Below are 72,089 nucleotides of genomic sequence, written 5' to 3' on the forward strand. Positions count from 1 at the left end.
CACTTCCGTCCTTTCTTTCATGAACCTGAACGAGCAAACTTCTTGACGTTTTCTGAAACCTGTCATGCTGTTTCACTTCTCTGTATTATCACACATACTGTATTTTCTGCTCTGAATTCCCTCTCTCTCTACTGCTTCCTCTGCCTGGAAAGCTCCTCTTCATCCTTCAAATACCTGTGCTACTGAACTTACACACAACAAAATGCATTATAATTTGTTGCTTATTTGTCTCTCTTTCCTGCTATCCTTTGGCTGTTCAAATGGCTTGAACTATTACCTGTATTCCTATGACTTGGCATTCAGTATGTGCTGAACAAAATTCTGTTTGTATTTCTTACTAAATATAAAATCCCATAGTGATATACCTCATTGTCTTAAATACCATGTATATGGTGGAAACCAAATTTATGTCTCCTCACTCTTAAATTCCAGATTCATGTATTCACCTGTTTACTTGACATTTGCGCTTGGAATATCAAATAGACATTCTAAACTCAGCATGTCCTAAACTTAACATCCTCTGTTAGGATGACCAACTACCCTAGTTTGCCTGGGACTAGGCAGTTTTATGGGCCACAGGACTTTCAGTAAGAAAGTCTCATGCCAGAATGTTTGGTCACCCTAACTCCCCATGGCTATAACTTCTGCTGTTCCAGATTATCTCCTTTATATTATTGTTAATATTATTATGATGATGTTCAGTTAGCCAACATATAGTACATCATTAATTCTTTATGTAGTGTTCAATGATTAATTAATTGCATATAACACCCAGTGCTCATCCCAGCACGTGCCCTCCTTAATACCTGTCACCCAGCTACCCTGTCCTCCCAACCCCCTCCCCTCTAAAACCCTCAGTTTGTTTGCCATTGTCCAGAGACTCTCATGGTTTGTCTCCCTCTCTGATTTCTTCCCCTTCAGTTTTCCGTCTCTTCCCCTGTGGTCCTCCATGCTGTTCCTTATGTTCCACATATGAGTGAAACCATATGATGATAATTGTCTTTCTCTGCTTCACCTATGTCTTTACAGCACCATTCATGGTGTTCTTTTTTTTTTTTTTAAAGATTTTATTTATTTATTTGTCAGATAGAGATTGCAAGTAGGGAGAGAGGCAGGCAGAGAGAGAGAGACAGGAGGAAGCAGGCAGAGAGCCTGATGCGGAGCTCGATCCCAGGACCCTGGGATCATGACCTGAGCGAAAGGCAGAGGCTTTAACCCACTGAGCCACCCAGGCGCCCCACCATTCATGGTGTTCTATAACAGTCTACTAATTGCTTAGTGTCATGTGCTCATTCTTTTTAATACATTTAAAAAAAATGTATTGGGTGCTTATTACTCTCAATAACCAGGTAGTAGTACATGCACACCTATAAATAGCTGTGTTTATTCATCTATTTTTAATGCATATGCATACCCTGCCATTTTACCTTCCTCTGTTATGAAGCAGCGAATGGGAGTTTTGTCAAACCAGAACCTCTATTGAAGTAATACAGTGAAATGTCATCAAACTAAGTAAAAAAAGATCTGGATGTTTCCCTAACATTTTATTAAAGCAATTACCATCTCTGGATGCTATGGTGGATGGGAGGTGGTGTAGCATACAGAGACACTCAACACCCAACTGGCAGCAGCTCTGTCCTTGCAGGTCCTCCGGCCAGAAGCTTTGGAGTCATCCTTAATTCCTTCCATACTCTCATGTCCCACATCCACACACACACAGATACTTACCACACAGTTGGCACCACTTGCAGCCTTTCCCATCTCGATTGGCAGCAACTCCATCCTTGCAGTTGCTTAGGCCAGAAACTGCATTCATACTGAATTCCTCTCCTTTTTCTCATGTCCCACATGCCGTCTTTCAGTAAACCTTTTTGGTTCTACCTTCAAAATGTAGAATCCAATCTGGTTACCCTACTTAAAATTGCAGCCAGCAAACCATCTCCACTCATTCGTTTTCAGTCTCCCTCGCCCTTAGAGGGGCACTTACTACACACCTGTTCATGCCTTTTATTATTTATTGTTTCTCCAGGGATTCTTTTTGGGTGGCCAGTTTTCTTCTCTGATATATCTCATGTATAGGGCAGTGTCTAGTGTATAGTGATTGCTCAGCGCATATTCATTGAATGAATCTCCTAGTGTTAAAGTCAGAATTGAAGTTATTCTTCTTTCTACTATTTGTTGAACACTTGTTATTTTTCAGCAATTGTTCTAGGTGCCTGGTATGTATTCTGTCGTTTAATCCTCACTAACTTGCAGAGGTTGCCTTCATCTCCCTTCACAGAGATTAAACTGACAGAGATAGTGAGTGGCAAAGTGAGGCTTTGGACCTAGGTCTGTGTGACATCTGAACATAATGTTCAGCCACTGTCCTGTTGCCTAACACTGTGGTTAGCCTGATGATTCTGTTTCAGTATATCACAGTCTCTCATGTTGTTGCTCACATCAGCGTGTTCTAATTAGAGAGGAGCTGGTATCACCTATAACATCTGTCTTTGTGAGGAGCTGTGGTAGATGGGAACCAATTAAAATGCCATAGAGCAAATAGGATGTTTACTTGGAATAAGTTTTGAACTTACTGAAGAGTACTGCTAATGAAAACATCATATTGAACAATTTCACAATAGTTTAAAACCCATTGAGCACAACAAGACAAGCATTGAGCTGTCTAGAGAGAAAGCTTGAGCAGTGTGGTGGAAAGAGAAACTATTTAAAAATATGACCATTTAAAAAATTTAGTTTGTCTCTCCTTCTTTTTTCCCATCCAAATAATTAAAGTTCTGGACTTGTTTGAAAATAGCTCAGATTTAATTTCATTTTGTTAAGCACCTCAATTTTTCAGCCCAGGAAAGAAAGGCCATTAGCAAGTTGCGTTATCCGTTACAACCTCCTTTATAATATGAAATTTATATGGGAAATGCTAATTGGACGTTCATCATCGTAAAGATAATGATTTCTGTACTTTTGGTGGTGATAATTAAGATGAAAGATGAAAATGATGTGGGGTGAAAGTCAGATTTTTTTCATTTACCACTGGCTGGAGCCTGGGGAAGACATTCTGTTCTTTGCCTTAGACGGTGGAGGGCACAGCCAGGGAGTCAAGCAAGGGTATGTAAATTGGAACTGCCTTGATGTCCAGAAGTTCCTCAGTTACCTAATCCCAGGCGATTAATCCAGCTCCAGATGAAAAAGGTAGGAAATGCTGTATCTTTCAAAGACAGATGCATCTAAAAAGATCGCTTCCATTCTAGCCTGTTGTTTTATGGACAAGAGCTCCACTGAAGGGCTCTCTCATCAATCCTCGTTCTTTCCTATGGGATGGAAATAGATGGCTGAAATTAAGAGTAATAGGTATGACTCCAGTAGGCTTCTCCACTGAGCATTGTTGCATCTCTTAGCTTGCTGATGTACTCAAGATTAACCTTTTGGAATGTATGTAAGAGATGGTAATGTTATGATCTCGAATTTGTAGATGACACAACTAAGGCAGAGCAGGGCTGAGCAGCTGAAGTGTGAAGTCACATGTCTGTAAGAAGCAAGCTGGAATTCAGAGGCTGAGATGAGGGTCTGTTCTCTCCCCTGAGCTCAGAGGTTCTCGGCATTTCTGTCATTATCACCTCCTTCACGAAGCCTTTTTAGATGTTTTCTTTCTCAATTGTCGCACTTCCTATGAGGTTTTAGTTCCACAGAACTGTGTATCTGTTTATGTACTATATGTCTCTCTGAGCTTTTTACATAAGAAGACTTAAGTTTATTTGCCTCCCTCTACGAAAAAAATTTTACCACCACGGTCTGGGCTGATCTGCCCTTTGCTGCCTTCCTCACCCATAGCAGAGGACCCAGCATTGAGTTCGGTGATTAATTTTGTGCATGACATCGCTATCGTTGGTTTATTTCTGTCTCCTTTTAATATTTTGCTAATTCCTTGAAGGGCAGGGTTTGTGTGTGCCTCAGCCTCACTTTCCTAGAACCAGGCCTGGAGTGGCCTCTCTGAAGGCTTTTTGAGCAGTGTTGTTCACCTTTCTTCCACAGCCTGCTGCTGCGGGGGTGTCCTGCGGGCAGGAGTCTAAGCTGCCGGAGCAGAGCTGGCTTTCTTCAGGGCTGCAGCCGCAAGCGTCGGCCTTACCTCATTGCTTCCTTCTGGGTTGTCTGGGGACAGCAGTGACACGGGTGCTCAGGCACTGGAGTCTGCAGCAGGTTTCCTGGCAACAAAGGGGAGGTCAGCACCTCTTGGAACACAACAGGCTTTTAAAAACCCTGGAGTGCCTGGAGGAGGGACTCAAGAAGGTTCATGTCAGGAGGCGATGAATGAAGACATACCTGTGTCTCCCCATGGTGTTCTCCATCTGTACTGAGATGAAGGAAGAGGCCAAGTGTTTGAATGAAGAAAGAAATTCCTTCTTTCATCTTTGGTTGCTCCGTCTCCAGGCATCCAGGCAACCTTCAACCCAGGGTTTTTGTTTTTTTTTTCTTTTCTTTTAAGCAGGCCATTTGTAGCTTCTCTCTTAAGAGGACAGCTCCAGATTTTTCTGGTGTGGTTTGAGTCCTGATATGGATGCATTCTCCATATGATCTTTTCCCCTCTAGTTTCACTCCCTGCTCCCTTCTCCATCCTACACTCTGCCTGGGTAGGCAGACCTAATAGGAAATCAGAGGAGGGAAGGAGAGAGGCTGGGTATTTATTGCCCTTGCTGGTGACTTTCTGTGCTGGGTCACTGTGGGCTGATTACATTCTTTGGCTGGGCCGCAACTCCTTTCAAGGTGCCCCTCTCCATGAGATTCTGTGTTTGGGTTCTGGTAACTGCTTCCTTTCTTCTCCCTTCAGGCCTGCAGGGGTGTATTAATCATTTTTTTTTTTTTGTCTGTTTTTATGATGCTTTGACATCTTGGGGCCTTGTGGATCTGAGGAAAGGAAGGGATTACCCCTCTTAGAATTTGCTAATTCTTAGAGATCACAAAAGACTTTCCTGGGGCATGCCTTTGATAAACAAACCTACCAATGCCCAGTCTTTACCCCCAGCACCTTCTTTTATAAGACTCCTATAGTCAGAGACACTATCCACCTGCCCTAAATATCCCAGGAGCAGGTGCCAGGAGGCAACTAGGACCAATTTCTGTAGTCCAGAGCCCACCAAGATTATTTAAGCTATCTAATCCTAAACATGCTGAGCCTGTTTACCCTGCCTTGCCTGTTCCTTCCTGAAGAAACCAAATAAGGTCTCTTGCCCATGCTTTCTTCACACTCCCTCTGCATCCTTACCAACCCTAGTGCTTCCCATGTGATTCCCCCATGATTTGGCACACTCCTTCCTCTTGGAAAACTATGAGTAGTAAACTGTCTTTTCAGTGGTAGTCATCAGGCCTGTTGATCTCACCACAACTGGATAAAAACAAAATCCTGGGTATATTTTAAGATAGGGTGGCCCCTACCCACTGCCCTTCTTCAGTGATCTTATTTGATGTACTCTTTCCTGTTGTGGACCCTGACTGAGGCACTGTGCCTGTTTGCTGGACTCTGAGAGTCAGGGAAAGGCAGAGGAAAGAGAGCCAGGTCCACACAGCCAGAGGTTTATGTTTTGATGTATTTGGACTCAGCCCACTGTTTTTTTGTTGTTGTTGTTGACCTTGGCAAATACTTAGTGCCTAGCACAATGCCTGGCACCCATTAGGTGCTCAGTAGAGACTTGAATTAATATCTTCCGCTTGATGCCCACACTGTACTGAAATACATCACATATAACCCAGTACAAGTCAAATTGGTCATAGTATTCTAGTGCTGGAAAGAATTTTGAAGATAATTCAACTCTTCCCATTTTCCTAATTTATAAATAAATAAATTTAAAGACACAGAAGGAAAAGGGATTCGTATTAGATGAAGAGTCGGGACTAGAACTCCAGTGTCCTCATCAGTATTTTTTACAGTGTTCAGTGATATTAATTATAGTAATAGGCCCCAAATTTTGTGCAGATAGACTGGTGCTAGTCCCTGTGTTAGCAGTTCTTTATATTAACTCATTTAATCCTCACCCAACCATTAAAAATACTTATCAGTATTAGCCTTTTCTTACATGTGAGGCAGAGAGAGGCTATAACTCATTCAAGGTCATCTAGCTAATAAGCGGTAGACCAGGGTTCAGATCAGGCAGTCTGGCTCCAGAGCCTTTGTTTTAACCCTGTTGCTCTATAAATTTACTATTACAGCTTTTTAATTTGGCCTCTCTCTCTGTCATGGAAGGGCTAGGCACCAGTGTCCTTTTTTCATGCTTAGGGGACTTCATGTAGTACATGGTAGACACCAGGTGGTCAGTCATTACTGACCAGGTGCTTACCCCAAATCCCCTGAGTGTCTCTGGTGAACTCTTGGATCCAGTCAGCAGTGATTCGGTGGCTTGCCAGTGTTTGTTTTTCTGTGTTATCCACCAGTCCCAAGTAAGCTTCACTGACTACATGGAAGGTGCCTGCCTGGAGAAGAGGGAAATCCAGCCAGCTGAGGCAGGCACACACTTTCCCCTATGTTGGGGTATGCCTTGGAGTCAAACACAAGCATAACTAGAAGGGGTGGTTTCTTCTTGCCAAAAAGGGAGACTGGCATTTTTACGTGCCTTGTATTACAAAATTTGTTGCAATAAGGCAATTTAATTAGCACAGCAGTTTGAGGTTTTAATAGTTACTGTATTTAAGCTATTTCTCTGGCACTCCTGCTGTTTTATGAGGCTGTAATTTGGCTCCCAAATGGAGAAACAACAAGGCCAAATAAAGCAAAAAGATGGCAGTGTTATTCTGGAGGTTAAACTCCTGTTCAGCCCAAAGCAAGGTACCAGTGAAGCAGGGCAGCCATCTCTGCTGGCTTCCTCCAAGGACACTCTAATTGTTCAGCGTGTTTCATTGGGTCATTTGCTAAGAATTACATTGTGCAGCTATTGCATCCAAAGCTCAGACAGGATTGAATTCAGGTTGGTTTGTTTCTGTATAACCCAACAAGGCACAAATGTCAGAATGATGCAATTGTGGGAACCATATGGTATCCACGTAGGAAAAGATGGTGTCCAGTTTTCATAGAGCAGAGGATATAGGAGCCATGTGGTGACCACACAGGAGGGATGGGGCCCCGTGTTTTTAATGCAGATGGCGTGGAGCCATACACTGTCCATGCAGGAAGAGGTGGGGTCCAGTGTCCTGGAGCAGAGAATGTGGAACATTATAATGCCCGTGCAGGAAGAGGAAGAGACCAGTTTTCCTGGTACAGAGGGTGTGAGAACCATGTGTTATTTATGTGGGAAGGAGTAGTGTCCAGTTTTCCTGGTATAGAAGATGTGGAACCATAGTATCTACATGGATATAGACAGGGTCCAGTTTTCCTAGGGCAGAGGATATGGTGTCTATGCAGAAGGAGTGGGAAACAGTTTTCTTGGAGCACATGATGTCTGTTTTAATGAACTGGGAATTAGGAAGTAAGTCTTGGTCTGAGAGTTTCACCAGAGAGAGACTGGATAAGGTGGGTGCAGGGAAAGTAAAGGTTTATGGTATCATATAGGTAACATTATATTTTGAGGTTAAGATCAGAATTGGGGCAGCAGCAAAATTGAAACTGTCATCTTTTTTTTTTTAAAATGGTGATGCATTTTTATTTATTTTTTTTATTATTATTTTTTTCTTTATTTCTTTTCAGCGTAACAGTATTCATTGTTTTTGCACCACACCCAGTGCTCCATGCAATACGTGCCCTCCTTAATACCTACCACCTGGCTCCCCCAACCTCCCACCCCCTACCCCTTCAAAACCCTCAGGTTGTTTTTCTAAGTCCATAGTCTCTCATGGTTCACCTCCCCTTCCAATTTCCCTCATCTTTTGAGCTCCCAACAAGAGCTAGGCACTGTGTTGTGTTTAGATATTCATACAATCCTTGCAGTAACCCTTGAGGTAGGTGCCATTATTAAGCCCATTTTACAGATACAACTGAGGTTGATTAATTAATTCATTGAAACACTAAGCACTGCTGGGCAGTCAGGATACAGTAGTAAACAGTACAAAGAAGTTATTATTATTTTTTAAGGTTTTATTTATTTGACAGAGAGTGCGTGCACAAGCAGGGGGAGTGGCAGGCAGAGGGAGAGGGAGAAGCAGGCTCCCTGCAGAGCAGGGAACCCAATGTGGGGCTCACTTCTGGGACCCTGGGATCATGACCGGAGCTGAAGGCCGTTGTTTAACCAACTGAGCCACCCAGGAGCCCCAAAGAAGTTATTTTCAAATAATCACATGGCAGGTAAATGGGGCTGATTTTGTCTGATTCTAATGTCTGTGTTAATGAGAATTGTTATTTACTAGTAGTGTGACTTCAGAACAGGAATTTCACCCTTTTGTTCAATAGTTTTCTTATCTATAAACTAGGGATAATAATACGGAGTTTGTAACAGTGAATTGAGGGTTGAAAGAACACAAAGTTTCTGCCAGGTTATAGCTGCAAAGGAATTCTGGTTCCCTCCTGTCTCTGCTGGTTTGAGGTTTTGAATGACTTTGCTCCAATATTCTAGATGATACTGGATTTGACAAAATACAGCTTCCAAACCCCCAGCACTTTCTGAGTTCTGCTTTATGCTAATTTTCCAACCAAGACACCCAGAGGCCCCAAACTCCACTACTCTACAAACTCCACAGATTCCACTGAATCTGTGAAAAGGTTTTTTTTCCTCTTGGTGGATTTGTGTGGTGGTAGGCAGACTTTTAAGATGACTTCCAGTATTCCTCCCCTCTTGGTACTCACTTTCTTCTCTAATTCCTCTCCCTGAGAGTAGGGTTGATATAATGACACCCAGTAGTATATGGCAAAGGTGATAAGATGTCATTTCTGTGGTTAGGTTACTTTCATTTTGTTAGTAGCCCCTATTATCTTTCATCTTCCATGCTTCCAGAAAGCAAGCTGCCATGTAGGAGAAATCTACATGGCAAGGAACTGAGGGCGGTCTCTGGCTAATAGCTCTTAAGGAATTGAACCCTGCCAGCTGCCATGTGAGGGATTTTGGAAGCTGGTCCTTCCCCAGTTGAACCTTGAGATTACCGTAGTTCATTAGGTTTCTTCACTGAAGTGTAGTAGAGAGACTAAAGTGGAGGACCAGCTACACTGTGCCTAGAATCCTGACTCACGTAAACTGGGGAATAATAAATGTGTGTTGTTTTAGCTACTAAGTTTTGGGCATAACTTTTTATGCAGCAGTAGTTAACAAGTACATGCACGTGACATGGCTTACTTACAGGTAATATCTACTATGACAATTGCTTATTTTTGTTTATCTCTTCTAGGGCAGAGAACCCTAGATTGTTCTCTGTGAATGGAAATTGTATGTAGTTAGTACATATCTGTTGAATGAATGGATGGAAGTGCGTTGGAGCCTGTTTCAGAACTGGGGAGAACGATGCAGGCCACTTATCTCTCTTTTTTCTCAGTGTGTGTGGCTCACCACTTTTTTGCTTATCCAGCTTCTAGCCCTCTCTTCCTGTTAGTACCTCTGTCTCCCTTCTGGGGAACTCCCCTTTGGTCTGTAGAAGGGTTATTCCTGTCATTGCCTGTCCCCTTGTCTTTGGAAGCAAAGGAGGGAGGTCACATTTTCCCTCTCTGCCTGTCCTGGGATAGCCAGGGCTGGGTATGTGCTCCAGGTGCTGTTAGGTGCAGGAACAGTGAGCCCTGAGTGAGGACCGATGGATAGAGGGGAATTGGAAGATTCAGCGTGGTGGCAGGAGTGTCCTGTGTGACTCCTGCTAGGAAATGCTGTTGCCGAGCTATGTGGAATTTCTGATTCCCACTTGATTTTTAGGCCTGGACCTCAGGGCTTCCAGTTGACCCTTAACAATAGATTTCTTAGGTGTTTAAAAGTCAGTTTCTGCCACTTGCAACAAGAACCTTTCCTAGTATGTGTTGGGAAAAATTGGCAGGTGCATAGAGTATAGGAAGTTTATTGAATATATAATTTCCATGTGTTGGTAAGGGTCACATAACTGATCTCATTTCCTTCCACAGATTCTAGGAAGATATATTGCTTATGTTGAACAGAAAAGGAGAGCCAGAGAGTTGGATGTCTTGTGTGTATCAGGTAGCACACAAAGGCTCTGTAGTATTAACCAGTCCAACTCAATAAGGTATTAGCTCCATTTTACCTTTGGGAAAACTGAGACTCAAAGGCAAACATGTTACCCAAGTTCTCACAGTCAACCATTGTTGGAACAGTGGATTTCAAGCCAGGAAACCTGTGCATGTTTCTCCCCTTTATATTATTCCAGGTGAATAGTCAGGTCTACCTCCCTCCTGTGTCCAGCCAGGCCTGAGCAGGCCTAGGAGCCCTTGGCTTCCTGCCTGTCTTCGCGTGCCCTTGTACGATGGGGCAGACTTAGTAGAGTAGAGTCAGTAGTCACAGACTTCATTAGCCTCCTTTCCCTTATTCTAACATGTCACTATTTTAAAGTTCTCTTTCTGTGATACTGCTGTGGAGTTTTGCTGTGTGTTTTTTCACTGTTGGTGGTGGTTAGTAATCCCCACATAAGTAGGCCATTAGGATGAAAGGGGCATTTAAGCCCTAGTTATCAAAGGTGCTCTGTGGTGGTGGTAATACTTCCTGGTTGAAATTTGCTCTCAGGGGAATGGAGTGTAAGTGAAGAAAGCTGGATATTTTGATACACTGTTTTGACACTTTATAACTGTTAGCTTTGTGCAGTTTTTCCTCCTTGAAAACTAAGAGTTCTGACCGTTGTTAGTAATGTTTGGTGAAGGCTAATGGTACCAATTTCTATTTTTAGTACAGGGAACTAATTGGGATTTTTTGGGAGGCCCCCCCCCCCCCCAAGATAACACCTACTTTGTTATCCTAAAAAAGAAACCTCTGAAATTTCAGCATTTGACAGCTGCCATGGGGCGTTTTCTGCCATCGGCAATGTAAGTAATGTCTCATTTGTTTTGCTTGACAAACATTTGAAAAGTGTTTATTATGTGCCGGGTGCTATTCTCGTATATATTTACAGTTACTGATTCTGTTAATCCTCTCAACATCCTGTTGAGTTGGGTCCTGTTATGATATCTGTTTTAAAAAGGAGGAAATTGAGGCACAAAGGAATGCCCAGATCACACACCTCATTAGTGGCAGAGCCAGGACTCACACCTAGGCAGTTTGTTTCCCTGGCTTACACTGTTAAAATTGTCTTAGGTTGCCTCTCTGATATGGCAAGAAATGGAGATAATACATGCCCCCTAGAGCTATAGGGTTCTTTCCTTACAATACCAAAATTAACTAACCAGATCCTTCTTTTTTTTTTTTTTTTTATTCTGTAATTTCCAAAGGAAATCGCTTTACTTTGACATCTCAAATTCAGACAGTCCGAAGTAAAAATAAACATGAAATCTCAACGGGGAAGTGTTTGGGATTATCGTGTTTCTTATACAAATATTTGTACCACTGATCTATTTTTTATTTATTTTTTTTTTGCACTGTTTCCCTTTTTATTTATTTTTTTTTCAGCGTAACAGTATTCATTCTTTTTGCACAACACCCAGTGCTCCATGCAAAACGTGCCCTCCCCATCACCCACCACCTGTTCCCCCAACCTCCCACCCCTGACCCTTCAAAACCCTCAGGTTGTTTTTCAGAGTCCATAGTCTCTTATGGTTCGCCTCCCCTCCCCAATGTCCATAGCCCGCTCCCCCTCTCCCAATCCCACCTCCCCCCAGCAACCCCCAGTTTGTTTTGTGAGATTAAGAGTCATTTATGGTTGGGAGGGAGACAAACCATAAATGACAGATCCTTCTTTTTATCTGGACTGGGATTCTCAGCTCATGCTTATCTGTGCTTGGTTGGTGTGCTGTTTTCGAAGTGAGCTGAAGTGTAAAGACAATTTGAATGAACGATCTTAGACACTGCAGGCATTCTCAAATGTAGAACTTGATGTTCTAGAGAATTAATTAATAAGCCCTCCAAGATGTCAGAAATGACGAGAAGTTGGTTATGACCTAAAGCAAGGCATGGAAAACTTGGTCACTATAAACATCTTTTTCTGGTTTGGTTGTTGACTTCTCCTGGCTTTGAAAGGTAAACAAAAATATATAATCATCACCAAGTCTGCCGAGTTGCACTCAAAATGGCTGGCAGGAAAATGACTGACTCCAAAAGGTGATGTGTAAAATGTCTTGAATCTAAGAGGGATAGGATGAGTTGACGGTGAACTTTGGTGGGGCTGGAGCATAGATTGTGGACATAGGGGAAGAATGGCAAGAGACAAGGCTGAAGAGGTGGAGGGGAAGTAAGGGTGGATTTTAGCTTATGGGAAATGGGGAGTCACTGAAGTATCTTAGGGGAAAGAGACATCATTAAATAGGGATTTTAAGGCATCCGTTCAGAACCAGTATTGGGGATGACTGATGGTGGATAATCAGTTGCTCTTCTCTACTTTCTGGTTTATTTTCTGACTGTGTCAGGAATGCTCTATCCTTAAGGACCCTCTAGGTGAAGATAGTGGATCCTAATCGGCCCTGCTGTCCCCATTCCTGAATGCCCCCCGGCAATATTCTTTGGAGGAATTCAGTATCTGAACAATGGTCAATTTTTATCGATGTGATAATTTTCTGCCATTATGAAGCAACATATATAGACCTTTGGGATTCACAGATGTGGTAAGTCAGATTTGTTTGGAACCCCAAAATGCCAGAAGCCTGCCAGGGAAATAATGAAGGATCATTTATCCTGCTGAGAGTCTCCTTAAAGGGAATCAATAGCCTCACTGGAAAGAAAAATTGCATCATTTCTCTGAGGCCCCTTTCCAGGTGAGTAATGCTCTGTGGGTATTTTAGCTGCCATTTGTAGAGTGCTCCCTCCTGACAGGCCATGTGGACACATCTATCTATCTATCCACAGACACATGTGGATAGATAGGAGTTCATTTCATATAAGCTAGGTTTTATTGCTCCCATTTTTGGATGAAGATACTGAGGTCTGTACATTTAATTAATTTGCCTGCCATCATATAGTTGGTAAATGGTAAGGGATTTGAACCCAGGTTTGTTAGATAAAAAAGACACTATACTGTTCTGTGTGTGTGCCTGTGTGTGCATGCATGTGTCTGTCTGCATATGGTCAAGGAAGTTTTCAGAGCAAATCACGAGTCAATGCCAGATAATACTCCAGAAAGATGTCATGCCCACTAGGAAGCTGAGTGTCTAAGCTTTTACCGGCTTGAAGAAGGTAAATAACTTGCTTTGATTGTTCGAATTGTGATTTAGAAGTGATCATCTGGGGGCACCTGGGTGGCTCATTGGGTTAAAGCCTCTGCCTTTGGCTCGGGTCATGATCCCAGGGTCCTGGGATAGAGCCCCACATCGGGCTCTCTGCTCGGCAGGGAGCCTGCTTCCTCCTCTGACTCTGCCTGCCTCTCTGCCTACTTGTGATCTCTTTCTGTCAAATAAATAAATATAATCTTTAAAAAAAAAGAAGTGATCATCTGGAGAGTCAAATGTAATTACCTCAACTGGTTGTATGACGTGCTTTTGAAGCAGGTGAGAGTGATTGAGGCTCAACAATGACAGATAAAAGTATCTCATACTTAAATGGCACTTCTTATGTGCCAGGCAATATTCTAAGCATTTGACATTTGTTAATGAATTCTTAATCCTTATACAACATCCTGTGAGGTTAAGTGCTATTATTAACCATTCCCATTTTACTGATGAAAAAAATGAGTCAAGAGAGATTAAATAACTTGTCTCAGGTCATACAGTTAAGTGGCAGAGCTAAGATTCAAACGAGTCCAGTTTGTCCGTGAAATCCATGCTTGGTACTGCCTCTGTTTAGCATTCCCTCCAAAAAACCAGCTCATGCAAGGGGCTCCCTTTTCCTTCATTACCTTGAGCAGATCCATAAAGACTGGTTACAGGTGACTACCTCTAAGATAACGCTTTGGCTTTTATCTCTAACCAGTAAGAGATTGGCCTGCAACCCCTGGAGCCCAGGACCACCTAGGCACATAGTTGCAGAGGATGCCTGACCCCAGGGGTAGGCCCATCTTTCTGTTTTCTTTGTTCTTCTACACCAACCTGCAAGGGGTTGGGTTTGACAGCTAGGCTGATGATAATAAATTTGTAGTGACCTATTGGTTATTCCTTTGCTGTGATACATGTGTTTAATGGGGCATCACTAGATGGGGAAGAAACTGTTGGTCGCTAAGGTAGAGGCATACAATGCTCACTGGGGGTTTAAGCTGAACTTTACCCACAGACCCCAGGTAGGATTTGAAATGACCCTTGCATGCCTTATCTGTGAGAACGTAAGTCACTTGAGGGCAGGGATGGCATCTGCCTTGCATTTGTGTGCCCCAGTTTCAAGCATAGTGCTCAACTTATAGGAGATGTTTTATAAATTAGTTGTTGATCCACCAGTATTTTGCTGGTCCTTCAAAATCTAGAACATCATCATTCTCTGTAGGTCTTCCTGATCTTTTACACTTTCCTTCTGTCTTTGCAGAACTGATTGCCCCTTCATCTGGGTTCTTATTAGCCAGACTTTTTGCAAATTGTTTTACTTCTTTTTGTCTTAGTATCCTTGTGAATTGGGGATTAAAGGAATGTCCATCTCTCATAGTTGTGAACATTTTAATGAAATAATGTATATGAAAAATGCTTTGTTAACTTTAGCATGGTATAGAAATGATGATAATTTCATCTATTAAATAGAGAATTTCCCTAAAGGATAGGGAACACTATTTTACGTTTCTCTGTCTACATATCTTTGCCTTGAATAACTCTAAAAGAGGCTTACAGTTAAAGGTATATGTAACTTGATTATTTAAGGGAAATAATGGCACAAAGACTCTGTGGCTTGAGGGATATTTTAATTGTTTCTCCATAATCTTTCCATCAGCTGAGAAGTATGAATTGCCTGAGAGGATTCTGAAAAGGTTAATCATAAAGGAAAAGTGCTTCTATTCTCACTTGGCTAAGTGAGATCAATATAAACTTTTTCTTGGCTAATTCCGAGGGCTGGTTAATTTAGTGACACTAATGGGTTCTATGACAATTCTGAAGTTGAGGTTCCCAGACTCCCTGAGAAAGGCAGAGACCTAGGAAATCATTTACCACTCCAGGTGAGACCTGTAAAATTTTTGGCCATGTAATTAGGGAATTTGCATATTATTTCTCAAACTGGTGGGATATTGTAGGCTGCAGAAATGATGTCTGATCTGGAGGAAAGGGCCAGAAGCAGGATGAAGCTATATGCCTGTTGCCTTTGTTGGCCGAATCTCTTAGAAATTGCCCTGAGGTTATCCTGAAGAAAGAAATACAATCTTATCCTTCATGTCTTGACCTCTTTGCCTCACATTTAAGCAGCACATGGTTTGGTGGAGTAGCCTTTATTAATAACACCAATAATGGCTACTGTTGTTTAGAACAACAACTGGGATCATTTAAAAAGGCTTGTGTTAACCCTTGGCCTTGCTCTCAGCATGGATGGCTGATCTTTTAGAATTTTGGTCTGGCTCTTCCCGTCAGGGGAAATAGCAGGAGAAAGACTGAAGATGGGAAATCACCGTCATGCTAGCTCTTAGGACACAAGCCGCATAGCGTTTCTGCAGACTTTCAACTTTGGGAAGTTTTGTCAGCAATTTTATTTGGCAGTCCTTTAAGCAAATCAGCCCCAGTTTAGCAAAGTAATCAATTGCATGAGAGAAAATATTCTAACGTTTTTGAGTGCACCTGAGGTTGTGGACCTTTGGGGTTATCTTATCCTGTCATAACTGTAAACACAGAAGGAGGTATTAATTTTCATTCACAGATGCAGAACTGTGACTCTGAGAGGTTAGGAGACTTGTCCAAGGTCACACAACTGGTAAACCAGACTTGAAACGCAGGTCCACTTCTGGTCTTTTCCACTTAGGCTCTTGTGGGGGTGGGTGGAGGGTGGTTGGAGTTCTGGGAGCCACTTCAAACTCTTCCTCTCTCACTACTTCTTGCAACCTAGTGGATATGAAAAGATAGATGGGAAGGGCTCAGAGTGGGGAAATAGCAGAGCCATCCTCACCAGCGCCTGTGTGCTTATACCAATAAGGCTGTATCATCTGTGGGTTTGTCCACCAGTGATAATTCAAGATGACACTGAGATAATAGAGGAAGGGTAGATAGTAGAGTCAGGAGTTTTTGCTCCCTCACCCTGTGTACTTTCAAGCCCAGGTCTTGTCTCTGGGTTTATAGTTACCTTCCTTTTGTCACGCCCCCCCCCCCCCCCCCCCCCGCCACCCCGATGAAGGGAGCTGGAGTGTGTAAACACTGCAGGCATCTCTGCACAGGCATTAGCTGTTTGTTGGAGAATTAATTTATGTTCCTCTAAAGGAGTATTGATTTGAGTTAGGTGATTAAAGGCACTCGATAAAGAACCTGCTTAATCTATTCACCTGTGTTCCACTGATTATGGAAAGGGATATATCAATCTTTTCTCACCAAACAGCTGTTCCTTTGCCTCAACCCCTTTTCTGTTCTGATGCCCTGGGACTTTCAATTAGGCTAAGAGGTAGAGTTCATTGTTTCAGGGGGAGCTATGGAAAGGGGGAGCAGTAGCACAGAGTGCCTTGGAGAGCAGAAAGAAGAATGACTTAACCTTTTAACTAGTTGTATAAGCTTGGAAAACAGCAGTTCCAGGCCTCTTCTTCTCCCCCTCTCTCATCTAATCACTTTCTGATTCTACATCCAAAATGTTTCAGGCCTTCTCTCTTTCCTTCCTTGGTTCTGGTGCTCTCCTGGTTCAGGTCCTGGCTTCAACTACTGCCATGGCCCTTTCACTGACCTCTGTGCCTCCAGAATATACCTCACCTGCCCAGGTCTCCTCCACCCTGCCACTGAATATCTTTAAAATCAAGTTCTGGTGACGTCACTCATAACTCTTGCTCATCTTTTTCCCCGCTGCCAGTAGGATGGATTCTGAACTTGTTCAGATGGTCCATAAGGCTTTTCAGAACCTGAACTTAGATTATGGGACTGCTTTTTCCTCAGCCACCTTGCATATACTGGGTTCTAGCCACATTATGACCTGTCATTTTTTGAAGAATCCATTTACTCAATACTTCCACATCCTTGCTTTATCTTTTTTCTTGGAAACTCCTGTTTATCTTTAGCTTTCATTTCAGACACTCCAATGTAAAGCCCTTGCTTATTCCCTCAGCTCAGGAAGCATTAGGTTCCCTCATTTGTCCCCCCTTCCACACTGTATTTTGGGTGTACCTTTACTTAATAGTTTTAACATTATCCTTTTAGTACTTTCTTCCCCTGAAATGTGAGTTCCATGAGGACAGGAATCAGGACTTATTCATCCTTGTATTTCCAGAGCCTGCTGGAGAGTCTAATACATATTAAATGATAGATTGGAGTGTTTTTCACTAAAAAATTTACCTGCAGTTTTTTCTTCTTGGGTGAAGTGTACTTTTTTTTTTTTTTTCCCCACTGACTTTGAGCTTGGCAATATTTCTTCCCTAGCCAGTGGAATGTGAACAGACATGATGTGAACAGAGGTTTTACGGGTGCATGGATGGCTTGTCTTGTCTCTTTGTGCTCCTATAATCCACTAGAACCACTGGTCCAAGGCAAGTGGGAACACACATGGAACAAAGTTGAGCCAAAATCAAAGGTTTAACCTGAGTTCAGCCAACTTGAAGATCTTTGAGCAAGAAATAAATGCTTGCTGCTTTAAGTCACTGGGCTCCAGTGTAGTTCGTTACGCAGTATTATTACAGGAACAGCTCACAAATACAGGTACCAAAATGTTTGAACCTATACATGGGTGAGTAATACTGAGTTAAATAGGATGAGTCTGTGGTCTGAATGTTTGTGTCTTTCAAATATTTGTATGTTGAAACGAATCCCTGAAGATGATAGTATTAGAAGGTGAGGCCTTTGGGAGATGTTCAGTTATTAGGGTGGAGCCCTTGCGAGTGAGATTAATGCTTTATACAAGAGACCCCACAGAGATCACTAATGCCTTGGATATGTGAGGGCACAGTGAGAAGGTGTTGACTATGAACTGGGAAGAGAGCTCTCATCAAAATGTGACCATGCTGATGCTTTGATCTTGGGCTTGATAGCTTCTGGAACTGTGAGAAAGAAATGCTTGTTGTTATCTAGTCTGCGGTATATTGTCATTGGAACCCAAACAGATTAAGGCAGTTGAGAGAGGAAGAGTCAGAAATTAAGAGCTAAATCCCTGTGCATTTATTTCTTGGGAAAGTATGACATCAGCACCTAGTGATAACTCATCACCCATGGAAGTTCAGGATGGGATTATATGAAGTTATGGCAGTATCATAAACTTTAATGAAAGACTTTACATTTTAGTTCCGCAAGCCTGGGATGGAGGCTGAGGCTTATAAATTTTAAAACTCTAAGACAGAAATTAAGTTTCTCACTTGAATATTCATCATGGAAAACATAATCAGAAGGTAAATCTTCTGGGAAGAAAGTCACATAATGAATTCCGAATCCTAATAGAAATTATTATTGGATTGTAAACTATTTTGGATTAACCATGCCACTGTTCCCCTTCATTAGTGTGGATAATTAAAAGTTAACTGTGTATCATTTTCTTGATATTTATGGATATTGCTGTACCAGTGATGGTGTGATTGGTATGGTCTATGACTGTTTTTTTGTTTTTTTTTTTACTTGTGGAACTCAGTTAATGAGTTCAGTGTTCTAAGAGTGAGACCTGAATGGGTTTATGAACTTTGTCTTCATAATCTTAAATGCATGCCAGGAAGACCTGGTGAGAATGTATGACTACACAAACATAACATTTGCTTTATTTACAGAAATCAGGTGTAGCTTTTAACGCATAGTAGGAATTGAGTGTTTATTTGAATGGGAGATTCAGATTATATAGAAGAAGGAAAGTGAAAGATGGAGAACTGAATCAGCACTTGCACGTGGGGCAGCTCCTGAGTTCGTATGCCTTTGTTCCTGGATGTGAGTCTGGCAGGAGAAATCAGGTTTTTTTCAGCCACTGTGGAGAATTCATGATGTAGTGAGGTGACTTATGAATCAAACTATTCCGCGTTGTGTTTCCTGCCTCCAAGGACCCAGAGTTCTTGAACCCTGCAGGGGTGAGTTCTTAGATTTTTCAAGTCAGGGTTAGAAATTAAGTTGCTTGCTTGAATATTAATCTTTCAAATGAAAAAAATATCAAACCAAGTTTTTGGTTTGATTTGGATTAATAGGGTCATGTTTGTATTTTGAATAGAGAAAATTACAGGCTTGGGGTGTAAATTTGTTCTTTCTGTTCTTAGCTTGTTGGAGTGTTGTGACATTTAGGGATTTGTGCTAGTATTCCATTTGACCTGTTCCTCTCCTGTTCCCAGTAGGAGGCTATTGCATCTCCCCGAGAGTTGGCCTGTTTAATTTAGGGTACAAAAGGATGTCAGATACTACCACTATGATGTTTCCTTCATAGCATTTACTCCTGTAGCTCTTTTTTCTCTGTCCACCTCGCACTTCTTTCCAGTGACCCGGAGTAGCATTGGTCACTGGAAAGAGCCATTAGAAACTTCAAGAAAGCTTTGTTGAAGTGTGGGGAAGGCTTGAGAGCCTGATACCCTGTTCCATCAAGGTACTCTCTGAAAGTATAATCCCCACAGAGAATTTAAATTTCCACTCCTTACCAGGTTTAGAACATGAACATTATTCACTCAGGTGTTGCACAGAACTGAATTCACATATGACTTAGTAATTATCTAAAAGTTGGCTGTAAGGCAGAGAAGATGATTGTGTGCAGCGCAACTGGATTTTGTAATGTGTCTGTAAGAGAAATTCTGTTCCTCGCTTGCGTTCCTGGGTCACTGTAAATCAGGATAGACCTGGCACTTGATATAGATGATAACAATATGACCCCAATAAGGTATCACACAACAAACATATTCAAAGGCTGGGTTATAGAGGATGAGACTGGAGAGAGGATTCTGGGCAAAAGTTTATTTTTGTCCTTGGGAAATTAGCCAGGGAAAGAATATAGAGAAACCTGTGTCAGTGGAACAAAGTGTTGGCCTTAGGAAGCAAAAAAACCCAGTTATTTTACCAGCAAAATGAGTTTACAGTGGTCCCCCCTAATCTGCTGGGGATATATTCCAGGACCCCCAGTAGATGCCTGAAACTGTAGATACAATATATGCTGTTCCTGTACATGTTATATGCTCTGCACACATGCATATGCAATGTAGTGTATGTCATACTCCCACAGTATATGGTATGGTTTTTCCTATGTATATGTAGCTATGATAAAGTTTAATATAAATTGGGCACACTAAGAGATTAACAGCAATAACTAATAATAAAATAGAACAATTATAACAACACAGAGTAATAAAAGTTACTGTAGGTCTTAGTAACTTCAGTGTATTATCCCCCCCCCCCCCCCCCCCCCCCCGGACCCTTTCTTATTAAGTTGAGAACTTTCACCTTTTCACTTAAATTAAGCACTTTACAGCTTCTCTTTGGCAAGTCTGAATTGCTAGCATCACTGTTCTTGGTGCTTTTGGGTCCTTATTATGTAAAATAAGGGTTACGTGCATTCAGGCATTGTGAAACTGCAACAGTCGGTCTGATAACTGAGCCGTCTACTAAGTGGCCAACCAGCAAGTGGCATCTGGAGCATCTTGGTTGCACAGGTCCAAGGGATGATTTGCGTCCAGGGTGGGATGGCACAAGATTTCATCATGCTACGCAGAATGATGTGCAATTTAAAACTCACAAATTGTTTGTTTCTGGGATTTTTCCATTTAATATTTTGGACTGTGGTTGATCACGGGTAACTGAAGCTGTAGAAAGCTGAACCTCAGATAAGGGGGGAAGACTGTTGTATTCAGTCAGCAGTAACAGACAAATTGCAATTTAGGGTAAGCCAGGTATGGCAAACGCTGGGCAAGTCCAGAGAACAGAGCAGAGGCACTTGCTCTTACAGGAGAAAGGAAGAAGTGGGGAGGAGCTGTTTGGCTGAGTTCTTGTTGGCTGGGCTGTTTGTGGGCCAGGAGAAATTCTTCCTCCGGCTGGGGTTGGTGAACTGGCATCTTCCAGTTGGGGAGTGGGAGGTGGGTTTCTGTAACCGTGTGGTAGTGTGTGAGAGCTCCCCCTTCAGGGCTTTGGGATTCCATTTAAAATGAAGGTTCCTTTATTTTCACAAAGGAGTTAGCCTCTTGCAGAAGTTCTCATTGCAGAAGTTCCTTGATTTTTTTTTTTTTTTTCTTTCTTCTTTTTGGGCACTGTTAGGGGCTGGATACTATTCTCCTAGCACATGCAGAACATTAAAAGGGAGTAAACAGGTTTTTCATTTTTCACTTAAAAAAATAAACTGGGGGCGCCTGGGTGGCTCAGTGGTTTAAGCCGCTGCCTTCGGCTCAGGTCATGATCTCAGGGTCCTGGGATCGAGTCCCGCATCGGGCTCTCTGCTCGGCGGGGAGCCTGCTTCCCTCTCACTCTCTTCTGCCTGCCTCTCTGCCTACTTGTGATCTCTCTCTGTCAAATAAATAAATAAAATCTTAAAAAAAAATAAAAATAAACTGGTTCAGGGTCTTTATAATAAGAGTGCTGGAAAAATGAACTAAAATAAATACTTATGCAGTTGTTATCAGTACATTAAGACCATATTTTTGTGTGTGTGTGTTTTATTGTCAGTTTCTGCATATGTTATGGTTTGTCCAAAGCACTTTGAAGTCTACTTGTACTAACCTCTTTTATTGCTAAATGTGGTCTCCCTTGCATTTCCTTCTCCCCAACTCCAGGCTTCATAAATTTGAGAATAACTGCTTACTGGTTGGAGGAGGAGATGGACAGTTTCCTTCTGAACCTGAGTGATAGTAGTGCTGTCATTGCCTTTGAATTACTGTTTTGATGCAGAATTCTTGTATCCAAATGGTATTTATATCCTATGGGTGAGTGGATGTTCATCATATCTGTTCTTACAGTATGGTGGTTGAGAGCATGGGCTCTAAATCAGACTCTTTGTATTTGAATTCTGTTTCTCATATTTAATAGCAACATGATCTCGGGTAATTAATTTCTGTGCATTAGTTGTTAAATATGTAATAAGGGATGATAATAGAAACCAGCTCATAGGGTTGTTTTGAAGATTAAATGAGTGAATATCAATAGTGTTTGACACATGTGCTGAGTGTTAGTGATGATGATGATGATCTGCACAATCTGATAAGAATGCTTGATGATGGAAGAGAGAAGGATGCCCATGAACCCTGCTCTAGAGCTGTTGGCTACCTGCTTTATAGCATCTAAGATTGAAGAGATTGGTTATTCTTTTGTTTTTTTTTAAATTAAGATTATTTATTTATTTATCTGACAGAGATTGAGATCACAAGTAGGCAGAGAGGCAGGCAGAGAGAGAGGGAGAAGCAGGCTCTCTCCTGAGCAGAGAGCCTGATCTAGGGCTAGATCCCAGCACCCAGAGATCATGACCTGAGCTGAAGGCAGAGGCTTAACCCACTGAGTCACCCAGGCACCCCAGGTTACGTTATTCTTGAAGGTAAAGGAATGTATGAAAGGTGCTCTTATGGACCTTTGAACTTAGTAGGATCAAAATTATAGATCATATGTGTTTTACTACCATCTTTTCTATCAGTGAAAATATTATACTTAAATAGCTTGTAAGTTATGATGTTTCCCCTCAATTTGTGCCTTTGTTTTCACCTTTTCCTTTCCCTCAAGGCCATTTCTAATACAGATGAAACTCCTCAATGTTGGCTCCATAAATTGTCTCAAAACAGAGTGTGCTTAGGGATTGAGATGTTAAAATTTACCATGTGCATTGAAAATTGAGAGAGGACAAGGAGACTCTGAGGTTTGGGGCATTGTTATAAATGGGCTAATTATAATTAGTACTTGGAAAATGTGTTGGGACCTTCAGAGGGAGCTAAAGAGATTTTTAAATTTATTTTATTTTTTATTTTTATTTTTTGGGGAGGGTTTTGGAAATTTGTCTGATCAGTCTCTGGAAAAAAATTCAATCTTCCAAGTAGAGACGGGTAGCAAGGCAGTTTGGTGTCTTATTCAGCTTTTATCTGAATCCAGGTCTTCACTGCATCTGTCCTGAAATCGCTTACTTTTTTCATGTGGCTTCTGGAGCTACTTTAAGAACATGTGTCTTTACATCACAAACTTGGTCCTTGAACTTTTTTCTGTTGTCTTTTGCGTTATCAAAAAAGAAAAAAAAAATCTCCACAGGGTATCAGAATGGATAAAAAAAACAAAACCCATCAATATATTGTCTACAAGAAACTCATTTTAGACTGAAAGACCCCTCCAGATTTAAAGTGAGGGGGTGAAAAACAATTTACCATGCTAATGGACATCAGAAGAAAGCCGGGTGGCAATCCTTATATGAGACAAATTAATTTTCAGTCAAAGACTATAATAAGAGATGAACAAGGACACTATATCATACTTAAAGGGTCAGTCCAACAAGAAGATCTAACAGTTTAATATCTATGCCCCTAACAATGGAGGAGCCAACTGTATGAACCAATTAATGACAAAATCAAAGAAACACATTGAGAATAATACAATAATAGTAGGGGACTTTAACATCCCCATCACTGAAATGGACAGATCATCCAAGCAAAAGATCAACATGGAATTAAAGGCCTTAAATGACACACTGGACCAGATGGACATCACAGATATATTCAGAACATTCCATCCCACAGCAGCAGAATATACATTCTTCTCTAGTGCACATGGAACATTCTCCAGAATAGGTCACATCCTGGGTCACAAATCAGGTCTCAACCAGTAACAAGAGATTGAGATCATTCCCTGCATATTTTCAGACTACAGTGCTCTGAAGCTAGAACTTAATCACAAGAGGAAAGTAGAAAAGAACCCAAAAACATGGAGGCTAAAGAACATCCTACTAAAGAATGAATGGGTCAAACATGAAATTAAAGAAGAATTGAAAAAAATTCATGGAAACAAATGATAATGTAAACACTATGGTTCAAAATCTGTGGGACACAACAAAGGCAGTCCTGAGAGGAAAGTATATAGCGTTATAAGCCTTTCTCAAGAAACAAGAAAGGTCTCAAGTACACAACCTAACCCAACACCTAAAGGAGCTGGAGAAAGAACAGCAAAGAAAGCCTAAACCCAGCAGGAGAAGAGAACTCATAAAGATCGGAGCAGAAATCAATGAAGTAGAACAGTAGAACAGATTAATGAAACTAGGAGCTGGTTCTTCGAAAGAATTAATAAGATTGATAAACCCCTGGCCAGACTTATCAAAAAGAAAAGAGAAAGGACCCAAATAAATAAAATCATGAATGAAAGAGGAGAAATCACAACCAGCACCAAAGAAATACAAACAATTATAAGAACATATTATGAACAACATTATGCCAGCAAATTTGACAATCTGGAAGAAATGGTGGATGAATTCCTAGAAATGTATAAACTACCAAAACTGTACCAATAAGAAATAGAAAACCTGAACAGACCCATGACCAGTAAGGAGATTGAAGCAGTCATCAAATATCTCCCAACAAACAGGAGCCCAGGGCCAGACGGCTTCCCATGGGAATTCTACCAAACATTTAAAGAAGAATTAATACCTGTTCTCCTGAAACTGTTCCAAAAACTAGAAATGTAAGGAAAACTTCCAAACTCATTTTATGAGGCCAGCATTACCATGATCCCAAAACCAGACAAAGACCCCACCAAAAAGGAGAATTACAGACCAATATCCCTGATGAATACAGTTGTGAAAATTCTCGCCAAAATACTAGCCAATAGGATCCAACAGTACATTAAAAGGATTATTCACCACGACCAAGTGAGATTTATTCCAGGGCTGCAAGGTTAGTTCAACATCCACGAATCAATCAATGTGATGCAATATATTAATAAACAAAAGAACATGAATCATATGATACTCTCAATAGATGCTGAAAAAGCATTTGACAAAGTACAGCATCCTTTCTTGATCAAAAGTCTTCAAAGTGTAGGGATGGAGGGTATATACCTCAATATCATCAAAGCCATCTATGAGAAACCCACAGCGAATATCATTCTCAATGGAGAAAAACTGAGAGCTTTTCCACAGGGCTGCCTACTATCACAACTGCTATTCTACATAGTACTAGAAGTCCTAGACTCAGCAGTCAGACAACAAAGAGAAATTAAAGGCATACAAATCAGCAAAGAAGTCAAACTCTTATTACTCTTTGCAGATGATATGATACTTTATGTGGAAAACCCAAAAGACTCCACTCCAAATCTGCTAGAACTTGTACAGGAATTCAGGAAAGTGTCTGGATATAAAATCAATGCACAGAAATCATTTGCATTTCTCTACATCAACAACAAGACAGAAGAAAGAGAAATTAAGGAGTCAATCCCATTTATAGTTGCACCCAAAAGCATAAGATACCTAGGAATAAACCTAACCAAAGAGGCAAAGGATCTGTACTCAGAAAACTATAAAGTACTCATGAAAGAAATTGAGGAAGACACAAAGAAATGGAAAAATGTTCCGTGCTCATGGATTGAAGAACAAATATTGTGAAAATGTCTATGCTACCTAAAACAATCTACACGTTTAATGCAATCCCTATCAAAATACCATCCATTTTTTTCAAGGAAATGAAACAAATAATCTAAAATTTATATGGAACCAGAATAGACCTCGAATAGCCAGAGGATTGTTGAAAAAGAAACCCAAAGTTGGTCGCATCACTATTCCAGACTTAAAGCTCTATTACAAAGCTGTGATCAAGACAGTATAGTACTAGCACAAAAACAGACACATAGATCAATGGAACAGAATAGAGAGCCTAGAAATAGACCCTCAACTCTATGGTCAACTAATCTTCGACAAAGCAGGAAAGAATGTCCAATGGAAAAAAGACAGTCTCTTCAACAAATGGTGTTGGGAAAATTGGATAGCCACATGCAGTAGAACGAAATGAGACCATTTCCTTAAACCACACACAAAAATAGACTCAAAATAGATGAAAGACCTCAATGTGAGAAAGGAATCCATCAAAATCCTTGAGAACACAGGCAGCAACTTCTTCAACCTCAGCCGTGGCAACTGCTTCCTAGAAACATTGCCAAAGGCAAGGGAAGCAAGGGCAACAGTGAACTATTGGGACTTCATCAAGATCAAAAGCTTGTGAACAGCAAAGGAAACAACAAAACCAGAAGAGAGCTGACACTATGGGAGAAGATATTTGCAAATGACATATCTGATAAAGGGGTAGTATCCAAAATCTATAAAGAACTTATCAAACTCAACACCCAAAGAACAAAGAATCCAATCAAGAAATGGGCAGAGGACATGAACAGACATTTCTACAAAGAAGACATCTAGATGGCCAACACACACATGAAAAAGGCTCCATATCACTTGGCATCGGGAAAATACAAATCAAAACCATAATGAGATACCACCTCACACCAGTCAGAATGGCTAAAATTAACAAGTCAGGGAATGATAGATGTTGGAGAGGATGGGGAGAAAGGGAAACCTTCCTACACTATTGGTGGGAATACAAGGTGGTGCAGCCATTCTGGAAAACAACATGGAGGTTCCTCAAAAAGTTGAAAATAGAACTACCCTATGACGTAGCAATCGCACTACTGGGTATTTATCCTAAAGATACAAATGTAGTGATCCAAAGGGCCACATGCACCCAAATGTTTATAGCAGCCATGTCCACAATACCCAAACTATGGAAAGAACCTAGATGTTCATCAACAGATGAATGGATAAAGAAGATGAGGTATATATATACAATGGAATACTATGCAGCCATCAAAAGAAATGAAATCTTGCCATTTGCAACAACGTGGATGGAAGTAGAGTGTATTATGCTGACCAAAGTAAGTCAATCAGAGAAAGACAATTATAGGATCTCCCTGATATGAAGAAGTTTTGAGGCAAAGTGGGGCTTGGGGGGTTGGGAAGGTAAAAATGAAACAAGATGGGATCGTGAGGGAGACAAACCATAAGAGACTCTTAATCTCACAAAACAAACTGAGGGTTTCCAGGGGCAGGTTATGGAGAGGGTGGTTGGGTTATGGACACTGGGGAGGGTATGTGCTTTGGTGAGAGCTGTGAAGTGTGTAAGGTTGATGATTCACAGACATGTACCCCAGGGGCAAATAATACATTATATGTTAATTTAAAAAATGAAAAAAAAAAAACAAACCCCAAGTCTCTAGCTGCACACCCATGTTTATGGCAACGTTATTCACAATAGCCAACGGGTGGAAGCAATCCAAATGTCTAACAACAAATGAATGAATAAAGAATGTATGATATGTGCACATGATGGAATATTATGCAGCCCCCCAAAGGAGGGAATTCCTGGCACATGCTATGGCACGGGTGAACCTTGAGGTAATTAAGTAACATAAGCCAATCACAAAACAATAGGGTCTGGTTCCACTCATACAAAATATCTAAAGTAGTGAAAATTTGTGTAGGGCCCAGCACACAACAAATGAAGAGGAGTTGGCATTTAATGAACATGGAGTTTCAGGTTTGCAGGATGAAAAAGTTGTAGAAATCTGTTGTGCAACAGTGTAAATACATTTAACACTATTCAATAGAACACGGAAAAAATAGTTAAGATGGTAAATTTAATGTTATGTGGGTTTTTTTTTTTTTTACCATTAACAAAATTAGAAGTTCTAAAAAACAAAAACAAGCAGTTTCTCTCCTGATGATACTTGAAATCCCTCTCTTTCCCTGGATTTCCCCACTGCATATGATTGAGTGGGTATAGTCCTTGTTTATAATATGCTCCTGACCCATCACCCTTTCCTCCTTCATGGATCTTATGTCATTTATTTTCTTCTAGCCTTATTGATGTCAACTCTTCACCCCCAGGATGTTCTTCTTTCTTTTCCCATGACCTCACTGGCTGCCTTAGTCTTCCCCTCCCACCCTTTCAGCCCATGTCAAGGTTATTTTACCTCAACTGAAGTAATGCATTTATCATTTTAGAAAAATAAAAAAGAAAGAAGAAAAATTGAAAAAAAATTCCCAGTTCATAGGTGACCACTGTTAGCATATATATGCATCTAACAAAAATGGGATTGTACTCATCTCCTGCCTTGTAATTATATATTTTTATTCAACAACTTATCAGGATCATCTTGCTTGGCTAACTTTTCTGCTGTGTCAGATCTGTCCTTTTCCAGTGGGCTCCCTCCACCTCAGTTTGGCCACACCTTTAACCTCCTTCACATCTTATCACAGTTGGTCTCCTTGCCTCTAATATTAGACAGCCTTCTGATTTTCCTTTGGTGGTGTTATCCCACTCCTGCATGTTTTACTTAAGTTGACTCAAGAGAAAGAGGGCTGGGCTTGCTGACTGATCAGAGCTTCATTGGTTATGGGGTCTCAGTAGCTGCATCAGGATTGAAATGTGGCTTCCCCCTCTGCATTTCCTGACATTATTATTATTATTGTATTTACTTTATTTGTTGAGACTGTTACCAGTTTATTACGGAGTCTTCAAACATTGGGGTATAAACATGGGATAGTTTGATATCTTCTAATCATTGCCTCTGCCACTTGGCTCTGTTAAATGGTCTGTTGTTTTAACACCCTCAACAGTATCTTAGGCAGATTACATACTTTTCCAGTCACTTAAAGTTTAAAAATAACTAGACAATGAATGATGGTGCACTCCAAGTCGCTAGTCTCAATCTTGATTTAAATTCCATGCCCGCCTGCTCTCTCTGCAGAATTGAGGTGGGACCCCAAATGTTGAAGGGCAGGGTGAGGTCTGCTGCTGCAGTGCCCACTCCCTTTCCTGACTCGCACCCCCAGTTGATGAGGCAGAGGAGAGGCCCCAGAGATGCACATGTGTCTGTTCATTTAAGTGGTCACTTGTCACATCCTCGCCTGGGGGGTTTTGTAGCTCTCCTATGTAAGCCAGGCTGACTGTGATACCTCTGAGAAGCAGCATGCAAACACTGGATCACTTGCCGCAAGTCTGAGTTCTTAGAGGGCTCTTAGGGCGCTTTCATCCCCATTCTCCACCTCCGCCTCCTGTGCAGTTCCCTGACACGGAGGAACCGGCTCAGGCTTGGCCTCTCTCACCCCTTCCCCATGCTCCGTATACCAGGGGCAAATCCCACAGCCTGTGTTAAATTTTCTTTTTTAATTTAAAAAACTTGATTATAGTTGACAATGTAACATTAGTTTCAGGTGTATAACTTAATGATTTGACAAGTTTATACATTATACCATGTTTACCACAAGTGTAGCTACCATCTGTCTGTCCTATAACATTGCTGTTACAACATCCAGACACACTTCTAGTTCAAACCCCGGCAGTCTGGGTAGTGGTTCTGCATGTAGGCTCGGGTTCAGCTACTCCAGCCTGAGTTCCAGGTTTTCTACTCAGCACGCACTTCAGGGCATGCCACTGCTCTTCATGTGGTTACTCTGAGTGACAAACATGTTTATACCCAGAAAGCACTTAAAACAGGGCCTAGCACATAGCAACCACTTAGTAAAAAGTGTTAGCTCTTAATTTTTATTTAAAGAGAGATTTAGAGTTGATTATTCTTTCTTTCTTTCTTTTTTTTTTTTTTTGGTAAGATTTTACTTATTTATTAGAGAGAGAGCATGCACATGAGCAGGGAGAGGGGTAGAGGGAGAGGGAGAAGCAGACACCCTGCAAAGCAGGATGCTCAACGCGGGACTCGATCCCAGGACCCTGAGATCATGACCTGAGCCAAAGACAGACACCTACCCAACTGAGCCACTCATGTGTTCTGTTGATTGTGATCTTGCTCTCCTTTTTTTTTTTTTTAAACAAACAGTGCACTTTTAATTTCTTAACACCATTCAATTCTGTACGTTCCATCCTCACTGACATTATGTTAGTTCAGATGCCTTGTCCCCACAACAGTCTCATCCCTGTTCCTGTCTATTTTATGCCTCTGATTCATTCTTCATACCATAGCCAGAGAGAGTTTTCTAAAATACAAATCTAATTAGGAGGCTCCTCTGGCTGAAATCCTTCAGGGTTCACTCTGACTGGAGTGCCCTTCTGCTCAGGCTGGTGACTGGCTAACTTCTACCCATTCTTCATGAGTCAGAGGAAGTGGCCACTCTCTCCAGAAGGCCCCCCAGGGCCTCTCCCTTACCGCCCAAGGTGGGACTGAGGGCTTGCCTAAGTGTCCCATAGCATCCTGTGCTTGCCTCTACTTTGGCATATTCTGCATTGTATTATGATATTCTCATCAGTTTTCTCCACTAATTTGTGAACTTCTTGAGGGCAAAAGACTTTTGTTCTCTGTCCTTAGTTTCTGGTATAACAGCTGGACCATGATCATTTCTCAGAATTGTTTTTTTCCGGATGGCCAGTCTCAGTTATTACATGTTGACTTTTGATAGTTTCTATCTCTAAGGGTGGATTTTCTTTGATTTTGTCCCTACTTTCTTCCCTCATTGTATCTCTTTTCTGCTACCAGTCTCTTGTCTCCATTACCTCTAGATTCGGAACCTTCCATACTTTCACTTTTTTCTCAAAATATTTTGTCTACTTCTCTATAATTATACCTTTCCCCTCAGCTGAAATTAGTGAATTGTCCCAGTCTTTGCGTTCTTTCCCTTGGGACTGTGAAAAATGTGTCGGTGGAACATTGCCCTTTTAGCCTTCTGTCTTTTTTTTTTTTTTTAAAGATTTTATTTATTTATTTGTCAGACAGAGATCACAAGTAGGCAGAGAGGCAGGCAGAGAGAGAGAGAGGAGGAAGCAGGCTCCCTGCAGAGCAGAGAGCCTGATGCAGGACTCAATCCCAGAACCCTGGGATCATGACCCGAGCCGAAGGCAGAGGCTTTAACCCACTGAGCCACCCAGGCACCCCTCAAGGGTCTTTCATTCTTTTTTTTTTTTTAATTTATTTATTTTTATTTGTTTATTTACAGCATAACAGTGTTCATTGTTTTGGCATCACACCCAGTGCTCCATGCAGTACGTGCCCTCCCTATTACCCACCACCTGGTTCCTCAACCTCCCACCCCCCCCACCCCCCCGCCGCCCCTTCATAAAGGGGTCTTTCATTCTTGATCCCATGTTGTCCTTTGACTTTTCCTCTTCTCTCTCCTTGGCGCAACTATATTTGTTTTTTTGAGAAATACAAAATCAATCTTTCTTTCTTTCTTTCTTTTTACTTATTTTATTTAAATTCAGTTAGTTAACTTACAGTGTATCATTAGCTTCAGATATAGAGTTTAGTAATTTATAAGTTGGAAATAACACCCAGTGCTCATTACATCATGTGCCCTCCTTAATGCCCATCTCCTAGTTACTCCATCTTTCCCACCTCCCCTCTGGCAACCCTTAGTTTGTTTCCCATAGTTAAGGGTTTCTTATAGTTTGTCTCCCTCTCTAATTTCATCTTATTTTATTTTTCCCTCCCTTCTCCTATGATTCTCTGTTTTGTTTCTTCAATTCCACATGAGCAAAACCATACGATAATTGTCTTTCTGTCATTGATTTATTTTGTTCAGTATAAATCTATAAAGATCCTCTCAAACTCAACACCCAAAAAACAAATAATCCATTCAAGAAATGGGCAGAATACATGAACAGACATTTCTCCAAAGAAGACATACAAATGGCTAACAGGCAGATGAAAAAATGCTTGACATCACTTAGCATCAGGGAAATATAAATCAAAACCACAGTGAGATACCACCTCCCACCAGTCAGAATGGCTAAAATTTACAAGTCAGGAAACATTAAATGTTGGCGAAGATGTGGAGAGAGGGGTACCCTATAAAAACTGTAAGCTGCTACAGCCATTCTGGAAAACAGTATAGAGATTTCTTAAGAAGTTAAAAATAGAGCTACCCTATGATCCAGCAATCGCACTGCTAGATATTTACCCAAAGGATACAAACGTTGTTATCCAAAGGGGCATCTGCACTCCAGTGTTTAGAGAAATACAATTTCTTAAGTAATTTTAAGAAATTTGGACCCCTCTGGATTTTTAAACTCACAGCCTTGCTGCAGTGTCCAGCATTTTGTCACTTAACAATTTAAATTTTCCTACCTGGTTACTGGTTCCAGGAGTGATTCTTGCTCTGGTAAGCTGCGTATCAGCATTTCTGGCTCCCCAGTTTTGGTTTGCCCTGTGACTTCAGTTCTCTGATGGATCCAAGAAGGGTTGTTGATTTTCAGTTTTTTCAGCCTTTTTCTTGTCACGAGGACAGGAGATAAAACTTCCAGGCTCCTTACATGCTAGACTGGACACCAGAAGTCCCTGCATGTGTATCACACATACTCTACCTTTCCTTTTGCTTCTAGAAACTGTCTCTTTTCCTATCTAAGTACAGCCCTCCTCTGTGCTTCAGCTCTCATCCCATTTCAGCTCCCCCAGGAGCTTACTCAAGCAGTGTCCCCTCTTTCTGCTGCATCCTAATGTTTCCCCCTTTTACTCAGTCATTTACATTACTATTCAGAAATGAGGTAATCCTTCACAGCTTAATAAAGCAACTAACAAAACAAGCCCCATAGCCTCATTTAATCACACATCCTAATTCAGCCTCCATCCATTTATATTCTTTCTTTTGCCATGGAATTCTCTGAGAGACTTAATCTGTGCTCATGATCTCTAACCACTCCTTACCCAGGCTTTCATCTTCCTCACTTTACTGCAGAATACTTTAGTCCCGTGTGGTGGTGACTTTCATGTTGCTCTAGTCCAACCTCAGTTTTCGTTCCTCATCTTAAAAGCCTAACCTATCTGCATTTTCTTTTTTTAAAGATTTTATTTATTTATTTGTCAGAGAGAGAGAGAGAGCACAGCCCGGTAGAGGCAGAGAGAGAAGCAGGCTTCCTGCTGAGCAAGGGGCCCAATGTGGGACTCGATTCCAGGACCCTGGGATCAGGACCTGAGCCGAAAGCAGCTACCTAACTAATTGAGCCACCCGGGCATCCCTTTCCGCATTTTCTAAGTGTTGATCTCTGTTTGTCTTGGAATATGTCTTCACTATGCTCATGAGAGCCCATACTTGCTTGTCTTCCTCCTAAGTCACCTTTGTTTTTTTCAGATCTCATTTTCAGATTTCTCCTTACCTTCCTGACCTTCAAATTCTGGACTGTCTCAGGGTTCAGCCCTTAGATTCCCCTATGATCTCATGGGGTCCTCTGGTTTTAAATATCCATTTATATGCTGATTATTTCTGCATCAGAGACTAGAGGACTGCTCTTGGAACCAGTTCCTCTCCATCCAGGGGGCACAGATAGATTGCATTTCCTAGCCTTCTTTACATTTAGATCTAGCCATTTGAGAAGTGTGAGAAGTGATGTGTACCATTTTCAGGCCTTGCCCATAAACATTTCCCAGACTTGTTCTTTGATCTTCCCTCCCCCTCCCCTCTCATCTGCTGGCCGGATCTGCTGGCTGGATGCACAGGGCTCCAAAGATGGATCCACAAATGTGAGGAGCAGGAATCTCTGAATAATCAGGTGAAGGCTGCCCATCAATCAAGAACAAAATTTGGTCTGTGAGTGTGTGAAGCCACTGAGGTTTGGGAACTTAGCTGTTGCGTTAGGCTAACTAAGCTAGAAATCAGTATCTGCAATGGGTTCTGCCATAATAGAAACCCAAGATACGTGGCACTCCTTAATAGTTGGGTGGTAGACAACAAGGAAGCCAATGTCAGAAGAAGGAATGATAGTTTCTGTGTAATAAAGAGAAAACATCTGGTTAAAACATTTTCTGTGATAACTTGGAAAGCAGACTTATTGGTAAAGAACTTGTAGCTCCTGGGAAAGACAAAGTAGAGCCAACAAAGTTTGTTGGTTGTTATTGGCTGTGTTTGATAAGGAGCTGGCAGAAAAAGGTGAGCTCCAGATCATCTGGTTTATAAGCAGAATAAAAGACATAGAAAAAATCCAGAAATTCAGCTGGAAGATCACTATTTATAGATCCCAAATGCTAACTGATAAAATTTAAAAAGGCTTTGAGGGAGATAGGCCCATTATAATTGAGCCTTGTAGCAATGATCGGATTAAGAAAGTAAGTTTTCTCCCCACACATGTTATCCCAGCTGTTGTTTACTAGAGATGGAGTTGTAAGAGGCAAGAAAACCAAGTCAAAGGTCAGCATCAGCTTGAGAATTAAATTCAGGAAGGAGATTTGATGTCGTAACTGAGAAGGGTACAGACAGGTAGCAAATAGAATTATAGCCTACTAAGTTATAAGGAAATTGTACTGCCAAGGAAGTGTAAGCCCAGATTAAAGCATCTGTAATTAATCAGGCTTTAAACACAGTCTTTGGGTACTCAAAATGGTTCCAGCCACATTGGGCTGAGAATGTTGAATAGCCACATAAAAGGGTATGGTTTGCAGCACTCAGTTAAGATCTTGGCATAATAACGAAGAAGATGGTTCTCCCCAGAGAGCACAATCAGCATAATCAAGGAGTTTTTTCACCTCCAGGGAAGAGGTCTCTCGCTGTGCCCCCTCAGCAGGATTTCAGTGACTACAGTGTTTTTCCTAGTCTTCCCTTTTTGAGTGGAAGGCTTAACAGTGGTTATCTCATCCCTTCTCCTCCAGAATAGAGCAGGCAGAAACGCAGTTAACTTGTTCATTCAGAGATGGATGAATTACGAGGTGCCACATCCAGATTTAAGGTTGGGGACTGCACATACTTGGAGTGCCCAGATCTGAGCTAGATTTAGAGAATGAATGGAACCTGAGGCTGTATCCTTTGGAAATGAGGTACATGTGAATCTATAGAAGAAAATGAAATGGCTGTTTGGCTACAGCTACAGGGTTGCCTGTAGCTGGTCTCTGCCATTCACTAAAAGCTTGCGCTCTTCTGGAGCACAGTTACTCTCCCTATCTTAGCCTTGCTTGCAATTAGCTGTGGTCATGGAAGCCTAAATTGTCTATATCCTTTCCTGACCTGGCCTATAAAAACATCATATGATTGCCTGTTCTCTTTCCCCACACTCTGACTAAATGCAGAGCCATAGGTGGAAGAGGTCTGAGTTCCTGCATAACCATGACAAAGGCCATCCCCCAAATCAGGAATACACATTTGTTTTGCTTTCACATGTGAGAAAGAAACTTTTATTAAGCTGCTGTAAGTTTGGGGCTTATCTGTTAGAGCAGCCATCATTGACTAATACTACTCTTCAGATTGTATAGAGAGCCCAGTCCTCCCTCCCTGGAGATAGCCAGTCCTTCTAACATCTCCACTGGATGTCTAACAGGTATCTCTAAATTACCACTTCTCAAAATGTTACCTAAAATCTGCTCTTCACAGTCTTCCACATCACCAGAAATGGCAATTATTTCTATTAGCTGTTCAGGCCCCAAAGTATGCATTCAATCTCTACCGCCCTTTCTCACAAGTTGCATCTAACCCATCCATAGATACTATTACCGTAAGTTTCAAGATATGCCTACTCTCCAGCCACTTCTCAGTATTGCCGCTGTCACATCTGGGCCCAGGATACTGTGTTTCTTCATGTGGCTTATTCCAGTGGACTCCTGATAGGTCTCTGCTTTGACTTTTGCTTCCTTTATCGTCTCTTTGCAGTACTGCAACAAGAATAGGTGTTTTTTGTTGCTGTTCTTGTTTTTTAAGGAGTAAATCTGATTTATAATTCCTTTGCTCTGAGAGCTGCCCAGTCTACTTAGAGTAAGATTTGAAGTCCTAAGGTGCTGCTGGATCTGCCTCTACTTAGTTTTTTGACCTTACCCTTCCCACTCTCCTCACTCGCTGTATTCTGACCACCCTGGCTTCCATGCTTTACATCAAGCATGCCAAAAACACTTCTATCTCAGGGCCTTTGCATTTGCTATTATTTGTGCCTTTACATCTCTTTACATCTGTAAAGCTCACTTCCAAATTTCCTTTTGATCTGTAGTTTCAAGCTGTTTTATGCATAAGTTCTATACATAATAGACTCTTGATAAATGTCTCTTGAATAAATGAATAAATAGATAACCTATTTTACCTCTCTAGGACTTTTTAGGATATCTTCTGATACTCTGAAATTTCACAGTGATGAATTTTAGTATGGTTATTCTTTCTTTTCTCTTTTTTTTTAAGTATAGTTTTTTTTTTTTTTTTTTTTTTTTTTTTTTTTTTTTTTTTTAGTATAGTTGACACACAATGTTACATTAGTTACATTAGTTTCAGGTATATACAATATGCTATGCTCACCCCAAGTGTAGCTACCATCTGTTCTGATACATTGCTATTATAGTATCATTGACTATATTCCTTATGCTGTGCCTTTTATTCCTGTGACTTTTTCACTCCATAACTGGAAGCCTGTATTTCCCACTCCCCTTCACACATTAGCAGCCATCAGTTTGTTGTCTGTATTCATAGGTCTGGTTCTGCTTTTTGTTTGTTTATTCATTTTTTTTTTTTTAAGATTCCACTTATGACTGAATCATACAGTATTTGTCTTTCTCAATCTGACTTATTTCACTTAGCATAATAGCCTCTTGGTCCATCCATGTTGTCCCAAATGGCAAAATCTCATCCTTTTCTTTTATGATTACATAATATTTCATTTTATAAATAAACAAACACCCCCCCATCTTCCTTATATATTCTTCTTTAGATGTATGCTTGGGTTGCTTCTGTATCTTGGCTATTGTGAATAATGAGGGTGCGTATATCTTTTTTAATTAGTGTTTTCATTTTGCTTGGGTAAATACCCAATAGTGGAATTATTGGATTATATGGTATTTCTATTTTTAATTTTTTGAGGACCCTCCGTACTGTTTTCCACAGTGACTGTACCAGTTCCCACCAACAGTGCATGAAGGTTCTTTTTTTTTCTCTACATCTTTGCTTACTAACACTTGTTTTTCCTTGTCTTTTTGATTTTAGTCATTCTCATTGTGGTTTTAATTGGCATTTCCCTGATGATTAGTGATTTCGAGCATCTTTTCATGTGTCCCATTGTCCATCTATATGTCTTCTTTGGAAAAATGTCTACTCAGGTCCTCTCCTCATGTTTAATTGGATTGTTTGTTTTTTGGTGTTGGGTTGTATGAGTTCTTTATAAACTTTGATATTAACGTCTTATTGGATGTATTATTCACAGATACATTATCCCATTCAGTAGGTTGTCTTTTCATTTTTATAATGGTTTCCTTTTCATTTAATGTAGTCTCAATAGTTTATTATTGCTTTGTTTCCCTTGCCTAAGGAGACATAGCTAGAAAAATGTTGCTATGGCTGATGTGACAGAAATTACTGCCTGCATTCTCTTCTAGAATTTTTATAGTTTCAGGTCTCACATTTAGGTCTTTAATCGCTTTTGGATTTATTTTTGTGTACAGTGTTAGAAAGTGGTCCAATTTCATTTTTTTTTTTTTTTTTGCATGTGGCTGTCCAGTTTTCCCAAAACCATTGAGGAGACTGTCTTTTCCCCATTGTATATTCTTGCATCCTTTATCACAGATTAATTGATCATATGATTGTGGGTTTATCTCTGTGCTCTCTATTCTGTACTGTTGATCTATGTGTCTCTTTTTGTGCTAATACTGTACTGTTTTGAATACTGTAGCTTTGTATTTTATCTTGAAGCTTGGGATTGTGATACTTCCTGCTTTGTCCTTCTTTGTCAAGATTTTTTGACTATTCAGAATCTTTTGTGGTTCTATAAATATCTTAGTATTATTTGTTCTAGTTTTGTGAAAAATGAACTTAGTGTTTTGATAGGGATTGAATCTATAGATTGTTTTGGGTAGCATGATAATTCTAATAATATTAATTATTCTAGTCTGTGAGCATAGAATCTTTTCAGTTGTTTGTGTCATCTTCATTTTCTTCCGTCAGTGTTTCATAGTTTTCAGAGTACAGGTCTTTTACCTCTTTGGTCACGTTGATTCATAGGTATTTTATTTTATTTTTTTGGTGCAATTATAAATGATATTTTCTTGATTTCTCTTTCTGCTAATTTGTTACTAGAGTATAATTTTATATCCTGCAACTTTCTTTTTTATATTTTTTAAAAGATTTTATTTATTTATTTGTTTGTCAGAGAGAGAGAGAGAGAGAGAGCGCAAGTGCACAAGTAGGTAGAGTGGCAGGCAGAGGCAGAGAGAGAAGCAGGCTCCCTGCTGAGCAAGGAACCCAGTGTGGGACTCAATCCCAGGACCCTGGGATCATGACCTGAGCCAAAGGCAGTGGCTTAACCAACTGAGCCACCCAGGTGTCCCAGTCCTCCCACTTTCTGAATTCATTTGTTATTTCTTATAGTTTTTTGGTGGCATCTTTAGGATTTTCTATGTATAAGGTCATGTCATATGCAAATAGTGAGAGTTTAACTTTTTCTTTTTCTTTTTCTTTTTAACTTCTTTACCAATATGGATGCTTCATTTCTTCTTCTTGTCTGATTGTTTTAGGCTAGGACTTCAAGTAGTGTGGTTATTCCTTATCCTTTGTGCTGGGCACTTTTGGGCCCTCTGATTCTAGAAGCTCATGGCCATTCAGTTCTGAAAGTTTCTGTGCATAACCTTGGTTATTTCTCTTGTGTTTTCTTAGTTCTCTGGGACTAGAACTTTTTACATTTTCATTTGTTTTTCTACTGTCAGGGAGATTTTATTTCATCTTCTAATCCTATCTATTGAATACATCTTAAAATTTCTGATATCCTGCGTATAATTTTCAGTCACCATTTCTGTTTTGTTAATTTTCTTTTGAAAAAGGTATACTGTTTTTGCATCACAGGTGCAGTATTTTATCTTCTGAAGATATTATATCATTTTAAGGATCCCTTTTAAAAACATTTTATTTAGACTGTTTATCACAGTGGGTGCTTTCCTCAAATGTATGGTGATTATTGACTGAATATTTCAGTTATGGCAAAGTGTTTGGAAGTGATTGGAAGCTCTTGTGGATGACAGAGCTTCTGTGAAGGTTGATAAGGGGATAACTTGGGATTTTCATTGGTTCATCTTCAATTGTCTATATGTATCATTCTTTTCTCCTGTGGAGGTCAGTTTCCCATAGAAGAGGAGTCTGTTATATCCTGCATGTTATGTATGTAGAGGGTAGAGGTGAGGAGGGCTATTGGCATTCTGGGAGCCGGGAGGGGATGAAGCTAGGAACCTCCTGGTTCAATACCAAAGTTCACCTGGTGGATCCTCTTTTCAGTGAGCTGCCTTGCTCCCACTCTCACCCAGACCTGCTGTCCCTCAGACCAGAACATCTCTTATTCACCTTCTCCAGAAGCTCAAAGTCCAGTATTGCGTTGGGATGGGGGAGGGCAGTCACTAGCTGTGGGTTTAACTCTTTTTTATGCAAACTTATAAAGTGTCTTTCAATTTTCAGCCCAGTCATACTGGAGCTACAAATGTTCTTGCTATCCAGTTCTTGACCATGCTATAGAAATAGATTTTTTTCTGTATTTTTTGACTCTCATCCCCAAAGCTTTGTAAACCATGCTTTGGTTTTCTCCAGTCTGCTAAGTTCATGATACTTGCCTGTTTCCTTAGCAGTTTCCAAAACTTCATCAAAATGTCCACTCTGCTGGTATCTCATATTCTGTATTCTTTGTGTGTTTATGAATCAAAACCATTTTTTATGGTCCTTGTTTTTGCTTTTTGTGAGGGGAAAGTGGTAAATATGTGTTTAATTTCCTTTGTTTTCCCACAAACCCATTTTCTTCCTGAAACTCTCAACCTCCTTGGCTTCTATTCTGTCACTCTCCCCTTGATTAACCTTCCTCCAGCTCTCACTGTTTCTCCTCTCTGCTTTTTATGGAATGTTCTTACCTTGCTTTTGCCTTCACCAGTGGTCTTTCGCAGTTCTACCTCATGGCTTCCACTTCCATTCCTGTGTTACACATTTTGATAAAGTGATCTGTGTATCGTCTCATGGTTTTAATAACCCCTGTAGGCAAATAACTCAGACATCTGTGTCTCCTGCTCTGACCATGTCCCCTTGTTCCACATCCAGTAGCCAGTTATCATCTGGATATATCCACTGAATTGTCCTGTAAACTTTTTTGTTAAGATTTTATTTATTTATTTGACACAGAGAGAGAGAGAGAGAGAGAGATCTCAGGTAGGCAGAGAGGCATGCACACAGAGAGAGAAGGGGGGGAAAGCAGAGAGCCCGATGTGAGGCTCCATTCCAGGACCCTGAGACCTTGACCTGAGCCCAAGGCAGAGGCTTAACCCACTGAGCCACACAGGTGCCCCCCGTAAACATCTTTTAAAACACAGTATGCATGAAGTAAAACACAGTTTCTATTCTCCTCCTCACACCAACTCTTTTTCCTATAGTTGCTTTTGTAGTCACAAAAGTCACAAATGTGGAAGTCATCTTAATCTCCTACCTCTTTTTCACTCCATAGATTCAGATAATCACCAAATCCTGCCAGTTTTTCCTCCCACATTATTGTTTTGAATCCAGCCCTTCCCTTTGTCTCCATGATGGCCGCTCCCATAACCTCCTTTCTGCTCTGCTGCCACAGCCTCCTAATTGCTGCCTGCTTCTGTCTTTTCCCTCTTAAATTCTTCTTCCACTCAGGTACCAGAGTGACCTATCCAAAGCATAAATCTCATCATATAGCTCCCATGCTAAATCCCTTTCCACTGCTCCCCTGTGAGAAATAAAATCTATGTTCCTTGGCATATAGTATACAAGGCCTTCTATGACCTGGCCCTACCTTGTCTTTCTTAGTTCATCTCATTTCACTCCTGGCCTCACATGTTCAGTCTTGTAGTACACAGCTGCCAGTTTTCCCCCACCCTCACCCTTACATTTCTTGATTCTGTACCTTTGCTTCTATGATCACCTCTGCCTTATTATTTTCACTTGACTAAGAAGGGTCTTACACATTATTCAAGAAATAACTCATGATATGTATTCTTCTTTAGGAAGCAACTTCTAATTTCTTGGGTTTCGTGAAGTGTCCCTTCTCTGTGCTCCTATATATCCACATATGCATATCACCACTCTAGCATTTAACATCTATATCATTGAAACAAATATATATCTATATTTGTTTCAGTGATATATATGTATGTGTATGTGTATATTATACATACATATATATACACAAGGACGTAGGTACATATGTATATAATTTGTTTTACTGACTCTGGTAGATTGCAAGTTTTCCCAGAGAGGAGGAATTTTTTCCTTGTTTTAGGTGCCTGGCAGGTAGTTTTTATTCAATAATTAGAGGTTGAATGGAAATGAATCTGCTTATAAATTTCTTCATAGTGTCTTGGAATCAGCAGGAGCTCAGTACCCAGGAAGAGTGTGGCAGGAAGTGTTGGCATGATAGCTATGGTGGGAGCAGATTGTGATACAAGGGTGATCCTTTGGCCTGGGTTTCTCTTGCTATTTTGAATGTTTCGTGTGGTGAGTGTCAGCGAAGGGTATTTCCTGATCTGGAGGTGTTGGATGGCAAGAAGAAGAGAAAGCTGGAGATGGTTTTCATTCCAAGTTGATGAGTTGAGCATGCAAGGAAGAGCCGGACATGACTTGGGTCATCCCCATAGATTAAAACACAATATTTTATACTGTCAAGTAATTTAGAAGAGGTTGGCAAAGGTGGATCCTACAAGTACCTGGCAAGTGGGACTGGACTGGCAGAGAGGTAGGCAGGGTTGAAGTAAATGAAAAGTGACATTTACTTTCACCTTCCTCACATATCAAAGTTCTCCTGGTCTGTTCCCAAATGTCTCTGGGCCACGTCCAGTTTGCAGATGGCAGTGGACATCCTAATGTAGCATGTAGGCTCTTGAAGACAAGCACTCATAAATAGCTCCCATGCCCTGGGAGGCGCGCCAAAACACATTTCTGTGATGACTGCCGAGATGCTTGCTAAAAAGCAAACAGCACATTAACAGCCTTTTGAGTTCTTGTGCAAATGGAGTGTGAAATTGTGGCTTGATGCTCCAAAGCTATACCTTTTTGTCTCCCTGATGATGATTAAGAGAAGCCTGGCTTGATTTGATTGGGAGGGTGTGCATGACTGGAGGTCGGGGGAGTCAGATGGGCAGGAAAAGAATGACTGGTGAAAGGGAAGGAGAGGAATGCACACACCCCCTTCAACTAAGTGCTTCGTTTGACCTTCAGGAAATTGGAATAGAGATCATGTGACTTAACGTTTGCCTGGAAATTAACTGCCTCTGTTTGTTCCAGACCCTGGGATTGATGAAAGAGCCAAGGGATACTGACCATAGAATTATAATAGGGAAATGTCTCAAGCAATTATTAAATATTTAAAGAACCATCTCACCACTAACTTGTCAGATGGAATGAATGAAATGGAAATGGATTTTAAACATTATTTCCAATGGCATGGTTAGAAATTCAGGGATAAAAATTATTCTGTGCCATAAAGAAAATATTTTCAGTTTGTTTTTGTGACACTGGTGTTTTTTCTGTATCACCTTTCATTCCAAATGTTAATTAAGGAACAGTATGCCCAGGAGATGGATCAAATGGGGGATCCTAAAGGAAAGGACATGGTCAAGGTTTTTTCTTTTGCCTTTGAAGTATTATTAAACCAAGGTGATCAGAGGACAAAGGGACATTAATCCCCAGTGCAGTTGAGATTTTCTCTATCAAAACAGAGGGAAGCAAGACCTTTGTGTAGTTTTTTTCTTGTCTAGACTGGGCAATGTGACATGAATAGTTGGTAAAATAAAATTATCAGAGATGCTATAGAGGGTTTTTTCACTGGATATTATAAATAAATAATCCAGTAAATATTGTGATTTATCTACCCAATCCTCATTTCTCCTTTGATCAACACTGTGTTTTTGTTCAAGGATCCACCTCTGGCAGAGCCTTCAAGTTGCTATTCAGTATCAATTTTTACCTACTCACAGAAATTTGATTGTGAGAAGTAAAAATACTCAGCTAAACAGTTGTATTTTTCAGCCTCTCTTTTTAAAAAGTTGAAATGTATTTGACAGTTAACATTGTGTAAATTTGAGGTACACAATATGTTGATTTGATACATTTATATGTTGTAATATGATTGGCATTGTAGCAATAGTTAGCATCTCTGTCAGGTCACATAGTTATCATTTCTTTTTTTGTGGTGGGGATGATTAGGATCTAGTCCCTTAGCGTATTTGATGCTTATAATATAATATTGTTGTCTGTATTTACTATTATGTGCATTATATCTCCCAGGTTTATTTTTCTAGGAGTTGCAAGTTTGTACCCTTAACATCTCTCCTGTTCCACCTGTCACTCCCCTCCCTAGCCTCAGCTAAACAGTTGTTACTAGTCAACTTTTTATTTTTTTAAAGATTTATTTATTTATTTATTTTAGGGGAGGGGTGGGCAGAGGGAGAGAAAGCGCCAAGCAGATTCTGCAGTGAGCATGGAGCCCAGTGTGGCTCTTAATCCCATGACCCTGAGATCACGACCCGAGGAAAACCAAGAGTCGGACACTTAACCAGATAACCCAGGTGCCCCACCAGTTGAATTTTTAAAAATTTCACTTATAAGTAATACCATACAGTGTTTGTCTGACTTTTCTCACTTAGCGTAATGTCCTCAGGGTTCATCCATGTTGTCACAAATGGCAGGATTTCCTTTTTCATGGCTAAATAATAGTTCTCTCTCTTTCTCTCTTTCTCCCTCTCTTTCTCCCTTTCATCTTCTTTATCCATTCATCTACTGACAGACACTTAGATTGTTTCCATATTTTGGCTGTCCTGAATAAATGCTACAGTAAATGTGGGAGTGCATGTATCTCTTTGATATCTTGTTTTTATTTTCTTTGGGTCTGAACCCTGAGGTGGAATTGCTGGATCATATGGTAGCTCTGTTTTTTTAATTTTTTGAGGAAACTTCATACTGTTTTCATAGTAGCTGAACCAATTTGCATTCCTACCAGCAGTGTACAAGGGTTGCCTTTTATCTCCATCTTCACCGGCAGTATTTCGCTTGATTTCTTGATGATGGCCATTCCAATAGGTATGAAGTGATGTCTACTTGTGGTTTTGATTTGATTTGAGGATTAGTGATATTGAACATCTTTTCATGTACCTGTTGGCTATTTGGGTGTCTTTTTTGCTGAAGTGTCTATTTAATTCCTCTGCCCATTTTAAATTGGATTGTTTGTTTTTTGTTGTTAAGTTGTATGAGTTCTTTGTATATTTTTGATATTAACCCCTTATCTGATATACGGTTTGCAATTACTCCTGCCCATTCTGGAGGTTGCCTTTCATTTAGTCAATTGTTTCTTTTTCCATGTAGAAGCGTTTAAGCTTAATGTAGTCTCTTTTGTTGACTTTGCTTTTGTTGTTTGTGATTTTGGTGTCATATGCAAAAAATTATTGCCCATGTTGTGGTGCTTCTTTCCCATATTTTCTTGTAGAAGTTTTATAGTTTTAGGTCTTATGTTTAATTCTTTGACCCATTTTGTGTTAATTTTTGTGAGTGGTGCAAGATAAGGATCCAGTTTCATTCTTCTTTATATCTTTATCCAGTTTTTCCAGCAATATTTGACAATATGACACTATCCTTTCTCCATTGAGTGTTCTTGGCTCCCTTGTGAAATATTAGTTGATTATATATGTGTGATATATATGTGAAATATATGTGTAGGTTTAACTCTGGGCTCTCTTCTTGATGCCACTGGTCTCTCTATATCTATTTTATGCCAGTATCCTAATGTTTTAATTACTATAACTTTGTAGTATAGATTGAAACCAGGAAGTGTGATACCTCTGGCTTTGTATTTTTTCCCCCCTTAGGATTGTTTTGGCTATTCAGGGTCTTTCATGATTCTATACAAATTTTAGGATTTTTCTTTTTTCTGTTTGTTATTTTCAGTGAACCCCATTGGAATTTTGATTGTGATTACGTTGAATCTCTAGATGGCTTTGAGTAGTGCATTTTAACAATATTTATTCTTTCAGTATATGAACATGGGATGTCTTTCTATTTGTTTGTGTCTTTGGTTTCTTCCAACAAAGTCTTGTAGTTTTCATTGTACACATTTTTACCTCCTTGGTTGAGATTATTTCTAGGTATTTCACCATTTTTGATACTATGGTGAATATAATAGTTTTCTTTATTCTTTTTCCAGATGTTCCATTATTATACAGATATGCAGCTGCTTTCTACATGTTGATTTTACATCCTGTGACTTCATTCAAATCGTTGACTAATTCTGACAATTTTTTGGTTGCGTCTTTGGGATTTTCTGTATACAAAATCACATCATCTGCAAGTTACACCGGTTTTACTTCTTTCTGATTTAAATGCCTTTTATTTTTTTGTCTTGCCTAATTGTTCTAGCTAGGATTTCAAGTACTATATTAAATAAGAGTGATGAGAATGGGCATCCTTATTTTATTGCTGATCTTAGAAAAAACGCTTTCAGTTTTTCACCATTGTGTATGTTAGCTGTGGGTTGTCATGTGTGGTGTGATCATGTGACATAATTCTGGTCAACAAGGTGAAAGGGAAACTTGATACATGGAGCTCTAGAAAAGCTCTTAAAAAGTGAGCAGGGTTGGGGCGCCTGGGTGGCTCAGTGGATTAAGCCGCTGCCTTCGGCTCAGGTCATGATCTCGGGGTCCTGAGATCGAGCCCCACGTCGGGCTCTCTGCTCCACAGGGAACCTGCTTCCTCCTCTCTCTCTGCTTGCCTCTCTGCCTACTTGTGATCTCTCTGTGTCAAATAAATAAAATAAAATCTTAAAAAAAAAAAAAAGCGAGCAAGGTCATTTGACCTTTTCTTTTCCCCCCACTTTTTCATTTGTCCACCGTAAAACCATAGATATGATATCTGGAGCTCCTGTAACCATTTTGTGACAGATGATTAAGTATAGACCGAGAGAAATGCAAAAATGTCTTTTGGGCATTGTATCAGTCCTGGATTTCTTCTGGACTTCCTGTTACATGAAAGAATATTGGGCCCCACTTTAGGTGACTATAATTTGAATATTGTGCTACACAAAGCCAAACCCAGTCCCTAGGAGATATTCTACTTATCATAGCACATCTCCAGCTTTGTCTCGGTCATTTGTAAATTGATTAGTCTAAGCCCCAAGAAATCCTACTTTCTTGAATGACTTGTTTAGGCATGAGCTTACGATGGCAGCTGATGAAATGTGACCAATGAAATGTGAGGAGGAATACGCTCTCATCCAGGGAGAAACGCTACCCCACTCCTGAAACAAAGCCTGTCAGAAGGATGGTATCTTTTTTTGGACACTGTCTAAGTCAGGAAGTGATGCCTGGAACCACACTGTAGTCATCTTTTAGTGGGGAGATGGTCTGGGGATAAAGCTGATGCAGTGAAGATGGTGGATATTTAGAAAGAACGAGATCTTTGATACTGTCATTGAACTGTGAAATCAACCAATCCTGGAATTGGATTTGTTGTTTAAACCAGAAGTTACAAACTTTTTCCGTAAAGGGCCACATAGTAAAGACTCTAGGCTTTGTAGGCCAACTCAGTCACTGTAGTGTGAAAGCAGCCACTGACAGTATGTGCACAGCAAGCTTGTCTGTTTCCGGTAAAACCTTATTTACAGAAACAAGCAGCTGGCGGTATGTGTCAGTCAGGTGGTAGTTTGCTGAACCCTGGTTTAGACAGTGAGTTGAGGTTTTCTGCTTCTTAGCTGATCAACATCTTACCTGATACAGAGTTGGAGGTTGAAATTCATAAAATCTAAGGCCTGTTCCAATTGAGAGATTGGATTATTTGGAGAATGACGCAAGAAAAGGCCAGAAAAGGGACAAACAAGTTAAAAGTAGAAATGATAAAAAGATAGTCGTAGAAGAGCTAGTGTTAAAGCAGTTTAAATCTGTCTCAGTTGAATAGGGAAGAAGGAAATATCTAGCCCTCAGCAGAAAGACTCTAGAAGAAGAAAGTCCCAGAGAATGTAGATGAATTAATTTTTAAAATTTTGATCATTTTCTAGCACATAAATAAAGAATTAGAAACATATTTAAGAAAAAATGTGCTTAGTATCCCATTGCCCAGATAAAAATCTCATTACAAAGATGTGAATAAAGACTTTTTCTTCTTTCTTTCTTTCTTTTTTTTCTTTCTTTATTTTTTCCAAAGATTGATTTATTAGAGCAAGCATGTACATGTGAACATGAGCATGGGGAAGGGCAGAGGGAGAGGGAGACAGGGCAGACTCCCTGCTGAGCAGGAACCCCCCCCCCCCCAATGTGGGGCTCAACCTCAGGACCCTGAGATCATGACCTGAACTGAGATCAAGAGTTGGACACTCAACCAACTGAGTCACTGGTTACCCTTAAAGACTTTTTCTTTTTTAAAAAGGGAGAATAGTATTGTACATTTGATTTGTAGTTGCCTTTTCCACCTTTACTGTGGATTCTGAAACAACTTACAAATTTATACAACCATTATTTCAAAGGTTGCTCGGTAGCCCATTGTTTCTAAAAGTAGTTTACTGAACTGGTTCCTTATTCTTTCATTTTGGTTGTCCCCCCTTTACCCCCATTCCTTTTGTTGTTATATAATAATCTTCTATAAAAATTCTATAAATCTTTTACAAATAAATAAATATAAATAAATTCTATAAATCTGTAAAAATTCCTGTTAGAAGTTCTGTCCCATTTCCTCCCTAAATCCTTCTTGTTTCAGATGAGGCCTTTTCTTCTTCTCTGATAATGCCAAGCAGCTGGTAAAGGGCAATTTAAAAATGTTTTAGTTTAGCAATCAGAGACATCATCTTCTGTTCCACTCTGAGTGAAATCCTAATGAGGTCATTTGTCCAGATGTGAAACTCCTGAGTCTTTGGGGATTTCAGCAATGGTTTCTGCTATTATGTTGAGTCTTTTGGCTGTTCTTTCCCATTTATATACAATCCTTAAATTGTAGGGTAAGGCTGGCTATTGATCAGAAGTAGTAATATAATGGGCCCCAGATCTACCTCCCTGCTCTCCTCCTGTACCCCTACTCCAGCATCTGAAGATGTCTGAATTATTTTCAGGAGCAGTTCAACTTACATTGTTCTGGTGTGGTATTTTCTAATCAGTTTGTGTCTGTCGATTAGTGAGTACTCCTGTTCATTGACCAGACAGAACAGAAAAACTGTGTCCTTTATAATTAGAGAATACATACTCTAGTTTTTCTGCATTATTAGGAAGGAGTACTGGTAATAATAATACAAATAGCATTCATATTTAATTTTAGAATGGAACCTGGGACTCAGAGAAAGAAAGAAACTTGCCCAATGCTGCACAGTTAGAGGTGGGACTGAGGGAGGAACCAGAGGTTCCTGGGGATTCTCCACAGCACCCCATTGGGTCAGAGCATACCAAGAGGGAAGTCTCTTTCAGGAAGTGCTTATCCAATATCCTAGGGTTGTGTGGGTGGGGAGGAGAGGTTGGAAGTGGGGAGAATAAACACAGAGCAGCAGATGTAGTATACAAAGAAGAGAGGTTCTGGGAAAAAATGAACAAATCTTATACTAACATATTTTTTAGGGAAGTATGTATTGACCTGAAAAGATACCTGCTATATATAAAGTGAAAGGTTTAGATTATAAAGTAAGAAGTGAAGCATAACTCCATTTTTGTTAACAAACACATTAACTTCCTTTGGCTTGGTCTCTCTGTCATCTCTTTTTCTACATACCTAAAAAGTTATATTTCCAGGTTTCTTTTTTAAAAATTTATTTTAATTCTTTTTTTTTTTTTTAAGATTTTACTTATTTATTTGACAGAGATCGCAAGTAGGCAGAGAGGCAGGTGGGGAAGCAGGCTCCCCACTGAGCAGAGAGCCCGATGTGGGGCTCGATCCCAGGGCCCTGGGATCATGACCTGGCCTGAAGACAGAGGCTTTAATGCACTGAGCCACCTAGGCCCCCCTATTTTAATTCTTGTTAGGTAATGTACAGTGCTATATCGGTTTCAAGGAGTAGTGATTCATCAGTGATTCAGTGATTCATCTTACATACAACACCTACTGCTCATCACATCAGCTACCCATCTTATACCCATCACCCTTCTAGCCCAATCCTGCCCACCTCCCCTCCATTAACCCACAGTTTGTTTTCTGTTGTTAAGGGTCTCTTATGGTTTCTCTCTCTTTTTTCTCTTTTTCCCTTCCTTCCCCTGTGTTCATCTGTTTTGTTTCTTAAATTCCACATATGAGTGAAATTGTATGGTATTTGTCTTTCTCTGACTTACTTCATTTAGCTCTATCCACGGTGTTGCAAATGGCAAGATTTCATTCTTTTTGATGGCTGAATAATATTCCATATATATATATGATGGAATGTGTATATATATGTATATATGATGGAATGTGTATATATAATGGAATGTATATCTATATCTATCTCACCTCTTTATCCATTCATCAATCTCCAAGTTTCAACAGTGTTATTTTAGGATATTAGAAACTGAAGCATTATTATTTTTTTCTTATTGATCAACAGTGTTTTTAATTCTTTTTTTTTTTAATATTTTATTTATTTGACAGAGAGAAATCACAACTAGGCAGAGAGACAGGCAGAGAGAGAGGAGGAAGCAGGCTCCCTGCGGAGCAGAGAGCCCAATGCGGGGCTCGATCCCAGGACCCTGAGATCATGACCTGAGCCGAAGGCAGAGGCTTTAACCCACTGAGCCACCCAGGTGCCCTGTTTTTAATTCTTTTATAATAAATATGTGTAGCCTTTCTAATAAAAAAAGTTATAATTAGAGGAAAAAAACAGTTAGAGATGAAATTATAGGTTGTGTCTTGAAAATGTTTTTGTGTGTCATTAAGACTTAAAAGGAGCATTTCAGCTTTTCTTTGAATGAGGAATATTCCTTCCTCTGAGCGCACCATTCACATGGGGCCTTTTTCATACCTTACTTTCTCCCTAGTCTTTCTTGTAGCTCTTGAGGACAAGAGTCTGTGTCTCGACTACCTGGTGGTCAGTGGCCTATTAACTGTTAATTTTTTGTTTTTGCTTTAAACAAATGAATAAGAAACATTTAATACTTTATTTAAATGTTATGGAGGCTGAAGTTAGTCCATGAGAGGACATCAATGAAGGGCAACCAGTGGGACAGTATGTGGATTCTAAATCTTGGGTCTGGGAGGGGGAAGGAAGGAGAGGAAGTAAGCAATGTAGTCCTTCCCCCATATTGAATATGAAAAGAAAGTCATCACCAATGTGGCTGAGGATTATTGAAACGTGGTTATGCTCTCAGATGCTTCTGAGATTTACGTTAAGAATACCAAGTGGAAATGTGGTCGTGAGCTTGCTGCTTTCTTGGAAGGTTAGTGACTCTAGCTGATGGGAGGGTGAGAGGGAGGACCTTCTAGAGGAATGGCAAAGTGGAGATACTGGGAATACAGAAATGGTTGAAGGGCACTTGAAAAAATCCTTTGTCCCAGGTCATGTGTGAAGAAGAGGTTTCTGGTAGGATTCAATGAAGTCACTGATTCAAAGCTGAGTCATACTTGAAGGGAGTGTGGAGAAATCAAAGAGAAAAGGCATGGCAGAAGTATAGCATGGATTAGTAACTAAGGACAATTGCTATTCCACTGTGTAGAAAGAAGACTACTGCAAGCCACTGGGGGGAAGGGTGAGCTCTTACCATCCTGTAGTCCTTTCTCCAAATAGCAGGGGTTAGTGTTGTCAACAACTTAAGAGCATCTGCTAAACCCTCATGAATTAAAATGGAAAAACCCAAGACCCCTTCCTTTGGCCTCCCTGCAAAGCTTTGTGTAATGTGTCACCACCCCATTGCCTGCCTTTTTTTGTTGTTGTTCCATACACACCACCTACAAGACACTTCTATTTTAGGAACAGGCCAAGTTTGTCCCCATTTTGAGGCATCGCAGTAGCTGGAAAACCAGCCGAAAAACCACTGCCCTGGATCTCAGCATGTTGGTTTCTGCGTTGTTTTCTTAAGTCACAGCTGAATGTCACCTCTTCAGACGTGAGAAGTGAGAGATGTTCTGTCTTACTTAATGTCTAGAATAGTTCGCAGCACATGGTAGATGCTCTGGCCTATTTGTTAAATGAATGAAGAAATCTAGCATTAGATCTTCACAGCCTTATTCTGGGAATGTTTCTGTGTCCCTTTAGGCTGAAATAGGTATTTTGATTTTACTTCTGGTGCTGCCCTGTCTTTGAATGCAGTATTTGGCTAAATTGCACACAGTGAAAGACCCAAAGTCTGGGACTTGCCAGGAGCTGGTGAGTGAGTGAGTGAGTACTGTCTGCAGATGTGGTAGAAGCACACAGTAGAGGCAGAGTCCTGTGGTAGAAAAGCAGATCTTGGTGGGCAGGAAGGGAAACAAACAGGGAGAGACATTCAAAGTGATATACAAATTTCATTTGAGGCTTGTCTTGAGTCACACTGAAAAAGATAAATGACAGAAACAAAAATAAGACTGGAAGAGCTATGAGAAAGTAATTGAGGTCACTGCTAGAATCAGAAATCTGGAATGTTCATTTTAAAAGACTGTCAGCTTAGACTTCCCCCAGTCTCCAACTTCTATTAAATATGACGACCGTCATTCCTGTTCAACTACCTTGGAGATCTGATTAACTATCAAATTTTTGACCAAGAGAGTAAAAAAGAACCTCAAGAGATCTCAAATGGGTTGTATTTGGAATAGGAGAAGGGAGAAAAATGAGAAAATATTAGCCTTTAGTAAAATAGTCCTTTCTACCTTTGCATTCCAGTCTGTTTCTGGAGGTTTAAGATTTAGCTGCTACTGAGCATATTAATGGCCCACGGAAGCTGGGGGGTTCACTTTTTTATGACAGTAACTTTTGAATTTCACAAGGTAGTTTCATAGAATGAAATTCCTATTAATCCATTTCTGTGAAGAGTTAAGGGATCTGGGGGCTTACTGACATGTTAGAGAGGAAGATGTCCCACACGCTCTGCCCTCTTTCAGATAACTGGTATTCTTCTCTGAGACCTAAGACCAGATGATTTCAATTCAACAGGTGTTTATTAAGATATGGGGTGATATAGAACACTATTTATTAAAAGTGTTCTATGGAACAGTGGTCTCATGAGATGCTCCACGACCAAAGGATTCTGTAAAATAGTTTGGGGAAAACTACTTAATACATTCTTGGAGATGTACACTTCACATCAGCATGGAAAAGGCTCTGAGAAGACCTGTAGTAAAGAAAACTTAAGTTTCTTGAACGTTTTGACTGTGCAAACTTGGTGCATGTGTAGTATATATGAATGCTGCTAACACTTAATGGGAAATATGTGGTAAAGGAAATAAAAACACTGGAGTGAGACAGACCGAGGTTCAGAGTTAAATCTTGCCACCCACTGTGCTGTGACTTAGAGCAACTAGTTTAACTGAGCTCTGTTTTCTCTTTGTAAATTGGCCATAACATTTTGCCCAAATAAGATTATCATGAATATTAAATGAGATAATGCACATCCCACCGTCCAACCCAGAACATGGAATATAAGCTTTTAATCAGGTTGGTGACCAGGTAAGCGAACAGTTACTATACAACAGCACCATGGTAGGTATTTGTGGGATACAAAACTGAATAAAGTAATGGGCCTTATGTCAAAGAGGCTCAGTATTTGTCAGATGTTTACAAAAAACTTCTAGATCTCTGAGTCAGCACTGTGCCGGATGCCTGGGGTGCAACACTGTATGATCTGGAGATGACCCTCATGGAGCCTACTTGCTGGCTTTAGGTGGTGTTTGTGTTTTTATAACCTAATTCACACTAGAACTTGTCCCCCAACCTCATGCCTAGCTGTGTTCAGCTTGACATTAAGAAATAACTTTTTTTTTGCGGGTGGGGGGGGGCTAAAATTAACAACACAAGAAACACCAGGTGTTGGCAAGGATGTGGAAAAAGGGGACCCCTCTTGACCTGTTTGTTGGAATGCAAACTGGTGCAGCCAGTCTGGAGAACAGTTTGGAGGTTCCTTAGAAAGTTGAAAATGGAACTACCCTATGATCCAGCAATTGCAATACTATGTAGTTACCCAAGGAATAAAAAATACAGATTCAGAGGGGTACACACAGTGATGTTTATAGCAGCATTATCAACAATATCCAAAGTATGGAAAGAACCCAGATGTTCAATAACTGATGAATGGATAAAGAAGATGTGTATGTATGAGTGTGTGTGTGTGTGAGTGTGTGAGTGTGTGTGTGTGTGTGTAATGGAATATTACTCAGCCATGAAAAAGAATGAAATCTTCCCATTTGCATTGATGTGGATGGAGCTAGAGTGTATTATGCTAAGTGAAATAAGTCAGTCAGAGAAAGACAAATACCATATGATTTCACTCATATGTGAAATTTAAGAAACAAAACAGTTGAACATGGCAGGGGGTGAAGAAAAAAGGAGGGAGGAAACAGGCAATGAGTGACTTCTAAGAACTGAGAACAGACTGAGGGTTGATGGAGGAAGGTGGGTGGGGGAATGGGCTGGATGCGTGGTGGGTATGTAGGAGGGCAATTGTGATGAGCACTGGGTGTTATATGTAAGGGATGAATCACTGAATTCTACTCCAGAAACCAATATTGGTTTCTGTGTTAACTAACAAAATGTAAATTAAAAAATAATATTTCCCCCATATAATCTCTTTAGGTATAGGTTCTGGAGGGGGATATTTTGCTGCTGAGTGACTGTCTTCTTAGAGTAGAGTACTTTCTCCTTGTAAATTGAATCCATAAAAACTGAGGCAAGTTTTACAGTGACAGTCATGTGCTTAGGAGCTTGGTGGGGAGAGGAATTGAATGACAGTGGGGATAGCACTTAGAGAGTGCCATGTAAACTATAAACTAGACATTAAACTTTTGTTTCTCCTCTCATCAGGTAAAAAGAGAATCACCCTTCCTAAATTTTGGGGAGAGCATTTATAACAGTAGTTTTCAAGGATAATTTCTAGGAATGCTTAGTTTTTGCTAGAAAAATGACTTCAGTATATAAGGGTTATAAAGATTATGAAAATAACAGTTAACTGTCCTTCTTTGTACATTTTCCCCAGATTTGAGTGCTAGCATTTGCTTTTATGTGAAGAATAATGGCAAATGCTCAGAATCCTCGACAAAGCATTTGTGAAGATCTTTAAGGTTTTCGAATGGTTTGAAAGAGGGAATATGATTTTTTATTCCTTATGAAACCTTTTTAGTTCCTTTATGTGTATGTTTAAAAAACAGGGATGTTTTATGAATCATTTGGAATAGAGGGAGTGCTTCCCTGAGCCCCAGGCATGGAGCAATCAGGAACTTCTACCTGCAGCACAGTCTTTGAAGGCAGAAAGATTTCACTCCAAAGACTGAAGGGGCCTTGCAGGTAAAAGGAAGGAAATGCCAGCTCTGTGACTGCTGAGGGACAATTTCTTGTCCCAGGAAGTGACCTTGAAATGCTTTCATAGTGCCTGTGAGGGATGTGTGGCTCATTTGGTTGGAGACCATGTGGGCTTGGAAATGAACTGCCCTCTTGGGTTGAGCCTGCCTTCTTGAACAGGGCATTAATGCATTTTAATGGTATTGCCCACACTAGGGTTACTTGATAAGGAATAGCTGTTGCTTAGCTGTTTTCAGTCTTTTTGTCTTGCAGAATTATGTATTTTTTTCAGGCTTGGGGAAAGGATGTGGTTGAAAAAAAAAAAGCCAAGTAAAGTGGGACTAAGGTAAGAAATCATATCATCTGTATTTAAATGTGGCCACTTGTTGGGGCTTCACTCCAAGCCAGGGACGGCACTAAATGCTTTCTATTAATTTCCTCATTTAATGTACACAGCAACTCTATGACAGATACACGATTATCTCCAATTTACTGAAGTTTAGAGAGGTAAAGTGACTGCCGAAGTCACAGAGCTATTAAGAAATGAAACTGGAGTTTGAAGCCAAGTCTTTTTGTATTGAAACAATATTTTCCTTTCAATATGTAGCGTATGCCTGTATGACATTTATGATGGTCATTAATCAGTACTACACCAAAACCAACAACTAACATTTATTGAGCTCTTACTGTGCGCCAGACATGGACTGGATTTTGTTATTTAATCCTTAGAACTGCTTTGAGGTATTATTCTGGTATAGTCTCCTTTTAGAGATGCAAAAACTGAGGTACAGAGGGACTAAGTAACATAATTCAAGTCAGGCATCTGGGTTGTAGTGGAAGCAAGCTTTGAGTCCTGGCAGTTTGACTTCAGTTGGTGTTGTACCTGCTATGTAAGAAGTATCAGTGTGCCCATGAACCCTGTAGACATGAGCTGAAGAGGGGAAGTTGGGGCATGTGTTAATTTCCTAGGGCTGCCATAACAAAGTTCCATAGACTGGGGTGCTTAAAGAAGAGAAGTTGATTGTCTCAGTTCTGGAGACTGCCAGTCCAAAATCAAGGTGTTGGCAGAGTTGGTTCCTTCCAAGAACTATGAGGGAAGGGTCTGTTCCAGACTTCTTTCCTTGGCTTGTAGATGGCTGTTTTCATGTTCACATGGCATTCTTCCTGTATGCATGTCTGTCTCCAAATTTCACTTCTTTTTAAGGTTACCAGTTATACTGGAGTAGGAACCACCCTAATTGACTCCATTTTCACTGGATTACCTCTATAAAGGCCCATAATAGGGCAGGTCTAGAGTTATAAGAAAGTTGTAGTCTTTCTTATACTTGAATTTTAAGAAAGACTACAACTTTCTTATAATTCAAGTGATTAGAGAAGGGGAAGAGACCTGGAGGAATCTAGGAAGCCCTGCTGATGGGCAGAGATTGGGCTTGGGGAAAGGCAGTCAGGATTTCTGTCCAAGAGGTGGCCTTTCTGGCTTGAATATCTCTCCTGGTCAGGAACCCAAGGGGATATGGCAGAAATGTGTGACTATCCCCAATGCATAGTGTGTGAACCATGCCCTAGATGTCTCCCAAAGGGTGACAGGCTAAGATGAGATGCAGTGTGGGAATCCTATGAGAATACTCCCAACACAGAATGTAATTTTCTTTGAAAGGTCAATAATGAGTCAAGTTTAGTAGGATATAGTTACAATGGATGTATGAGAAATACATGGGCTCTAATTATATTGAGAGAGCAATAAATAATTAAGGCATGAAACAAGCTTTCACCAAAAATTGGATTGGGTTTAAAATTATTTCAGGGCCATCTATGTATTACTGCAAATATCACTCAAATATTCATCCATCCATCCATCCATCTTTCTAAGAGTATATATTCTGTGTCCTGTAGTAACAGCTGGGAGAATAATGAGATCACTGTCAGTATTTCTGTCCTCAAGGCAAGCGTGTTAAACAGTAGCAACCTCAAAGGAGAAAATTTGCTATTTTTGAGACTATTCACTAATTTACATGACAGCAACCCCTCGATATGTAGAAAAATCTTTGGGGGGCATGAATAAATAACACCATTTCTGGGACTTAATTTGTATTAGTTACTCTGTACCCATGGAGGCTGTTCTTGAAAATTTTAAGACGTAGACCAAGACCCATTTTGACTAAGAGAATTTTGGTTCTGTCCTTCCCTGGGAGGCTTCTCGGAGAGGTAAAGGCTGTGTCCGTCCTCCTCTCTTCTTCTGTCTCTGCTCCCTGTCTACTTTCCCTACCATGTTTTAGGATTAACATGGGCATCTCAGAGTTTGACACAGATGTTCTACCATTTTCTTTCCTCATGCAAATCTGAAGGCTTCCCAAAAAATCTTTCAGGGGTTAGCTGTGGATGGGATTAGCTGTCAGTAGAGGGCTCCGAATAGATTCTGATTGGCAGGAGCTATTCTTTGGATGTGATATCAAGAGACAAATAAGTGAATGGATGGAAGAAGAACCTAGAGACTATTTCACTGACATAGAAAGGGCTAAAACATCGTAGGGAACATCTGGGGGGAGGACACTCAAAAAGCTAGGGTCATGGAGAGACTGCCTGGGGATATTCCACTGGAGGGAAGGAACCTTCCCTCTAATGTTGGAATGTGTCCAGCTCTTTACAGAAGTCACTGAGGATTAGGGCTAGAGATCTGTTACTCCCAGTGCATGCAGTTTCCTCTATAACCATGTGGATTCAGCCTTCCCAAAGTGGGATCTAGTTCTATGGGGGTATACTTTTTGCCTCTATCCGTAGCCACATTTCCCTCACTACCACTTTTCTTTCATTTATGTTTAAATTACTACCAGCTAGTGGAGCCAAAGATCCATATACAAATCCTTGAAGGAAAGTGACATTTTTTTTCTTCCAGAGCTATAACACATAATGAGAATTTACAAAGGGTCAAAGAGGATTTTTACATGTAAACACACAGATTTTGGTTAACTCTGTATCTGTTGACTACAAAGAATATGCCATACCTGAAACATTGTGGTCTATTTTTATTTAATAAATTTATTTCACTCTTTTAAAAATAAACTTCAGTGGCAAGGCTGGGTTTCATTTCTTTTGAAGGTAGCTAAAAGTTATAGAGGTAGGATTTAATCTCCCTCCTTAGGGGATTGTTTGACTGACAACTGTTCAGCAATAGTGTATGGTGTGGGGTTGGAGGAAAGAGTAACACTTTCGTCTTCTCTTTGTTCACAGGCTGTTCTCTTAAGAGAAGTGACTGGCACTTTGTTTGCCATGGAGGAACAATTGTCCACAGACATAGATTTGTAGGGAAGAGCTCTCACCTATAATTTCTCACTGTTCTTGAAATCCCATTTCAGCAGGAAGGCTGAGGGTCTCTCCATTTTGCTTGTTCTGTGATTGAGGCTGGATGGCATTACACTCAGTGGGGGAGCTGGACTCTTCTGGCGTTTTTTTCCAGTGTGGCCTAGTTTGGGGGCAGGGAGGATGGTGTGCAGAACCCAGGAGCTGTCATGCTGGGGCACAGCTTGAACCTAGACACTTCTGAGGCTCCCACTTGAACTGATTGACTGCCTGTTCAAATACTGGTTAAAGTAGTTTGGCTCTTTTTGTGTTGCTTCTGTGCTAGTGAGTCCTGTTTTCCATCTTGCTATTACTATATACGGTGGTGGTCTTAATGAGCGTGTATCCTAATTTCTTGGGATCAGTCTTGACACTCTCAGTCTGGGGCTGGTGCCCCCAAATGTCGTGTATTTCTTTGTCACTATATTTATTATACTTAATGCATGTTTAGAAGTTAAAATCAAATTCTTAAAAAATTGAATTCATCCACTTACTGATTTACAAAAGAAATCTGTATTTCTGACTACCATCATTCCAGGCACTGTGCAAAGGGCTGAATATTCAGTGGTTGACAAAATATCCAAACAAAAAGGAAGTATATGGGGTAAAAATATAAGTTCTCTTTTTAAATCTTCCATCTCTACCTCAAGTCTCCTCTGAAAAAAGTTAATTTTAATAATTTAGAGTATGGGTTAGCAAATTGCAACCTGAAAACCAAGTGTGGCCTGCCACCTGCTTTTGCAAATAAAGTTTTATTGGAACATAGACATGCTCATTTAAGTATGAAAACTCTATGGTTGCCTTCACTCTGTAACCACGTTGAGTAGTTGTTGTAGCAACTGTATGGCCTACAAAGCTGAAAATATTCAAAAGCTGGCCTTTACAACCTCTGATTTATAGGATATCTTACTAGAACTTTTCTTGGTGTATTTTATATGTGCATATATGTCTATATTTTTGTTTGTGTATTTTTTCTGAAACAAGATTATATTATATGCATTATTCTTTAGTCTGCCTTCCCTCCAACTCCCAGTTGCTTGTATAATTGACCTCAAACACAATAGAAAACTGTTCACTGTTTCTAGTTCAGCCCTTGGCATGGTCTCAGGTACAAAGGTAGTACTCCATAAATGTTTGTTAAATGACTGAGTGAAAAGTATATTATTTCAAATAAAGTTCCAAAGTTGTAAATTGTTTTCTTAAAAGATAAATTCAGAGCATATGCAAAGTCGCCCATATTATAAGAAGGCTATCCATATTATAATATCCTTATCCTATTGTGGTATCTTGAGTGAGAGAATAAAAGGGACAATATCCACTTGCCTCTGGAGAATTGTGCAAAGACATAATAAGTCTTACAGGTGTGAGCCACCTGTGAAATAGGTTGAAATGGAAGACTGGTTGACAACTGACCATTCTAGAGAGCATAAAGCTTTCTCTATCACTCAGTAAGCTCTCTGCTGAAGCGTGAGCAGATATAGGCAGGCTTCTTCATTTGGTAATTTTGTGTTGCGTGGTTTACGTATGTGGATTATACTGATCCACTGCCCGTGGCGTTGTAAGGTGTAGGTGTACTGCTTATAGGTATCTCACTTGCTCAGATTTTGTATCTTGCACTTTTGTTGAGATGTAGTCTCCACTAGACAGTATGAATCATGTATTTAGCTGTTCATAGAGCTCTTTATTTTTACTAAAGGTCAGGAGGGTCTGCTTTCTTATCAAGTACATCATTTTATGTAAGTTTGGCAAATCCTTTTCTTGGATATCAAGGAAACAGTTTTAGGTGGCTTTATTCTATTTAGATGGCTTTCTTTTCCTTTTGTGCTCTTCCCCACCATGACTCAAACCTCCCTCATCTAACCTAGGCAAAGTGTGGGGTGCAAATAGGGCAGGTGTGTTGCCAGGTGAGTTAAGGGATACGGGCACCTGGGAGCTTAGCTGCTGAAGCCTTTCCTCAATTTCTGTCCGGGATGCAAATGTGTGGATTTGCCACCATTTGGCCAGTACTTGGTGTTGATCTTTCTTTCTCCCAGGCATTTATTTGGTTTGCAGGTTACAAAGTGGATCTCCGGAAGGAAAGTGTGATTCCAGGCAGATTCCTCCCTAACAACTGGGACCTGGAGTGTGATTGTGGCTGCCTGGTGAAGTCAGCTGCTTCTTCCCTCTATCTGCCTCCTGCACCACCAGTCAGTGAGCACTCTTGGATTGCCACAACATAAAAGGAATGATTATCGTTACAGGAATGGAGACCCTTTCAAACCATCTCAGGAAAAACTGTTGATGTACGAGGATACTGTTGAACTAAATTCAAAACCGGAAGGTGGGAGGCACCAAGGCAATTCTAGATATCAGTAACTTCTCTCTCTCCTTTTCCATATCTTCAGCTTGGCATGCCCATCATACTTTCCCTACCAGCCTGTTTGGTTTTCTGCTTTATAGACCTGTTTTCCATCCTATACACTGACAAATGCAACATATTCTCACTGGTAGCAGTGGTTCTTCTCTATGTGTCTGTAAGAATAGGCTGAGAAAATCCCTTAGTTTGTTCTTATGAATTCCCTTTAGGTAGAGCACACCTCTCTGGTTGAGAATCATTACTTTCAGTTTTGGCTATTTTTAACTTCTTCCATAGAAACTCATTAAAGTTTTCTCCTATGTTCCTCAAACCTTAATGTGCATACCGCTCATTTTGAGATGTTGTTAAAATGCTGATTCTGATTCTTGAACTGTAGCTTGGGACAAAATACTGTGTTTCTGGCAAGTTTCTAGGTTATGCCAATGCTGTTGGTTGGTGGAAATCACCTTGGTCACCCACAGCTTTAGATCTGTGGTGCTAGGACTAGTGTGCATCAGAATCATTGGGGAGTTTGTCCAAATGAAGACTGGTGGACATTGCCACCAGAGTTCTGACTCAGGAGGGGGCGCCCGAGAACCTGTATTTCTAACAAGTTTCCAGGAGATGTTAATGCTACTACTTTGGGAACACACTTTGAGAGCCACTGCACCAAAGCCATCGTATTCACTCTTGGCTTTGTATTAGAGTCAATAGGAGAGCTTTGCAAGATATATTTATGTAGTTCTTCTCCCCACCATCCTGATGTAAGTGATCCTTGATGGAACCTGGTTCACGTATGTTTTTAGGTCACCAGCTAATTCCACTTTGCAGCCTGGCCAGAGAAAACCTAGAGAATTCAATTGGCCAAGTCTATGAATTAGCTGCTGTAGATCCAGTTCATGTCTGTTGTCTAAGCGTTTGTTCATGTGGATTAATTGTAGTCTCTTAGGCTAAAAAAGATGTGAGTGGATCAGTTGCTCTTAGAAGCAACCATAGCAGGAAGATGGGCTATGTCTGCAGCTCACTGAAAATTAACAAAACCTAATTGAGGGGATTTGCATAGAGGGTTCAATGTAGGTGGTTTAGACTTGGTGCAGAGGAAACATTTAAGCACTGGTAATAGTGGAAGCAGCTCTGGTCACAGAAGTTGGAGTGGTTGCTATTCTTTCCTTATGTCTTGGCATTTATGAGAGATGCCCTGAAGGGCATCATCATTTTTTATGGCAAAACAAGTATTTGCCCTGCCTGATACCCCTAGACTTTGCCCTCATGAGTTACCTGACTTGATTTTATTAATGACTTGTGAGTCTTTTGGTTCTAGGGCTTCATATCTCACTCTTCCAAGCATCCTCGCCACCATGGCCCCTCAGTTCATGTTCAGTGCATGGTAGTAACCTTCCTGTCAGATGAAGGAATGAAAAGACACAGGACAGTGCCAGGTAGAATAACGTGTTGGAGTTACCTTGTGCAGCTCTAAGGTGGGCTTAGCCCCCACCTGAGCCTGAAGGAGAGGGTCTTTGAGGGTTTTGCATCCTCATTTGCATTGCTCAATAATATCTAGACAGTTCCTACTGGAACTCTGAAGTCCTCTATAAGCAATTTAATACAACCATCTCATTTTATAGATGAAAATGCTCAGGCCCAGGGAGTAAAGAGACCTTATCCCTAGGTGGTGAATTGTATTAATTATCCAGGGACTTAATGTTAGATGGAACCAGCAGTATAATTATAGGGGACAAAAGCTTGCAAATTTTGCTTCCTCTTTCATTTATAACCGTGGAGCTCCACAAGGCAGGATAGCCATAGTTTTTACACGTGCCAGGCCTTGTGCTAAGCAGTTTATATGCATTATCTTATTTCATTGTCACCATAACCTTAGAGGTTGGTGCTTTTATTAACTACAGTTCATGAATAAGTAAAGTGAAGCTATCAGAAGCTGTGATTTATCCAAGATCACACTGATAGTTAAGTGTCGGAACCCAGGAAATCTGATTGCAGAGTTCATGTTCTTAACCAATGCACCTTCTCCTGTGCTTTGAGTGTGACTGAAGCATGCCCAGCAAAAGAGGCTTGATGTGTGAAAAGTGGGAAAAATCCATCCTTTAGTTTCTGGTATAGACTGGCTTCATTGTACCAGGCTGGACGAGAATCATAAAATCCTAACAGTACCAAGACAAGATGGGATCCCTGACTGCCTAGGCCAAAGAGTGAAAGGAACAAGCTCTTTGCACGTGGTGTCTCATTTTACTGCTCTCTTGTTTGGATATGGCTGGTCTTGGTGGTGTGCTTGGGAAAAGGTAGAAGGAGAAAGAACTGCGTGGTGAGTTATTATAATTTTAGCGCTCATAAAATATTTGTGAAAAGCTTTTCTCAGAGTCAGATTTGAAATATTTCTTAACTCCCATGGTCTGAATCACACCACAGGGCCAATAATATTTCTTGAAAGAAATAATATATCTTCCAACCCAAGTGCCTTTGTCTTAATTTGTCTTAATTGATGCTACCCTAGGATCCTGAGGGGCACGACTGCAGAGGATCTGGTTGGCTGTTAACGTGACATAATTTCAATTACTTATCAGAATCCCTGACATTTCCTGTGGTCACTTAGTAACAAATGAACTTTGTAGCATCTGTCTTCATAATAGTGCAAATTAAATTGGAATGTTGCTGGTGGGGAAAAATCAGCTAGAGGGAGTCACTTGGAAGGAATACAGTAAGAGGAGGAAGATTACAAATATTCCAATCAACATAAATAAACTAGTCCTCCCTCTTCTCTGGATGGAGTTTGAGTAGAATATAGGAAGATTTAGCCTTCAAATTGGACCTGGAGCCACAGAACAGATTTATCATTTCTCCTTTTCATTTGGGAGGAAGGAGAAGAAAATGGAGGCATTCTCTCTTTTTGGTGATTAGCTGACTGCCAGGAGAGCCTGCAGAAAGGATTTCTGGTCCCAGGAGCCCCGGGAAGCTGCTTTCAGTAGCTTTTATGGTCTCAATGCTTGAGATTTTAATTTATTTGACATTTGGTTGTTGAAGATGATTTATTTTCCCTGGCTTATTTTCATTATCTCAGGCACTTGAGAGGGAAAGTTTAGAGACTGGGGAATGGGAAAGAAATTCTTCAGGTCCTGGCTACTCAAAGTGTGGTCTCTGGGCCAGAGCATCACCGAGGAATTTGTTAGAAATGTAGACTCTCAGGGCCCCACTCAGACCTGCCGAATCAGATTCTGGATTTTAACAGGATCCCTACGTGATTCATGTACACATGACAGTTTGAGAAACGTTGCTCTACGATGTCCCCTGCCGGTCTCGGGGATGCTCAAGGAGGATTGTAGATGGTGCTGGCCTGACATATGTTTGTTCAGGCTGGTGAGGCTTCTTCACACTGCAGCTAGCACAGCACCTGCCATTCCCTGCCCCCACCCCGCCCCCACCCCATCCGGGCGCGGTCACTTAGCAGCACTGACACCTGGGTGTCAGCTATGTGCCCAGGCCCAGTTCTGAGTGCTTTACCAGTGCTGTCTCGTTTAACCGTCAGAAAAACTTAGAGGAGAAAAACCACTGTTATCCCTAGTTTGTTGATGGGGAGATGGAGACAAGAAAGATAGAGCACTGTTTTTCCCTCTGGGGAATTGAAATTGAGAGGGGAAGGAAAGAGCTTGGTCTTCGAGATTTGGATAGACACTAGTTTAAATTTGGATAGACACTAGTTTAATTTTGATTTGTGTTCAATGCTAGCAAAGTAATCTTGGGGATATTGTTAGGTTCCTTATAGGTTGTTATGTAGACTGTCCAGCAGAATTCCTCAAACATAGTGTTCCATAAATAGTTCTCATCTTCCTTTTCATTATAGCCTCCCTGCTCTTTGCCTTTCCTTCCCTTGCATTCCCCTGTCCTGTGGTATCCTCCTGCTAGTTTACTTTGGTCCATCATTTAAGTCCTAAACACATCTTCCTGGAAACCCCCAGGTGTGTGGGACTGAGGGTTTATAATGCATGTATCTTCTTAAATGTACAGCTTGGGAAGGACTGAGCGCAAAGTCCTAAATCAGTTGTCAGTTGCTTAATAAGCATTCATGATTTAAATGCTTAGCTTAGATGATTCCTTGGGTCTAAGTCAATGTTGTGAAGGAGTTTACCTTTTTATCTGAACTGAAAGCATGTGCCTGGGGCACCTGGGTGGCTCAGTTTGTTAAGCGTCTGCCTTCCGCTAGGGTCATGATCCCAGAGTCCTCAGATAGAGCCCCATATTGGGTTTCCTGCTCAGCGGAGAGCCTGCTTCTCTCCTCCCACCTCCCAGGTTGTGGTTCCCTCTTGTGTTGTGTCTCTCTGTCAAATAAATAAAATCCTTAAAAAAAAAATGTGCCTTTGGGTGAAATGTATGGAAACATACAGATTCGGTGCCTTACCTGGAATCTGGCTGTGTTAGAATCCATTTTCATGAACTGCTTTCTCCATGACCTCAGGCCATTTGTCAGTGAAACAAAGCAATGGTTAAGTGTACAGACTCTAGGGCCAGATTGCCTGGATCCAATTCTTGGTTCTGCCACTGACTAGCTGTGTGAAACGGAAAGCTAACTTCTGTCTGCCTCAGTATGTACATCTGTAGCATTAAACCCACCTTGTAGGTTGTTATGAGGATCAAACGAGTTGATGAATGTAAAGCTCCTAGAATGGGTCTGGCTCATATTAAAGGTATAGGAGGTGGTCATCTCCATCATACTTAACCACCTTGAGCCCACATTTCCTCACCTGTGTAACTAGAATAATACAGTCTTGCATAGGGCCTGAGGCTTGAATGTGGTGGAGTAATAGGTCCAGTACAGTTTCTGGCATCAGCGGTAAGTACTTAGCTCGTGTTTTTTTCTCCTCTGAATTAGTGAGACATGTTTGATGTCCATTGTTTTGAAGAATTGGCTACATACCTATGCTCTGTATTTATGTGCATAAATTGGGGGCGTCAAGTTTGGAATTTTTCTGAGGTCCAATTTAAATTACTCATTGATTTTTATTATATGAATCTTTAACAAGAAAGGTAGACTTCTTATGAGCTGAAAACTATATAATAAAATAATAATAATAATAATAATAGTAATAAGATGATGATGATGATGATGATGTTAAAGAAACAACTGAGATGTTTCCAGAGTTCTCCTTGGGGAACTCACTCTTTTCTCTAGGGGCTGGTGACAGGGCAGATGTTGACTGAAATACCATTTAGATAAGGAGATGCATCCATGGCAACTAATGAGACTGGAAATCAGTTGGTAAGACTCAACTGGCAGCAGGTCAGGTAACAAAATGACAGAAATGGCATTTTTAAAATGCTCTCCCGCCAATCATTAGCTAAACTTGCCTTTCAAACTGCCCTAGGCGAGAGGTGATCATAGTGGATCAATGTGGCTAATTTCTTCATGGTCCTGGGACACATCATGACCACATCAACTGTAACCTTGTAAGCCTTCTGAAAAGGGGGAAGGTCCAGCGTGACATTGTTCTTATTTTATGGTTTGGTGGGGCTATTCTTAGGAAATACTGTGGGGTGGAGCTTAGTATCTCTCTTGCTGCTCAGCCTTCTGTGGTTGCATGCCCTTGCCACCTCTTGCTCTCTCCCCGTCTCTTTCTCCCTCTCTCTTATTCTGACACTCGTTCTTTTAGAGTCCTTCTCTTACCTGCTTATCAGGGTGAGTTCAGATATGTTATATATTTTAAGATGTTATTTCTTACCTTTGAGAATATTTCATTTTACAGTTTCTTAAAGACTAAAAAATAATTAACAAAGCACAATGTGAGGACTTCCTGGTATGAGTTGCTTCAACATCCGTAGTAGAAGCCTCTGTTCTTGTATAGAAGAAAGAACCACTTTCCTCCAAGTACATTTTATCTTCAAAGCCTGCTGGGGCTTCTAGTTGTTGTCTTGGCCTTGAGAAGAGCGGGCTCGGTTCCATGTGAACTGCTCTCTGTCCTTGTTCTCTTGCTCCAGCAGCTCTTGATTTTTAATTCAGTTTCTCCTCTCTGCTCAGTTCAGTCTGCCAGTGGCTCATGCAGGCTGCGTGGAGCCAAACAGCTGGGTCTCAACACAAAGACATTACCAAAGTCAGTTTAAGTAAAGTGACCTTAACAAAGGCCAGATATTACACCTGTTCTGAGAACATCTAGATAGGGCTACCAAGTCAGTTAGTTAAAAATATACTTCTGGGGGCGCCTGGGTGGCTCAGTGGGTTAAGCCGCTGCCTTCGGCTCGGGTCATGATCTCAGGGTCCTGGGATCGAGTCCCACATCGGGCTCTCTGCTCAGCAGGGAGCCTGCTTCCCTCTCTCTCTGCCTGCCTCTCTATCTACTTGTGATCTCTCTCTGTGAAATAAATAAATAAAATATTAAAAAAATATATACTTCTGTATTTTCCATTTTTATTAAAATGTAAGTCTGTACTTTGGGTTTTTCTTTGTTTGTTTGTACCTTGGGTTCTACCTTGTTTGTTTGGACTTTCACATTTTGGACCTGAAGGTAATCTGAGCCAGTGGCTCCTAAAGGGTTTCTTGGGAGTTTAAATAAGTCTATTCCTAGGCCTTACCCCACCTACAGTGAGTCAGACTCTTTGGTGGTTGGAGGCCAGTCATCCTGGGACTCTGTATTGAAACAAAAACTCTGCCTATGATGCTCCTACAGCTGATTGGCTTCCTGACCAAGGACTAGCACTTGAGACCCAGACCAACACTTTTTAGTTTATAAATGTTGAAACGTAGGCCCAAGAAACTTGGCCAGTCATAGAGCAAGGCTGGAAACAAATTGCCTTCCTGACTGGCTTTATGATTATCTTTAGCTTTTTCATCACGGTGACCATGTAGAAAGCATTGATAGTCTGGCTATACTCTTAACTGAGAAGGTGCCAACATATTTCTTCTTAACCAGCCCAGGGGTAACTTTCCCTGCAACTGTCAGTCACTAGCCTCATCCTGTCCTATCAGTAATGGCTTTTAGTTTTATAATGCCCCACTAGGCCTACTTTTTATTTACAGGGCTTTCTATTCTGGTTAAAGAATATTCCATTGTTGCTTAATTTCCAAATCAAGTGTGCATAAATAATTTATTGATGTAATGTTGCTCTCAGACAATTTTTTGAAATTGCCCTGTGTAACTTTATTAAGTGCAGAACTGGGAATGCTAATTTGTCTGTTTGGGAAGGGGGAAGAAAAAGATCTATATATTATTAAACCATTCAGGTGGTAAACAGCATCCTCCCCTTCCCCCTCTACCAAAAATCCTAATCACTGTTTTTAGTCATCAGATTTAAATTGTAAATGAAACAGGGTCAGTGCATTAGAAAAGCACATGCCATGTTTTGTTAACATAATCAGAAAAATGGAGTTGCTACAAACCCTTTCCCCATCTGCCAGTCATTGTATTAAATGCTTCTGCGATTTTATTAGAATTCTCTGTCCCTGCAGATGCCAGTCAGCTGTGAAATTGAAATTGCAAACAGAAATATTACATTTTCATCCATAGTGGAAACTGAGAAAGTCCATTTTTTTGACAGGAAAAGAAATAGTGTGACCTTTTCAGCTGGGTCATTCTCTGTTTGGGTTTGTTGGCAGTTTTGGGCTCCTCTCTTAAAAAACAGAAAGGAAGGTGGCTGTGCATTTCTGTTGGCTTTCTCTGGCAATCTGATCAACAAGTATCCTCCACATTTCACAGAGAGCTTTTGAATTTTTCTGAATGCAGCCCATTTTCCGTTCTCTCTTTCTCTGAGTGAATCGAGGTTGTATAGGAGAGGCATTGGTGCTTGGAAGGTACGGACATTTCAACAAGATATTAGCTCTAACATTTCAAGGTTTCTAGAGGGTAGGGAGAATTACTGATAAGAGTTCTTGCTGGGCTGTTGTACCTGAGTTGGGCTTGAAGTGAATGTTCTCCCATCCAAGTACTAACCAGGCCCGACCCTGCTTAGCTTCCGAGATCAGACGAGATCAGGCGCGTTCAGGGTGGTATGGCCGTAGACTTGAAGTGAATGTTAAGAACAATGTAGGACTGTTTTTGCTTGGGATCCTTTCCTCTATTCTTTGCCTGGGTCATCTCGGACCACTCTTTTTGTCTTACTTAAATGCCACTTTCTCTTGGAAGATTTCCTCAATCAGCCTTATCCACTCATTCAAGACCAGGTTATTTGTACCTGCTTTGAGCTACTATTACTCTGACCCTGGCATCTTCACTTCCTGGATTGGAGACTTTGTGAGGGGTAGAGACCCTTCTATCTTGCTCATTATAGTATTTCCAGGCTCTCAGTGATTCGGGTCACTAAGAGTCAGATAGGTCAACATTTGTTAATAGAATGAATGACTGAATGAAAGGTACTTCCAGAAACAGCTTAAGTGAGAGGTACTGGGGAAACAGGACTACTAGAACCACAAGAAGGGAATATAGGATGGAATGCCATAGTGTGGAAAAATAGAATGGGAACCAGCAAAATTACAGTAATCATACAATAGAAAGTCTCCAAAACAGCACTTATAAACGCTGGCCAAGGTTTTGAGGTGGAGGGAAAAGGGTGAGCTGGATCTTTTATCTTTAGTTTCAACTGTAAATATTTTGTGGTTTGGAAGGACATGATGATGAGATTTTTTTTTTTTTTTTTTTTTTAAACAAAGGTAGTACGGCAAATATCAAACCGAGTTAAAAAGACCTGGACTAGCACTTTTTCAACTCAACATAGAACCTCGCTCGGTGTAGTCATGGTGCACTTGTGTAGCGTATGTCAGACCCTCTGTTCAGTGCTTCTCGTACATTATCTCATCTCATCTTCACAATAATCCTGTACAGTTTTTATCCTTTAACAGATGCGGAGGCTGAGGTGTAAAGACACCCTTGACTTGCCCACGGTCCTATAGCTAATTTGTGGCGAAGCTGTGGTTTGAACCTGGGACTGTTGGATTCCACAGCTGAACAAACTTCTCACCGTGATGAGGGGCCGCATCTCTGCACGGAGTAGAATAGGTGTATGATGAATCTGTGCTTAATGACCTTGAAGAGGGGCTATGGGCATACAGGCAGGATTGTCCACTCGATGCGCCAGCTGGCTCTCAGAGTGTTGCCTAGAATGGAGGTAACCGGCGGGGGTGGTTCCCCTTCGGTTGGAGGGAGTGGCTGTGCCCCCGCTTCACACAGCCTCTCTGGGGGATGGCAGCTGGGGTTGCCAGCACTGTTGTGCAGCAGCGCCCGAGCTCACACTGTTAGCCTAGACTGGGAAGGCTGCTTCCTTGAAAACCCTGTCCAGAGAGAAAGCAGCAGGGAAGGGGCTCATTTCCAGGAGCACAGAAGGTGATGCCCAGCTGTGCCTGACTCCGTCCTGTTTGTGGGAGGCTGAGAGAATGGGTGGGCCGTGTGCACTGTCCTCCCGCAGATTTCCTGCCTGAGAGTTCCCACCTGCCTGGTGTGGCAGGTACATGGGCTGTGTTTCTACTCCTTCCTTGCTGGGCCCTGATGAAAGGAGCAAACATTCCTCAAATTTGAGGCTACAAAAAGTCGTAAAAACAGCTCTGAGTGCTGCAGACCGTCTTTCCCCTTTGGTGAGTTTCTGTGTATGGTGGCCTTCAGCGTTTGCTCTTGGTAGCCACATAGATGATCCTGCCCATTATTATTTTAAAGAGGTTAACATTTATTGAACACTTCCCATGTACCATGCTATGAATCAATTACAGATACTCATTACAGGATAACTTGTTCCTTACGCTACTGCTCTGAAATATTATAATCTCTGTTCACAGATGGAAAAGCTCACAGCTTGGAGAGGCTTAGGAACTTCCTGAGGATCACATACTAATATAGAGCTGGACAGCCACTGAGGTCTATCAGATTCCACAGTGCAGCTCTAAAATCAGTGCATCACACTGCCATTCTGTACGGTGCTGAAGAATCGGCTGGACCATATTAATGGGCATTGTCTTTGAAGTCATTTCTCTGGTGCAGCTTTGAGATACACAGTAGCTGGGAGGGATTTTGATGTGGGCAGGTGAGCAGTTATTTTTGCTGCCAGGACTGCTCCGTGTCTGTGACTACCTCCTCATCAGCCAAGTCCAGGCACAGCTGAAGGGACCCCAGAGGCAATTAAATTTAGTTAGGAGGCAGTACTTCCCCAGTGGATATAAAAGCAGCCCCAGCTCATTCTGGTCTCCTCTGCTGAGCTGGCTGGGTACTTAGCCTCACCAACGTTTCCATCCCCTAGGCTATCAGCCCGATGGCTTACAAAAGCCTCTCTGGCACAGGTCTCTAGGAGGCACCTGCTAGTTTTGAATGCCGTCTTCCTTTACTGGCATGGTTCTGGAATTTAATTATGGAACCTGGATTAGTGTAAGGCCATGTTCCATCTGCTACTGTACTTAGCTCCTTTTCCCCTCAAGAGAAGATGCCATTTCTCTCTCCCTCTTATACTTGGTTTGGAGTCGGGCTTGTCAAAAGTCTTAACTGCTGACTGGTGGGTGCCTTTGGGTTGGTGTATTGCTTCTGATACCTGCCCAAACTGGCTGCTGCCAGCCTTGGGATTTGCCTTCTGTATTTTGTCAGAGCCTTACCCTGCACACACTTTTTATAAAGTCCACAGCAGACTTGATTATAAGAAAGGTCAGGGTAGACTGGCTTTTGAACACTGACAAAACACTGCCATTTCTCCTGATCAAAGGCAACCAGAGATCAGCAGCACATTGGAGAAGCTGCAGTTGGCATCATGTGTAGTTCCCTGAAGCATTCATGGAAGTCTGCTTACACGGTGGCAGCTTGTGCCTCAAAGCCTCAGTCTGTTCAGAAGTGTGGCCTGCTTGAAAGTGCATGGGCTGGGCTGCTTGCTATGCATGTGCAAGCCTTTAAATCCATGGACCAGGGCATTTTATTTGTGAAGTTGGCAAGCTTTGTGAAAATTTGGGTTCTGGAAGAGTGGACTATCCCAGTGGCAATAAAGGCCCTTTATAGGATCCTGGCACTAAATGTTTTTCAAGCAAACTTCTCTCTCTCTCTCTTTCTTTCTTTTTTTTGGTGTAGGTGTGATCAGTTGAGCTTCTTCAAGTGGTGTCCCACTGCAACAGGGAGCCATCATTGCTTGTGGTAGGCCAAAAAATTTTTCTACCCCTCCACTCCTTCTGTCCAAAGACACCCATTTCAAACCCCTGGAACCTGTGAATTTTACCTTACTTGGGAAGAGGGTCTTGGCAGATGTGACTAAATTAAAGGTTTTAAAGAGATCATCTTGGATTATCATGTGGCCCCTAACTGCCATCACAAATATTCTTATCAGAGGGAAGGAAGAGGGGGTACAGACACCACAGAGGCAGAGACTGGAGTGATGTGGCCCAAAGACAAGGGATGCCTAGAAATAGGGGAAGCTGGAAGAAAGAAAGAACAGATTCTCCTCTAGAGCCTCCAGAGGAAATGTGGCCCTATGGAAACCTGGATTTCAGACTTCTGAGATAGTAGTTTTCTGTTGTGTTAAGCCACTCAGTTTGTTTGTAGTCATTTGTTCTAGCAGCCACCATAAACTGATACATTGCCTTCAGCAGTGTAAATAAGTTCTTACTCATAGTTCCCTCCTCAACTATGTTACAGATACTTCTTTGTGTACCTGTGTATTTATTGCTGCTCTGATACCCTTTATAGTTTTAAAAGTTCTTTGAGCATGGGGTGCATGGGTAGCTCCATTGGTTAAGCATCTGCTTTCGGCTCGGGTCGTGATCCTGGAGTCCTGGGATCCAGTCCCACATCAGGCTCCTTGCTCTTCTGGGAGCCTGCTTCTCCCTGCCCCCCCCCCCGCCCCCCCGCCTGCTACTTCCCCTGTTTGTTATCTCTGTCAAATAAATAAGTAAAATCATTAAAAAGGAAGTTCTTTGAGCAAAAACCTATGAAGGTGAATGCTTATTTACTTATTCATTTATTTGCAAGTTCACTAATGGGGTTAAATGCCTTGCTTTGGCGTCTACCTGGCCCCGGATTGGCGACCTGGCGTAGTATTTAAGAAAGTATTCTCGCTCTTCTCTGAACATGCCTTCATTGGGCTTTCTTTTTTTAATTAACTATTTTTATTAACATACAATGTATTATTTGCCCCAGGGGTACAGTTCTGTGAATTGTCAGGCTGACACACTTCATGGCATTCA

Source organism: Meles meles, chromosome 8 (genome assembly GCF_922984935.1).
Source record: "Meles meles chromosome 8, mMelMel3.1 paternal haplotype, whole genome shotgun sequence".
NCBI classification, from domain to species: domain Eukaryota; kingdom Metazoa; phylum Chordata; class Mammalia; order Carnivora; family Mustelidae; genus Meles; species Meles meles.